Genomic DNA, 72089 nt, shown 5'->3' with positions numbered 1-72089 from the left:
TTAAAGAGGACTCAGAGTAGTTTATCACATCCTTCCAAGAGCTAGAGGTTGACACTTCAAGAAAATATATCATGGGATCTGGAGTGATAGTGGTTTTTTCTTTCCAAGCCCTCCTGGATATGATTTTTTCAGGGTCAAATACAGGGGGAGTTTTCTGTGTTGAAGCATCGGAGCGAGTATGAGGCCTTTAGAAAGCTAGGATGATCAAAATAATATTTAAATGGTGGAGTCGCCAAGGTGAGATATCTACAACCCACACCCCTTTATTCTCACCTAACCAAAGGGTGTACAAGTGTCATACTTAGGGAAAATATTCTGATTTGGTTCCCCGACAACAACGACATAAGATGTTGTAACTCCTACAGACATCCCCTCAAATGAGGAGAGACCAATGCCTAGGACATATTGATGAGTGTTAGTAGGATTGTGATGCAGGAAAGTGTTCCCTCTGTGGACAGAGGCAACCCTTATAGCCCTAGAGTGGGTCTAGTCACAAACAAGGACAAATCAACAACAATTTTCCTTAAATAGTTCAAGCTAGAGGCCTACCTCAACCGGTGGTCGATGGAGTTCCGTTGCGCTGCTCCAGCTTCTGCTTCCTTCTCCTAATGAGTAATCAACCTGAAACAAAGCAAAGGAAATACAACAAAGCACGTAACCGGATACAACAAAGAACTATTTACTCATAAAGTCAAGAAGTCATGAGCTATCTAGTACATTACATACAAGACATAGGAAAACATCATTGATTGCATTAAATATGAAATAGAGTAAGCTTACAACCTAGGTCTTGACATCACAAGCCTTCTCAAGAGGGTCCAGCCAGCATGTTCCTCAAGCATTCACTCTTACAGATGGATCTCCCAACATACAAGTTTCTCTCACTCACAAGTTTTACACAAGATCAAAGGCACTTCACAACCTTCCTCAAGCTATCAACAAACCCACACTTGTCACACTCACACCAGCTATCTAACAAGCTCAAATTATTATCAACAACACTCCAAAGACTAAGAATTCCAAACTATCCAAAAGCTAGCAGCACATAGCAATGGTGGGAGTTTAAATAGGAGAAGGAGTCTCCATGAATGGTGGGAGGATGAGTTTATCTCCAAGGAAGGTAGCACAAATGAAGAAACAACCATGCCAGAGAAAGGAGGGCGACATAAACAAGGCCAACAACCAGGTCTGGAGTCATCTGGAAGGCTGACTGTTGGAACAAATTTGCCCAATATGGATCATCGCGGGCACATAACTGGTCTGTCGCACTGACATCGTTATTGAATAATGTAGCTAGTCATGTCATCGCGGGAAACTACAAGATACAGTTGCGTTGTCATATGAAATTTGACCATCGCGAGAATCACGTGTACTTCTGCGATGGCAGTGCTTATGGACTGTTTTGGAGCGCCCATCAGCACGTTTATTTGGCGAACAGACGCGATGATGCAGAAACCTTTGGAAAAGTGGGTCATTTGGCAAGATCAGAGAGAATTTGTCTAACTTGAGCATGTATGACTTGGTCACATGACACAGTAGGAAGACTGGAGTGAAGACAGTGACAAATTACTGTGTAACAGATGCCCCCTAAAGTATGAAGCCCAAGAGAGAGGGAGGGGTGAAATGCTTTATGAACTAACTGAACTGGAACACCATCCGGAAGAACTTGCACACAAGTACAACTGATATCTCTGATAATGAATTACATGTAGTCTAGACATGGGTGCAGCCATCCAAAAGACATATGAAATAGGTCTGTGGTATGGACGCAACCATCCAGCTAATGAGACCATGAGGATGACAAAGGTATGGGCGCAGCCATCCATGAAGACTTAGGTATGGTCGCAGCCATCCATCAATGAGTCATGTAATCATAAAACCAATCCATGCAGCCCGAACATGTGTAATCTAAGTTCAGGGTCTTGAACCCATCTGATCATAGTACAAATCCTAACATGCAAATAGATGTGCCGAGGTTGAGCATGATGGAACATCGCTTGATTACCATTCAATGATGAAAACCATTAACAAGCACGAGAGAAACGACCAATAATGCCAATGGCTCTCAAGGTACTATCCAACACAATCCACAAAGTGTGAAAAAGGAGCTGAAGTCGAACACTCGTGGAATCACCCAATCGATGGCCAATGATGAAAGTCGACCGTCAGGTGCGAAGAACTTGCCATTGAGGCATGCAAGCTCTAAGGTACCAAAAGGGATCTCTAGATCAATCTCCTGGATAATGAGCTGAAGTCGACAGGAGACGGCACGTTGCAGGAGGGCCATAATGTTTCCCCCATCAACGACACGAGATAAGGAACAAGTGGCAGATGGAGAAACAGAGTACCAAAGGAAAAAGCGAGGGTGTAAACTACAGAAGGATTATACTTTGAACGTATCGGCGACACAACTCCGGAAGGGGGGTTGGAAGCATTCAGGCATCAATGGATCAGAGGCTCGAAGGAGATGGCATGAATCGAATGGAATGAGGCTAGAATGACAACCCAAACCCACGGAAGGCCAAATGATGATGTATGGATGTCCCAACCCGACAAGAAGCAAAAGTGTTGATGTTCAAGAGCGACTAGCTGCCACAGACAATCAATGATAAACCTATCATGGAGTCCAAGCCCTAGGAAGGAGAAGCTCGAGTCTCGTCATGGTGACGAGTCCAATGTCGTCAGGGTTTAACGAGTCCAACATAGGTAAAACTCGGAGTCTTTTTCATGTTTAGAGAGTTTGAAAAAGACACGGAAAAGAAAACTCCAGGGGGGTCCTTTTTCGTATAGTTGTGTCTCTCAAGCCCAAAAAAGTATAAAACAATACTCGAAAGAACCACCCGACCATTAAGATCGAGGAGTACTTTTCATAAGTCGTAACTTTGACTTGAAAAAAGTAAAAAAGTAGTCAGAAGCACGTCGTTTCACAACCAATAACGAGCCTGAAACGACAAAATCCCGGTGATCTTTTGTTGTGTTTAAACGGTCGAAAAAAATAGCTTAAAAGCGACCGCCTCTCATTTCTTTTAACAATTCAAGAGGAAAACTCGGCCATCTTTTCATGTTTCGAGTCGGAAAAGAGCTTAAAGACGACTTTCTGGGATCAAGTGTATGTGAAACTGTCATAATTGCACCATCTGAGGCTCTGCACAAAAACATGTCACACGTAAACCCGCTTGAGATAAAATGAACAATATTCATAAAAATATAGTTAAAAAATCATATTTTGACTATCCATATGGTAAAACTATGAGAAAAAACCCACATTTACAAAATGTAACTTTTTAATTTGCAAAAATCACTATAAAAAGGAATTAACCCATTCATTTTTACCATAGCACTGTTCAGTTTACCGTGGAGCACTTTGGAACACTGAGGTTGGCGAGCGAAATTCGGCCCCGTCCATGCATCATTCATCCCGAAACCAGTTCCAGGTAGACACACGTTGCCCTGCGCTTCATTTTGATGCTTTTTTCATGCGTTTTGAATGTCCCAAGTGGTAGCTTAGGCAGGTTTTAAAACTAGGTTCCGCCGCTCGGTCATCGTGGGTTTACCCTATCGGGTCCGTGATGGCCGATAAAATTTTACACAAGGTGCACCTTGATCATCACGGAAAAGTGATGTACTTCCATGATGATCGTGGAAAAATTGAACTAAAGACCTCACGTCATCGCGCCTTTTTTTAAAACAGACGCGATGACGACACAAACTCATATTTTTTGAAAATTACGCATCAAAATTCTCAAACGAAGTACTAATTCAATTCTCCTTGTCCTGCAGGGTATAATGGCATTCATCTGGTAAGAACGCACGCATGATAACAACGATATAGAAGCTTTTGCCGATGCGAGGTGCTGAAACGCACTACAGGCATGCAGATTGCTCAAATTCTTCCTAACTCCACACCTACGGTCACAAATTGACTTGCTAGAGCTACTAATCAGGGCCTGGAATCCCACAGATGGGAAATTCATCATCCGAGGTCGGGATATCGAGTTTGACTATACAGACATATATTTTTTGACTGGGCTATCTTGTCGAGGTGAGAGGCCCATTTTGGAGGGGTAGCGACTCGGGGGTGATTCCTTAGATATGCTGATAGCTCAAGTATGCCCACGGGCACGTAAGACAAGGAGTGGGAAGGTGGCAACCCCAATAGTGGATGATGTAGTGCTTCATGCTATGCTTTTCATGGTGACATGGGCAGCGGGTTCTCTAGCTCAACATGAGGCTTCGAAAACTCAGCCCCGACTGGCTCTCGAATGTCTCAATCCCACCATGTTCAACTGGGCAAAGACGGTGACAGCAAACATGAAGAGGCAACTCACCAACTGCCGTCGAGGAGAGGTGAAGCAGTTCGGTTATGGATCCATCTTAGTCCCGCTCATGCTGGAGCGGATGCTGACACTGCAGTTGCAAGACATGGCTTTGGACTTACCGAGGCCACGTGAGACGAGGGCCACGCGATGGGCTCACGTCATGCCACGAGGAGGTACCGGGCGACTAGTGCCGTGGGGGACATTTTTCCAAGAGTGGCTGGAGTGGCAGACAATCTTTGTGGAGGATTGGCCATACGTCGGCATGGACTTCCGTGGAGATCCTGACATGCAGCTAGCTGCCTACTGGAGAGCAGTGGGATGACGGTGGTAAGACACTTGATCACATTTTTTATTTTTATTTTTATGATTTTTATTTTATTTTTTGATGTACATGTCCTAATGACAAACTCTATGGGTATGCAGATGTAGGACCAATGAGACCCCTTAGACTAGCTCTAGAGGTGCGGAGGGGCGCACAGGGAATTGCAGCACTAGCCCTGGCTCCTCCGGAAGATGATACGATGGAGACAGTGATCCAGAACCTTGAGGGCCTGCTAGCAGGGATTCCAGATTACACGGGGATTGAGGAGGTCCCCAGAGCGTCCCAGATCCACATAGTAGGAGTGGAACCCAGGATGCACCGCCTGTTGAGGCGGGTGGCACGAGCGGCGTTGCACTATAGGGAGCACAACCCACCGCTGTAGACACCTAGGCTTTTATTTCCTGCTGGTGATTTTTTGAGAGACATGTGTCTCAGATGTATGAAGAACACAGAATCTATTTAGACATGTACACTTATTTTTGAGCGCCTCGGTGTGCCACACGATACATACATATATATATATATATATATATATATATATATATATATATATATATATATATATATATATATATATATATATATATATATATATATATGTATATATATATATATGTATATGTATATATATATATATATATATATGTATATATATATATATGTATATATATATATATATATATATATATATATATATATATATATATATACATATTCCTATGGTCTATTATTGTGCTTTATATGCTTTCTTGTATGATGTTTTGATTACATATTACGCAAATGTCTGTCTAATACATGATTAGCTAATGCATCAGCTAATGTGTTCAATTGTCGTGGAATATGCTGATATGTAATGAAATAAAAATTCCTCTCTAACAATTTAACACGTAAATACAACCTTCAAATGTGATGGTCTCTGATGGAATATTGCCCATTGAGCTGGTGGACGACAAGTTGAGAGTCCAGGTTCACAACCAATGTACGAATACCGAGATTAATCGCCACGGCCAGTAACTCAATCACAGCACTATATTCAGTGACATTGTTTGTGGTACAACCTAAACACACACCTTGAAGATCTATCAACTCACCGCGAGGATTGTAGATCACCCATGCCATAGAGGACAAGTTGCGGGTACTACGGTAGGCACCATCAGCGAAACCAACGTAAGGTGCACCAGAGATCTGCACAAGAAGCAAAAGACACAATAAGCGGCAATCACACCTTCACACCGAGCCAAAAACATGAAAACACACACACACAACACCTGCTGAAACACACGTATGTACAAACAAAAGTGCATGGAATTCACACATAGCACTTTTTCAAGTACAGCCCATTTCGGGGCTGGTCTCATTGCGCCACTGTGTGATCATCCTAGATAATGTAGGTGTCGTCTCGGTCCATTGTGTATAATAATTAATGGCACCGATGACGTAGCCATGCCCCCTGACCGAGTGAGGGTTACAGGCTATATAATCAATGCCCTATTTAACAAAAGGGCCAATCGTATCAACAGGGTGCAAGGGGGAACTAGAAGCAAAGGGCTCGAGACAGGGAAGCATTTCCTGGTGGGCAGGGAGAAACGAGGAACGATGGTGATGATCAGGCCAAGGAGGTTCCTTGAGAGACATGGTCTCGATAATGGCTTCATCAGAAGGAAATATTTCTTTTAAAGGATCTGAAGAAGCGTCATCTCCAAGCCAAGGGGAATGAGCATACGAGTTGGGAGCCCTGCTCAAAGGAGCAGGTTCAGAAGATGGAGCCGATGCAAAAACAATTTCGACGTAGTTGAGCTCGGTAGGACTCAATGGCATCTCATCGCCCCAAGATTCTACCTGATCAGCGGGGGGAAGAACCCACGGATTAGAGCGAACGGAAATCATATTGATAGGAGCAACGTTAGGAGGTGGGAGTGAAAAAACACCCATCAGGGTAGGATCTTTAAAAAGTCCAGCTCCCACACTCTCATATGGGGTAGAGGTATGCTCCACAAAAGGCACGTTGCCTTCAGAAGAGGAGGCGAAGAAGGACAGTTGGTCTACGGTGACAATCTTCCCCTGATGAGGGAAACGAATGACACGAAATAGAGATGAAGCCACAGCTTGCATGGCGTATGTCCAGCTATGTCTGAGAAGGAGGTTGTAGGTAATATTAGCATCAACAACTTCAACTTCCACTTCGACCATCTTCCCTTCCAAAGAAATGGGTAAACGTTGGAGTATACCATAAGGATGAGACTCTCTCCCATCAAAGGCTTCCAAGGTTGTAGGAGACTGGCTCAATGTCGGAGAACCAATAGCCTTCCAACAGGTAACAAACATGATGCAAGTTGAAGCGCCTTCATCAATGACTGTACGATGAATCGTTTTGGAATTGATAATGACCTGTATGAGGAAGGAAATTTGGTGAGGCAGTCTCGGTGTATGGCTTTCCAGGTCAAAAGTAATCAGATCCGAGTCAGTCTGTTCTATGCCACCGATGGCCGATAGCAAGGACTTTCTCTAAGAGGGGAAGCTCTGGAGTACTTCTAAGGTGGACATAGCTGACGGAGCCTGGGCTAAGTCCTCAATGATGCTATAGTGCTGGGAAACACAAGCATTAGGGTTGTAAGAAGATTTCTGAAGTACACCTTTCGGAGGGGGTCGGACGGGCGTCTCAGTGCTAGGTCTCTCGATATGGAGCGGACCAGAACCGGACGGAGGAGCGCTAGATGGGACCTCAGGCTCTTTTCCGGTAGGCGACGGATACTCTTTTGCCTTAGTACTGATGTGGACGGGAATCATCCTAGCTATAAATACTTGAGAACAAAAGGAAGAAGAGGGTTGAGATGGATCAGCCACCATTTGTGTTTGCTATGAGGGAAAAGGTTCTTTGAGCACAGGAGGAGTCCCGGAAGCACCTTTCAACAAACGACTAACTTCAGACCACCTTGGGCATCCTTTGGTATAGTGATCCTCATCACAAATAAGACAAGGGTACTTGGGCTTGCGTTTGGCGCCTTCCTCGGGTGGAGGTTTAGGGGAATCCTCCTTAGGTTGATCCGCTTTATCCTTTCCTTTTCCCTTCTTCTTTCCTTTCGAGGCTTTGTCCGCCATGGTGGACTGGACGACATTAACCTCGGAAGTATTACCAAAATTGGATAGAGCCTGAGAAGTATTTTCGTTTGGAGCATTCGAATTTTGCTTCCTAGGGTTCGCGGAAGTTTTCTTTGAAGGTGGATTAACGGAACCAATGATACCATCAACAGATGGTGTTGGCGGGGCTTTGGAAGTTCCTGGTCTCGGGGCATCAGGCAAATAATCATATAGTGTACTGGACTGGGAGTAAACCAAGTTGAGGTACTGAGCGCGCGCAATAGCTTGCTCTTCAGTTACACATGCCCCCATAGCAATGTTCCGTGCTATCGGACCGATGAATGAAGTCGTGAACTAGTCGGTAAGAAGCTGATCGGGAATCCAAAACTTAATCAAGCGACGACACCGTCTTCATTCATGGATATGATCAGAGATATGCGTAGCCGTTGTTTGTTTTAAGGATGTCAGGAGGTGTGTGCCTGTTTCATATCACATTGGAAACTGAAAATGAGTTAAAAATGCCATAGCCAACGAGTTAAAATCCCGAAAATATCAGCGAGATAACTCAATATACCATTTAGCTGCAGAGCCAGTGAGAGTCCATTGAAAAAGGCAGAGCCGGATTGAATCATCAAGCCACGAATTCGATGAACACCATAGATGATAAGTCATGACGTGAGCTTGAGGATCTTCTCCAGCTTTACAATCAAATTTGGGACAATCACTGGGAATCTTAGTTGGAACCAGTGGCCAATACGAATTATGAAGAATGGGATCATTTGTCAGTTTGGACACATATGGCAATTCCAACGTCACTAAAAAGGGTAACTGAGGGTTAAAGGACATCTGGGGCTATGGGTAGGAAGGAGTACCAGAGTTCCAGCCAGCTGGCGGTTGCCCCCATTGATTTTGTCCAGACAAATTTGGCCCCGGAGGGTTTTGTCCATAGGGATTTTGTCCATAGGGGTTATAAGATGGCTGACCCTGGATTTTCCCCCCAGCATTACATTGATTATCAGCTTGGCTTGCAGGAGCAACATAAGGTTGCTGGTAATTCTGATAAGGACTCACCAGGTTAAGCTTGAGAAGCAACAATCATTTGAGTGCCCGGTTGTGCAGGTCTAGAAGGATGTCCTTGAGAGAACTGAGGCTGAGCCATCTGGCCAAAAGGTTGACCCAGTTGAGATTGAGGTTGGCCCATCTGCCCAGAAGGTTGAGCTTGCTGGGTGTTGGGCTGTCCTTGCACAACTGAGGGTTGTCCTGACAGACCGGATGGCTGAGCGGACTGGATAGTTGGTTGACCTGATTGGATTTGAGGCTGGCCGACCTACCCAGATGCTTGACCACACTGGACAGTGGGTTGGCCTTGCTGAACGTAAGGTTGTCCCGGATTACCAGAAGGTTGCACAAAATAGGTAAAAGACAGACCACCAGAGGCCAAAGGTTGTCCCTGAAAGGGTTGTCCTTGTGGGCCCCCAGCTTGCCCTGGATAAGACTACCCGTAATACTGCTGCCCTTGAGAGGTTTTCACGTAAGATGGTTGGCCTTGATTAGGTGGTCCTTGAAGATGTGCAGGTGATACTTGGCCACCGCCATAATGAGTGGGGGTCCAAGCAACGGATAATGGGACCGAGACTTCCACCGCAGGCTGAGGTGGCAGAGGTCCGCGGTAATAGATATGAGCTCCTCTAGAATCATAATAATGAAAAGGATTTTGAGGATCCGCATTCTGAAGAGCATGCAAATATTCATCGTATGCCCCCCCTGTTGGAATAGAACCAGAAGAAGGTGGGGCACCTAGTGTAGGGTCAACAACTCCGGGTACGGATGCCGATGGGCCACTGTAAGCTGACCCTGAAGAAGGCCCAGCAGCAGTGGTCACAACTGAGGATGTAGTAACGGCACCAACAACGGGGGTTGAAGAAGCCACACAAACAGTTGGAATAGTCGGGATGGAAGTGACGGGCATATTGTGAATCTGAGGAATAAAGGACTCCGAGGTCGGAGTGATGGTGTGTGACCACATAGAACTCGTGGAGGGAGTCCTAGAAGACATAACATCCCTTAATGCCTTATAGCATAAAGGCAATGTAACACCAAGAGGGGTGATACGAAAAGGTGGAGTTTTTGTTGAGGTGGGAATTTCACCACTCGTCACAATCGACTCTTCACTTGTGACGGGGGATGTGTCTTCCATATTAGAAGAAGAAATTGGGATCGAAACACCAGGAGGAGTAGGAGGGATGTCTTCTTCAGAAGGCTCCCAAATGGGGTTCCAGTGAATTTCGCAAGTCTCGTCCTCTGGAGCACGAGAGTTAATCGGTTGGATACTTGGAATAACAGGGAGAGTATCACTCACAACCGGTAGCTCAGGAGCAACAGAGGAAGGAAACCCTTGGTCACTTGGAATGGGAGACGGGATCGGTGATTCCGCCAGGATGACAACTTCAAAAGATCCTAGGCAAACTAACGAGAAAGGACCCTACTCAAGCTAACGCAAACAAGATCTAACCGGGTAAATGTGAATCGTGGCCGAATAAATTTTAAGACATAGGAACAAAACTTGACCTTTTTATTTTTAAAGAGTCGAGAAAAGGACAAAAGATGACTCTAGTCACCTTCGAATATTTAATGAGCCAGAAGTGATAAGTGCTCAGATGGACCTTTTCTTTTAGGTAGTCTGAAAAGGAACGAAAGTGACTACTCTAGAGAACTAGGCAAAAAGGTTTACCAAACAAATCTGTAAAATTGCATATACACCTTGGTAGTCATATGAAAACCAAGGACTTCTCGTACGATAGTCAATCTTCCCGAATGTTGTGTTCGGTGCGTTACGGCTTGTAAGGCGGCAGACACGGCTTCCTATGGATAAAGGATGATAACCTAGTGGGGTCTCCCCATATACTCGACGGTACATGGGAGCACAAATCCGTACTAGACCACTATTGAGTCACAGAAGGAGGAATCACCCAACCTTGAGTGGAAACAAAAGTGACTAGGTTTAACAATGCCGGAGCACGTCTCTAGCCTAGACCTCTAAATGTGTGCGTTATGTTCCAATGCATTGTTAGATTTATTCAGTTCATTTTAAAGTTGATCTTGGATTATGTTTCAGTTTTCAGGCCTTACCGTATGTATATATCAAAGCCTAGGATGTAGCTAAAATGAATGAAATATCCTTTTTCTTCGATGAACACCTACCTATAGGAGGGTAGAGAGATCATTCCCAAACCAAGAAAACCAAGGCAAAAAAACAGTCACTCAATGCAAGCAGACATAAATTCTTAAAGTGCATAGATACTACTAATGAGAGATCTAATCATTCGCTTTTCAATATGCAACTTGAAATGCAAATTTACTTTCACTTTCGCATGCCAAATGAAATGCAATCTTTTTGATTTTGATGCCTTTAATCTAAAGAAACCAATAAGCAACAAACAAATGTGGAAAAATGGTTGATCCAAACAATTGTAATCTATGTCCGGGTAGTGAAGAGAAATCGAAACAATGCCAAGATTGGTTCAACAACGATCACTAAATAATCAACCAAAAGTAAGCAAAGGGGAAGGCTCAATCAAACCAACAACAAGCAGCAAATGAAACCTTGCAAACAAGCAACCAAGCAAAACTGATCCAAAGGACTTGAAACAATAAAACTAGGTCACGAAGCAAGAAAAACAAGATTCATTTAACAAAGCTTACAATAGAGTGCCTCAACCTTTAAACAGTGAAAAACAAGTCATCAAACAAGTGAGAACAGCCAGGGGCTAGCAAGACTGACGGATTCAGGAGGCAGAATTGAAAAAAATTCAATTCTACAGAAATCAACGCAGGCAATATACTAGCAATAAAGCGCTGATAAAGAACAACACGCAGCAACAAAGCGATGACAGCGCGGAAGTACACGCCTTTTCCGCGATGGTCCAATTTACAGAACCGTCGCGACTGTTAGGTGTAATAACGCGATGGACAAGAAATTACAAAAAGGGTGACGCGATGACAGCGCGACTGTTAAATTAAAAAGCGCGATGATGTTCAAAAATAGCCACAGGCGAGCCAAAAACTCCCAAACCAAAACAATCAATCTTTAAACAAAAAAGGAAATTTCCCAGCTCAGGCTAGGAAACCCAGAAAACAGATAACCAGTCCCCAAAAACTCAAAAGAGACCAAACAAAAACTCAAGGCAAGAGTAAATAAGAAAAGAACAAAGGCCAGCTCCCCAACGGAGTCGCCAATTTGTGATGCAGGAAAGTGTTCCCTCTGCGGACAGAGGCAACCCCTCTAGCCCTAGAGTGGGTCTAGTCACAAACAAGGACAAATCAACAACAATTTTCCTTAAATAGTTCAAGTTAGAGGCCTACCTCAACTGGTGGTCGATGGAGTTCCGTTGCACTGCTCCAGCTTCCGCTTCCTTCTCCTAATGAGTAATCAACCTGAAACAAATCAAAGGAAATACAACAAAGCACGTAACCGGACACAACAAAGAACTATTTACTCATAAAGTCAAGAAGTCATGAGCTATTTGGTACATTGCATACAAGACATAGGAAAAAATTGTTGATTGCATTAAATATGAAATAGAGTAAGCTTACAACCCAGGTCTTGATGTCACAAGCCTTCTCAGGAGGGTCCAGCCATCATGTTCCTCAAGAATTCACTCTTAGAGATGGATCTCCCTACATACAAGTCACTCTCACTCACAAGTTTTACACAAGATCAAAGGCACTTCACAACCTTCCTCAAGCTCTCAACAAACCCACACTTGTCACACTCACACCAGCTATCTAACAAGTTCACAATACTATCAGCAACACTCCAAAGACTAAGAATTCCAAACTATCCAAAAACTAGCAGCACATAACAATGGTGGGAGTTTAAATAGGAGAAGGAGTCTCCATGAATGGTGGGAGGATGAGCTTATCTCCAAGGAAGGTAGCACAAATGACGAAACAACCATGCCAAAGAAAGGAGGGCGACATAAACAAGGCCAACAACCAGGTCTGGAGTCATCTGGAAGGCTGACTGTTAGAACAAATTCGCCCAATCTGGATCATCGCGGGAACATAACTTGTCTGCTGCACTGACATCGCTATTGAATAACGTAGCTAGTCATGTCATCATGGAAAACTACAAGATACAGTTGCGCTATCATATGAAATTTGACCATCGCGGGAATCACATGTACTTTCGCGATGGCAGCGCTTATGGACTGTTTTGGAGCACCCACCAACGCATTTATTTGGCAAACAGACGCAATGATGCAGAAACCTTTGGAAAAGTGGGTCATTTGGCAAGATCAGAGAGCATTTGTCTAACTTGAGCATGTATGACTTGGTCACATGACACAGTAGGAAGACTGGAGTGAAGACAGTGACAAATTACTGTGTAACAATGATTTTTTGGAATTGTTCACTTACACTCAATATTAAACATATTTTAAAATAGAATCGGTTAGAATATTTTTTACAGAAAGAAATGCAAATCTGGCAACAAAGTAAAACTCATAAAATAATTATGGTCCGATTTTGGTGGCCAACATTATGTGAACATGTAGTTCATTAGTCATTGTAGCATATTGAAGAGAAGAATTATAAAGAAATGAAACCAAACACACAGGGATTAGTTCATAATCCTGTGCATTAGACATTAGCATGAAACGGGTGCAAAAGAACACTAAATGGTATGCTATATAACATGGAGCACATATTAAGGATGTTAAATTTTACTAGTCACATGCATCTTAGATCAACATTAGACATACATGAATCTATGATTTCATAAAAACCCATCCAACAGCTACTATTACATGTAATCTGAAAAGAATAATAGAGATAAATGGAATAAACACAAAGGAGAATACATACTACAACCTCATGTGAGCCATAATGATTCACCAAAATCTTTCATTAATATTCAAACAAGGCATACATTTTCATTGACATTTACAAAGATTCCCTCTTGAAACAAAATTTGAACTCAACATAATGTATCATAAACTGTTTTTATAGGGCCTCAGGATGAGAACCCCGTACAAAATATTCCTTCTTGATATTCTAGTGATTCATTATAACAAAAATATGTGATCATGCTACTAAAACATCTATACTGACCAAATCCTAACTAACTGAAGTTCATTTCTTGAAAACAAAAATATTTAGAAAACATCAAATAGTAAGGTGTCATGATTGACATGATCAAAAATATCTTCAGTCATGGTAGATTATTTTAGGAGGAAGAGTCGTTGGATCAATGATCTGGAGTAGTGGAGTGTTGATGAACTGGTCACATCTCTTCCATAGCGTTGGACTTGGTAGAGGAGAACGAAACAACACCTAATAGGAAATATTGAGATTTGTAAGTCCTGCGTAGTTCATCCTGGGGCGAAATAAAGTCTTCACCAACCCCAGCAGTTGGAAATATATCCTTAAATAATTTACCACAATTTTACCCTTCAAGGTAGAAGTCTTCTCGTATTTCTACCATGAGAAGGCCTCTACCAACATCTGACTAAATTTCTTCCATAGGATTATCGCTCCTATGAGGTTCCAACAGTCGGGAAATACTGCTCGGACCCTATGCTCAAACTTTGAATTAAAGGCAACTACATCCTTTTTTACTATCTCTAGACATTCTTTAGCTTTAGCTCTGGCCTCTTCTTTTTAGACTAGTTTAGAGATCTCCATGATTGCAGACACCCAATCCACCACATATATAGTCCTCAACTCACTGAGTGGATTTTCATTTACATATTGGATCAATCTCTTCACATTCTAAGCATTCTTTTCACCCTCTTCCTTGGCATATAAGATGAAGAAATCATAGTCCTTGATTACAATATTTTTCTCAACCATCAGAGTTATGTACTCCCAGTTGTTCTTCATGTCTTCTATCACTTCATCCCATATTAGTTGTTTAGCCTGGAGAAGAGACATCTTTCCTTTCAATTTTTCTTTGACCTCAACGATCTCTTGAATAGCTACCTGCAAATTCTGACTGATCAGTTGTGCATTAGTCTTGGCAGTCTCAAGTTGTCTATCCTTTTGTGGAAGGACTTGTTGGGCATTTTCTAAATCCATCTATACCTTCTTGAGTTCCCATTCTGAGAGATGTAGATTGGTGATGGTCTTAGTAAGATGTTTTGTAGGATTTTGAGGATTATTTGGCATGAGAACTGCACAAATGTGGGAGTATAACCTCTGCTGGATCTCTTCTACCTACTGCTTATGAGCCATCACCATGGAAAATTTTAGGGGTTAGAATTCGCCTAGTGGGCTAATTTTCCATGATTTTTCCACAAAAAAGATTCGCCAATTTCCAATTTTTATAAAAGACGATTCACCCAAATTTTAGAATATAAAATTATTTTACCTTAAAAACCACCAACATTATATAGAGACTATATATAAAATCATTATAAATTTGAATAATTTTACAAATATATCAATAAACATTTTATAGTTTTCATATTAGGGATTAGTGAGATTCGCTAATGTTTTTAAACTTCAATAAAATTTTCCATCCTTAAAAATTTCCTTGGCCACCACCTCATTTTTCCTATCCATTAGCTCCTTGGACATGATCTCTTTCTCTTCCTCCACCTATTCTAGTTCCTTGGACTACACATGTCCATTACTAGACATGTTTAGCTTATGCCTCAACTCCTGAATCTCAACTTGCGAACTCTGGAGAAGTGTCTCAAACGCAGCTTTTTCTTCTGTGTTCACTCCCATCTTCACAATCATTTCCTTGCATTTCTATTTTTGCATATGTAGAGCTCTAGACTTATTTATCTCTTTCTTTATCTTTGTTGCAGCCTTCTCTAGAAACTTCTCGGATTTGCTTATGGACATGGCATTCTAGTTTAAATCATTGTATAACATATCTCCCACTTGCGTATTGAAGTTGATCTTATCGAGTAGAGGGACACTTTTCAAATCCAGAGACACATCCAAATCCATGAACTATGAGATTGATGGTAGTGATTGTGCCAAGGGTGGTATAGTGAGAATTTCATATGGTTCTTCTCCAAGTCCCTGGTAGCTAGGAGTCTAGTCTGATACAGGACTGAATGCGATGCCATTTGCTGCTGCATCTCTTCCCTAATTTTCTTATTTATTTATTAAATTTCTTTCCCTATAGGCCAAATGGGCTCTGACATAGTTTCACTCCCTGTAGAACTCAAAATGGATACCTCTGAAGATGATGAGCTAGCAGCTTACAGTGGATCTTCTAAAGCCACCTGGAATCTTGGCTGGTCTAGTCTTATCTCCACCAACCTAGTTTCAATTTCCTCTTCCTCTACGTCTTGGGTCTTAGATTTCTTTCTGGCATGAACATCCTCCATCTCCACATCCCCAGTTTTATCCACAGTCATTTGTTATGCCTTATATTTTTCTCCTGAAGTATCAATCTTCATTTATGTGTTAATGGGTCATGAATTAAAGATAACCTTCCATTCAATCTCAAGCCTAGATTCATGATCATAAGTTGAAGCATTAGTTTTTTTCTCTTCCTTTGCAATGGCACCATAAGGGTGATAGTGCCAAATATCCCCAATTTCAAAATTCATTTCTTTCAGTAACTCCTCAGTTGCCTGAAACGCCTATCTAGTGTTAACAATGAAAGGGTCTACATGCTTACCCAACTTGAACATATACCCATTTTTAGTAGGGACAAAATAGATTAGGTCCACATTCAAGTTGTTATTCTCTTGACCTGCGAGAAATTCCAAAATACTAGAAATGCGAAGAAATATAACCTAGAACATAGAATAAAATGAGAAAAATACCAAGTAGTTTATTATTCAGAAATAGATTCAATGTTCACTTGCCTCTTCGAGGGGGAAACCTACAGCATGGCAGAGCTCGATTACAATAAGACTCGATGATATTTCCTTTACTAACTAAGACTATTTATAGTTAAATGACATCCAAAATCATAACTACTAGTGGTCCCTTTCATAACATGACCTAACCACTTTATTTATTAAGTATGGCTCATTTACAACTAACTGTGGTCCTTTTCTCTAATGTGGGCCAACCACTTACAATTATTAATGCAAACTTTATTTACTCTCTAACTAACTATGATTATGGATCTACCCATTTTTCTTATTACATAAATAAAGGGGTTAGGATTGGACCCTAACATGCCCTCCCCCATCAAAAGAAGCCTTTTCCTCAAGGATAAAGTTGCGGAAACTACTGAAGAATAGTGGTTGGTTCCCAGGTCACATCTTTTGTAGAGGTGTCTTTCCACTTTATGAGGACTTCCTTAATCGTGCAGCTACGAAGATGTCTTCCACGGGTATCGAGGGCTTGTTTTGGTTGGAGCCAGAGTGAGCCTTCCTCATCCAATTCAGGTAGACTGGTTTGATTTTTGCAATTTTTCCCCACCACTTTCTTGAGGCACGATACATGGAAGACCGGATGGATTTTTGAAGTTGGTGGCAAGGCTAGTTTGTAGGCGACTGCTCCAATGCACTGAAGTATCTAATAAGGTCCATAGAATTTGGTGCTAGTTTCTGGTAGCCCTTTTCTTTGAGATATGTTTTCTTATTGGTTGTAGTCATAAGAATACCTGATCCCCTTCTTGAAATGTGTGCTTAGAACAACATTGGTTTGCATGTTGCTTCATTCGATTCTGAGCTTGATGTAGATTATCTTTGAGATGAGCTATCATGGCGACATAGTTCTGTAGGAGTTGATTAACTGCCTAAACCTTACAAAATCCAGGGATATAAGAAATAGGTGAAGGTGGGAGTTGGCCATACACTACCTTGTACTGAGTCATCTTGGTGGCTTCATGACAGTTAGTATTATACCACTATTGAGCTAAAGGTAGCCAGTATACCCATTGATGCTGCTTTTCTAAAGTGAAGCACCTTAGATATGTATCCAAACACTTGTTGACTTCTTCTGTTTTACCATCGGTTTGGGGATGATAGGTGATACTTAGTTGGAGTTGCGTGCCTTGTAGCTTGAAAAGTTCTTGCCAATTTTTTTTGTTTAAAGTGGGGTCTCAATCAGACACAATGGAAGTCGGCATGCCATGCAGTTTGAAGATCTGGTCCATGAAAGATTGAGGCACCAAAGTGGGGGTAAATGGGTGGGGTAGAGCGTAAAAATGAGCATATTTAGAAATTTTTTCCACAACCACCATGATGGCGGATTTGTTTCCCGACTTTGGGAGACCAATGATGAAATCCATGGAAGCATCCATCCAGATAGAGGCAGGGAGTGGCAATGGTTGTAAGGTTCTCTGTAACTTGACTGTTTCTCCTTTGTTTCATTTACACGCATCACATTAAGCTACAAAATTAAGAATTTTTCTTTTCATGCCAGTCCAAAAGAAAGAACGATGGTGTGATCATAAGTCTTCCAAAATCCTGAATTCCCTGTAGTTGGGGATGAGTGCAACTCTTCCAAAATGTGAGTTTTGAGGGTGGATGTCGGCGATATAACTACTCAATCCTTTTAGCAAAGAATATCATCCTTCCAAGAGTAGTTGGTTGAGGAATTAGGATCTTCTCTCAATTTATCAATAAGTTGGGAGAGAGGGGGGTGTGAGAACCATTCCTTGCAGGCCTCTTCAATCCAATCTAGTATGGGAAGAGAGATTGATAACATGGTGCTTTCATCCTCAAATTGGTGTGATAAAGCATTAACTACTACATTGTCACTCCCTTTCTTGTAAATTATCTCATAATCATATCCCAGCATTTTGGCTAGCCATTTATTTTACTGTGGCAATGATAGGCATTTCTCCAAAAAATATTTTAGGCTTTTATGGTCCGTGTGGATTTGGAAACGTCGCCCGAACAATTATGTCGCTAGGTGTCTACTGCATGTAAGATGACCATCATTTATTTCTCATAGGTAGATTGACCTAGAATTTTTCCACTTAGTTGTTGGCTGGTGAAGGCCAATGGTCTACCTTCCTACATTAATACAACACTAATACTAGTACCAAAAGCATCACATTCAATCAAAAGATATTTTTTGAAGTCTGGTAGGGCCAATACAGAAGTGGGGCACATGGCATGTTTGAGAGCCACGAATGCCTATTGAGTTGCATCATTCTAGAGAAATGATTTTTTCTTGAGAATATTAGTGAGGGGTCTAGCAATGTGACCATAATTGCGGAAAAGATTGTGATAGTAGCCAATGAGACTTAGGAATCCCCTCAAACTCTTCAAGGTTTTTGGTTGGGGCCAATCTTGCATTTCCTATATCGTTTTTCAGTCAACCCTCACTCCTTCACGACCCACAATGTGTCCCAAATATTCGCCTTATTCCACACCAAAAGAAAACTTGGACAATTTGACAAATAATTTGTGATTCCGGAGTAGTTTCAAGATTAGGTCTACATGATAAATATGTTTGTCCCAGGTTAGGCTATAGATGAGAATGTCATCAATGAAGATGAGGACAATTTTTTCTAGATATGGTTCCAATAGGTGGTTGATGAGGCTTTAAAAGGTATATGGAGCATTACAAAGACCAAATGGCATGACCAAGAATTCAGAATGACCTTCATGAGTTTGGAAGGTAGTATTGGGAATGTCTACTTCCTTTATGTGTATTTGGTGATAGCTAGAGCAAAGATATAGCTTGGTAAAGAATTGATCACCATGTAGTTCATCAAGAAGATCATCAACAATCGGAATAGTAAATTTGTCTTTGACAGTGAGCTTGTAGAGGGTCCGAAAGTCCAAACACATGAACCACTCTAAATATTTCTTTAGAACCATGACCACTGGTGATGAATAAGGACTAATGCTAGGATGAAAAACACCGACTTTGAGGAGTTCCTTGATGATTTTTGCAATTTCATTCTTTTGGGCGAAAGGATATCGATATGGGAACACATTAGGTGGTTGGGCCCCCTGACCAAAGGGATGTTATGATCATGTTCACCCCTAGAGGATTGGAATCTCTTTAGGTTTGTCAAATACCTATTGGTGGTTGTCTAAGACTTGTTGCATCTCAGGATGAATATGAGAAGTAGTGGATTCAATGGATAGGATGGAATTAAACTGGGCGATGATTCCATGACGGCCCTTTTTCAAACTCTTTTCCATTAGATGCGATTTGGTGATAGTAGGAACACCAGCCTGGAGTCCACGTAATGTATGAATGTGGTCGTTCTACTTAAAGCTCATATATAACTCCTGGAAATCCATTGTGATTGGGCCTAATGTGCTAACCCATTAAGCACCCAAGACAATGTCACAACCACCCATTTTAATAGCAAACATGTGGGTCTTTAGGTGGTAGTCTCCCATCTGAAGTTTAATACTTTCACAGTAGCATTCACATTTCATGGTACCCCCACCAGCCATAAGGACTTGGAAATTAGAGACTACCCGCACAAAACAATGAACAACTTTGGTGACTCACTTATGGATATAGTTATGGGTTCTTCCACTATCAATCAATACCACTACTAGTCAATGTTTAAGAAATCCTTGGATTTTGAGAGTTTGAGGTGAAGAAATGTTCGCCAAATCATGTAGTGAGATAACTAGTTCATTTTGCGTAGATGTGAGATCATTGTCAGGCTAGGTTTCCTGAAATTCATCCTCGAGCCCCCCAAGGAGTGGGGCTTCTTCAGATGACATGTTATCAGTAGCATCAATTTGAAATAATTTTGGTTCCTTGCATTTATGCTGCGAAGAGTATTTTTCATCACAATAGTAGCATAATCCTTGTTTTCTTCTTTCATCCATTTCTGTTGGAGACATCTTTTGAACCTTAAGTGTTTGGGTAGGGTTTTGAGCTTGGGTGGGACAACCCTTGGCTACAAAATTTGGACGAGTGGATTGGGTAGCTAAGGCAAGTTCCACCTCGAAAACCTTTTAGTAGGTGTCCATCCATGTAGCTGGATAGTGCATCCGGACATGAGCTTGGATGGCTTCTTGGAGACCACTGATGAAACACTCCAAGTAGAATTCATCTCCTAGACTGTCGGTTTTGATGGCCAATGTCTCAAATGCTGCAATGTAGTCTTTGACTGTGCCTGTCTATCGGAGCTTAGTGAGACGACCCAAAAAATTAGATTCCCTGTCAAAGCGGTCACATAGGGCTTTTGAGAACATGTGCCAAGTTATGTTCCCGAGATAACCTTTCTGATGCTTGTTGGGCATGGAATCCCCCCACATCATGTTTTGGGGCTCAAAGCCCAAGTTTTGGTCAAATGTATTGTAAGACTCCATGAATTACGGGCACGGAGCGCAAAGTATAGGATGAGTCATAAGGTTGTCCACCCTAAGTATTGTAAAGTAATGTAATGTCATGTCGGCCTACCCATGGTCCGTGGACCATGGGATTGTATAAATAGAGTGAAGCACTAAGTTGTAAGGAAGAAGGAATTGGAGAGATAGATGAATACGCATTGTTCAAGCATAGAGTAAGAATTTAAGTATATTGGGTCATAGTAGTAGGAAGAGGCTCTAAATCTAAGTGCGCAGAGGCCTATTAGAGTCCGCAGCTGAGTGTGCAGACCCCTGCAACTGAGTGCGTAGGGCGGTGTTGAGTTTGCAATCTTGATCAAAGAATAATAAAGAGAAGTTGGTTCCTGTTTCTGTGTATCTGCTTGTGTATTGCCTTCTTTACATTTATATTGTTCTGTTTATTGCGTGCACTGATATGATTGTTGGATATGTTGTTAATTATCACCAGTCTTACAAAAATAAGTTGAGTAATCGGGTAATAACAGATTAAATAGCAAGGAACTTGGGTATAATACGGGTCGCGCCACGAGTAGGGCTGCATGGAAGCAGCATCACAGGTTGCGAGGGACTAATAGGTGTGTGTAGCGACATGTGCATAGGGTCAAACCGCGGACCTCCAGAAGCTCATCAGACATCCCCAAGGTGTGGAAACCTGGTTCTAGCACCCTCCCATACTACTTTGGGTGAGACCTCAGTCCGTGCTCCACGAACTATTGCTGAAAGGGCCAGTAGTACTGGGATTTGCTTGGCTAAATCACCTCTGAACCTGGGTCAGGCCCATACAAGCCAACAAATGGTTCCGTTGCCAGGACCAAGATCTGCATAAGGGATGTCTGATGTCGGGCCATTGGAATCCAACAAAGAAAGAAATTGAAGAGTGGTTGGATAAGAATATTCACAAGTTCGTGGCACAGGAAAACGAAAATCCGTGAGTAACTAAAGAAAAGTGGTTGGAGTGCTACTTGTATATAGAAATCCACAAAATTTTCTTTGCATCCTTTCCTTCTGAGCTGTATGAGTGGATCGTGAAGGTAACAGACAGTCATGGAAGGTGTAGGCTTGACAAACTAATTGTGTGGACTCTAGAATTAGTGTGCAGACTAGAAGCATTAGGAGATAAGATTGCACGAGCTGTGGACCATTGGCTCAACCAAATTATAGGAGGATTTATGACTGAGTTCGCGGTAGACACGACTGTTAGCTACAGTGAGGCAGAGCAACGTTTCCTCAAGGGACCGCGAGATAAGTATATTAAATATGTGAACATTTGGATTAAGATGCTATTGTGTGAAAGCGGGTTATGTGAATAAATTAATGTTTAGGACTACACGAAGTTGGAAGATCTACAGAAGCGGAAGTAGTGAAGAATTGGAAACTAGTCCCTTAATTTTCCCCTCGCAGGAAAGTGAGGAAGAGCTTGCGAAAGTTTCTCCGAGAAGTTCGGTCAGTCTGATAAGGCAACGCATTCAGTGTTTACCACCTCCACCCACACTGCCCCCCATCTCACCCTCCTCACCTCCATCTCCACCCACCCCACCTCCGCCACCCGCACAGTTCAATATGGTGAGTGCGGTCAAACTATCGGTATTCAGAGGAGTAGGGAATGAAGATCCGGACCAATTCTAGTTCGTGGTAAGAGAAATATGGGAAGCACAAGGCTTTGCAGATGAAAATATTAAGGAGGATATTCTGGTAAGCGTGTTGTAGGATCGCGCATTAACATGGTACATCAAGCATTCTAATGACCATCCAAACACAGGAATCACATAGATCCAAGTCGTGCTAAACAGGGAATTTAGCAGGCCAAAGTCGGAAACACAATCAATCATCAGGTTTAAGGATATCACGATGCTCCCAGGTGAGACCCCCTGGGATCTGGACCAAATAATGAAGTGTATGATTCACGAAGCCAACATGAGGTTGACATATGGACAACATCATGCATGGTTTGTAGTATCACTGACACCACACTTAAGGACAACGCTGTCACAGTAAAAACTTTCCACCCAGGACGAAGCTTTAGAACTAGCAATGACATTGCATGAGAACCCTATACAAGACCTTGGTCTGGGATTCCAACAAATCCATGTGCAATTGCAAAATCTGTGTCTGGAAATGAAAAGTTTGAAACAGGACAGGACACCTTGGCTGGAGGCGCGCAAGGAGGCATGGTGCATAAAATCCAAAGGCTAGGGGCATGAGAAGGACCACTATCCAGTGTTTGCAAACTACTTGGCAGGAGGAGGTGCGATGTCGTTAAGACCTGAGGCATAGACAGGACTGAGTGCAACGAATGCATTATGGTGTGCAATCCATTAGATAAGAGGAAAACACACTATGGACAATTGTCATCTATTGCAAAAGTATACGCAGATGTCCCAGCAATTGTTTTGTAACTTCTGCAGGTCGATAGGCCATCATGAGCACACTTGCAGAAGCTATGAACTAATGATGGATCAGACCCCTACCTACAGGGTGCAGATCAAAACACGAGCCCTCGAACCAAATGCAGGAATGGCGTGTGCTGGATTTTAGGGGCACGGTCAAGGTTGAGGTGGAATGGGACCAGGAAGAGGTCATAGACAATTAATTTGCTATAATTGAGGAGGGCTAGGGCACTATTGTTATAGACATTTTCGTGCCTTACAGCATTGAGCATGAAATGTCCATAATCTAAGGGATCCAAAGTCCCTAAGCATGTTGTTCCTACCCCTAGAGGAACAAGGCTAACAAACCACAGCAATTCACAGAAGTTCTCCACCTAAAACTGCTCAAAAACAAGTCAATTCAGGATCATTTCAGTGGCTACACTAGCTGTTTGCGCTGAATGTCAAAGCCAACACTGGCTACATGCGTTGAATGTCAACTGGAACAAAGGCTACCTGCGCTGAACGAGAGTGGACAAGTGGCAGGCTCATTTCTCAAGGTGTCAAAACCCAGGAAGCTTCCAAAATGACACTTTCCTCAGGGAATTCGACTGGTGATGAGTAAGAGGTTCCAAATCTCCAAGTGGAAGCAAGAACCTCCAAGTGGACTCAAGAACTGAAAGAGGGAGAGGACACTAGTCAGATCTCAAGCTGACTCATCCTCTCTCCAAACATCTATATATGGATCTCTCCTCCATGAGATCTAGACGCTGGAATTTTGTTATTGCAAAGAATTGTTGTTGGTTTGAGATTGGAATCATTGGGTGCTTAATGCTTTGAAGGGGGAAAAGAGAGGAATTCCATTTGCTGGGAAGGAGATGCTGGATTGGAGCCCTCTGGGTTGTATCTCTTCCTGAACCTTGTTATTCATCAATAAAGCTATCTTGGTTTCTCCTATATGTTGATGTATTTTGATGTATGAATGTATTAGCATGTTTAGTTTATTTCTAATCCTAAACTAGTTATGAATGTGAAGATCTGTCTTTGTGTAGTGTTCTTCTCTTGTCACAAGTAGCTGTTCTCTTGTGATCTTGCAGGAAGTTGAAGCTGGATAAGCAGGAAGGCAAGTAGCTGTGAACACCCAAAGAGAAGAGAGACCGGATCGAGGGACAAACGGAAGACACCGGTAAGTCTATTGATCTCTCTTCTTTCACATTTCATAAAGGAAGAAACCAGCATAGCTGTACTTGTTTGTTGCTAAGGCACTGTCACACCTTAGGTGGATAGGATCGTCCTGCATAGGCATTTTTCCCCACAACAAATTGACGACTCCACTGGGGAGATCTGTTTAGTCATTTTATTTGTGTTTCTATCATTGTTGGTTTCATAGACTTGACAGCAACAATCGAACTGCATCTTTCCTGGATGCAAAGTAGAAAGTTGTTGCTTTGATCCAATTGCTGGACTTGTCTATGATTTGAACAATGGATTCACAAATGATTTGATGATCCTTGTGATAGATCTTAGTAGCCCTTCAAAGCATCCCTTTGATTACACCTTGCTTGTTGCTTTTATTTGGCCAGAAACAGTTCATTAAATAACAATCTATGACCTAGAACCTGAGGGAAACGAGAGTTTCTCCTTCAGCGCAGACCCAGTGAAGGGATTCTGCATTTCAATGCAGGTCCCGTGAAGGCTACCTGCACTGAATGTCAAAACCCCTGTGTTGAGGTTGCGCTGAACCAGTTTGCTCTTGTGCAGCTGGGGTTCTCTGCTCTGTTTTGCCTTGTTTTGATCTCTGTTTTTTGCAGCCTGTAACCAGCATAGGTACCAGTCTAATAACCCCTTTTCTCTGCTTACATTCCGCCTCCTTTTGTACAAAAAGACTGTGAGTGTTTTTATGTGTTTGTGGCGTCATTTACAGTTTTCCTTTGCATGAGTGAAATAGTCATCCTGTAGCCTTTGATTCAGATCTGATTGATTGTGATCTTAGAAGAGAGTTCATTGGTTGTTTGCAGATTGATTATACATTTACTTTTGCTTATTGGTTTGAATTTGTCTCTTTTAAGTGTCGAAACAAGTCTTTATTTCGAAAATCGTTAAGTGTTGTAATCTCTTCTACCCTCTCTGATTTCGAAAAAGTAAACTTGTTTGTATTGATCATTTAAAAGCAAATTCAAAGTTGTACAAAAAGCTTTCTTTGTAGGCATCAATACTAAGAAAGAGGAAAACAAACACCTGCATTGTGCATTTGCATTTGATAGTTTGCATGTTGGATTTAGGAAAAGTGCATTAGAGTGTGTTGATTGCTCTTTGAGAAAAGATGGTGTCTTTCTTTTCCCTTAGTAGCTAGGATTTTCAAAGTTGAAAAGATATAAAGCTTGCTTATCATCTTTAGACTGCATTTAGGAATTTGTATCATACATCTCGTGGTGAACCTTGAAAGGCAAACTTTAAAAAGATCAACCTAAAATAAATTGAATGAACTTAACAACGCTTTGCAACATAACGCACAACATAGAGGTCTAGGCTAGAGACGTGTTCCGGCGTCGTTAAGCCTGGTGACTATCGATCTCGCGGATGGTGGGTGATTCCTCCTGAGGGACGATAGCGCTAGTACGGATTGTGCTCCCACGTACCATCGCGTATATATTGGGAGACCCCTATAGGCATAAAACCTTTATCCTTAGGAAGCCGTGTCGGCCACCCTACTAATTGCAATGCACTGAACACAGCATTCAGGAAGATCGACTACCCGTACCCTAAAAAGTATTCTGCGGTTTTGCGAAAAGTTTGGCACACCCTCTGCCTAGAACTCCAGAGCAGTTCCTTTTGGCCTTTTTCAGACTCTATAACGGAAAAAGTCCATCCGAGCATTTGTCACTTCGGGCTCGTTAAAACATCGAAGGTGACTAGAGTCATCTTTAGCTTTTTCTCGACTCTTTAAAATTGAAAAAGCAAGTTGTGTCTAAAGCGTCGTTAAAATTTATTTTAAACGGAACAATCACCCCTATTCCTGCGTTGATCTTTAGGTTGAAAAAATGGAGCACACCAACCAAGGAATTCCCCTTGGTGGAAATCCTAGTTCCTTCTCCTCTTGGGGAGATGTTGGTGTGCCCCACATGGCCACATTGTCGCTTCCAGGACTGACAATTGGCCTGCCAGTTTGGCTCTTTTCAACCAGTGTCGTTCAGAACACCACTATTCCTGAACAGTCGAGTCAACAGTTAGACCAGACCAGAGTTTCCAACCAGCCTTCTACTTCATCTAACTCTTCCTCTCCTCCTTCCTCTTCGCTTGACGGAACTGGTAAAACAAAAAGCCAAGTTCCTAAGGAGAAGAAGGAAAAGAAGAAGAAAGAGAAGAAGAAGAAGGAGCCAAAGGCGACTGGGGGCAAACAAGTGTCGTCTAACAAAAATCCACACACAGCACTGACCAGGCCTAAATCGCCATGTGTCATATACAAGGGAGACCACTTCCACAGAGATTGTCCCTGTATCCCTCGAATACTAAGGGACTGGTCTCCCCGTTTGCACAATTTGGTAGCGTCAACCTCTGATAGCCATGTTGACTGCTCACCGTCGACTAGTGAAAGTGAAGTCCTAGGACAGAGAGGGAAATCTAGATTTCCCTGCAAACTGTGTGAAGGCGATCACGCCATCCACCGTTGTCCCTTCTTAGACGAGGCTAAAAGAGTTCTGGAAGATCGCCCGATTCTAAGAGCGCAACTTCCTCCTGGATATCAAAAACTCCTGCCAAGTCCTTCACTAGTTGAGAACCCGGCTGGCCCACCCAGGTGGTCAGCCGAAGCACCTATCATTGAAGATGAACCGTCTGGATCCATGCCTGACGAAAGTCAAAAGGTTGATACGACAGTTGACCCGGTTTTGCCTTCAGAGGCTCTATCTTCGAATGATACATCACAGAGGAGAATAAAGACGACACCGTCCAAATTCTCTTCATCAACACTGACTCTGATGAACAAGGGGGCAGTGCCCCCATTCCTTTATCGCAGGAAGGAAGTTCGTCAGAGCGATATCCGGCCGTCTATTCGGTCCCACCACCAAGCAACCTGGTTTTGTCCTTTGACTGGAACCAACTAGGCAGACCCCAGTTGCCAGCAAGCATACCGTTCAGAATTATCGCTCAAATATACAGAATGGTGATGGCTGGCACTATCATTGATGAGGGGGCATCTATGAGTATCCTTTCCTCTATTTCTTGGAAAGCGCTTGGTTCGCCAGTGCTTTTACCTGAAATGAGAAATCTATCAGGTTTTGATAAAGGAACCAGTCGACCTTTAGGGATCCTCCCCAATGTGCCCATAACATTGAAAGGGAAGACCGTTCAAATGAACGTGATGGTCGTTCAAGGACCCTTGGATTATAACCTACTCCTTGGACGAGACTATATATATTGCATGGGAGCCATCGTCTCCTCACTCTTTAGAGTAATGTGTTTTCCGCATGAAGGAAGAGTGGTCAAGCTCGTGGACCAACTTTCATTTCCCGGATCACGCATCGCAAATAGTCATATACCATCCCTAAATGGTCTCTTCACTCAAGAAATGTCTCAACCCACGATCTGTCCTCCTGATGAGCGCGAGTAATCCGGGAGGATATGACTGGAACCCAGGGGGCATGCGTCCTGGCCTGCTTCGGCAGGAAAACTTTGGGTATAGGGTAGGTTTCCGCGGGAGAATATGACTAGTCCGTACCCCGTCCATGGTTGGAAGAGGGGTTGTTCTAGAATAAGATTCTTTTGTCAAAGTTATGTGTTTGGCGCTCGTTGTCACTCACCTTTGTCTATTTCGGTAGATATCGCCGAAGAAGTGTTTTGTTGAAAGAATAACAGAACAATCTTTGGGTAGCCTGAAAGAGGTAGGCCTCTCCCGGTAAAACAAATGTTTTATCTGCAAATTGAGGGGTAACCTTGAAATCGTACTTTATACCTGGGGGCATGCAAACCTTTCGGAGTGCAAGCAAGGGGCGGCTATTTATTTTTTTAAATTTTTAGGACCTCTAACCCTTTAAACTCGTAGGATTAGTCGTTTCCAAACTTGCATAAAGAAAGGATCCGGAGCAAAGCTTAGTGAGATGAAGCTCCATAAAAAATAGAATCTTGATGAGACACTCTTATCATATGACTGGGTAATCGAGCAGTTTTAGCACACAGTTCATGCTCGTTAAAAAATAAACGCAAGATCCGAGCAGTTTTAGCATGTAATTCATGCTCGTTAAAAAATAAACGTAAGATCGAGCAAATGTTTCCACCCGCGTTTAAGCTCGTTAAAAAATGAACTGTCCCGGTAAATAACCACTGTGAATGTAATATCATCAGCCATTTAAGCCTTGGTCGTGTTTGCACCGTCACCTCCACTTTTCCATTGGCCGATCGTTCACCTCCATATGATTGTTTACCCATTTTGAGGAACAGCTACGAAGAGTGATTTCACCTAGCCATCCTTGTGACACTGCCGTGATTAGAAAATTCCAACCTGTACCTGGAATCAGCTGCTATCCCTGTTTATCACTCGTTCCTCAAAAGACGAGTCTTCTTTAAGCTCTTTTCAACTAACTCGTAAAATATGAAAATATTGCCGAGTCCTTGGCCTTCCAGCTCATTAAAGGGACAGGAAGAGCTATCCCTCCTCTAGATTTTAATCTTTTTGGACCTGAGGGATTATTGCATAAAGAGATCGAGCGCTTGTTTTATTCGGCTCGTTAAAACTATCGAAAACTCATCCCTTCTGTATTGTTTTATACTTTTTCGGACTTAAGGGATTAGATGACGAAAAATGACTTTTGGAGTTAACTTTATGTATCTTTTCAGACTCTCTAAAAATGAAAAGAACCGAGTTATCCTTGTCGTTAGACTTGTTAAAATCATTAAATAGCGACAAACTTGTCTTTAGACGAGAACGAGTTTCACTATCGCTAGGCTCGTTAAAACATAGCGATGGGCTTGCCCGAAGGGCAGGTTATAGAACAAGCATATGTTATCCTCCTCAAGCTTGACAAAAATAAAGAGGTACTGGTCAGCAATGACTGGGGAAAAAATGGGAGAAACTAAAGAAAACTTTGATGGTAGCAAGTCGCTCTTGAACATGACACTTTTCCTCCGTACCACAATCGGGTTGGGTTGTTTCATTCACCAGTCACATCCATGGTCTTGCCATGCCATCCATATTTGGGGTAATGCTACCGATCCATCGTATCAGTGTCGCCATATGTTCAAGAGAAGTCGTTCAGAAAAGTCAACCGTGTCCCATCCACTGCCATACATTATCCTTCATCCTTTCATGACCGCCACCCTGAATCATATGTCACAGATCATTTTCACCTCCATTAAAATCATTAACTCCGTTCCGTGTCACTGATGTGGGATTCATTAAGGCCCTCCTTTGACGGCTCGCTTCTTGTCGACATCAGCTCATTATCCAAGAAGTTGATCTAGGAACAACCCCTTCAGTACTTTGAAGCCTGCATGCCACAATGGCAAGTTTCTCACTTCCGGCGACATGTATACATCAATGACATTCAACCGAAAGATTTTGCGTGGTGTTCGACGCCAAGTCCTTTATTCACACCACGTGAATTGTACTGCAGTACCTTGAGGGTCATTATCATTATCGGTGATTCCTCTCGCGCTTGTTAACGGTTTACATCATTGACCGGTAATCAAGCGATGTCTTTCCATGTTCGACTTCAGAACATTTCTCACATGGATCGACTTGTACTTAGAGTGAAGATTGAACGAGTTTGAAGACCCTGGATCTAGTCTCATCCATCCGGGCTGCGATATATATTCAGGAAAAATAAAGACATTGACATGTACATCATTGCAGCAGATAATCATCCTACTCAAAGGATGATAATTTCATCAAAATTATTAGTCTACCACCAGACAATTGTCTGTTCTATGTACAGAAAAATGAATTTATAAAGCTGAGCATGGGAATGCCCGCCTCAGCTAGATCATGAAAGCAGTATGAAAAATAATGTATTGTATTGTATTTTATTACAGGTCTCCTCCCAGCATTGGATGAACTTCGGATCCCCCTGATAAAGCATTTCGCCCGATAAACAGCCTCATACTTTAGGGGACAACTGTTATAGACATTTTTGTGCCTTACAGCATTGAGCATGAAATGTCCATAATCTAAGGGATCCAAAGTCCCTAAGCATGTTGTTCCTACCCCTAGAGGAACAAGGCTAACAAACCACAGCAATTCACAGAAGTTCTCCACCTGAAACTGCTCAAAAACAAGTCAATTCAGGATCATTTCAGTGGCTACACTAGTTGTTTGCGCTGAATGTCAAAGCCAACACTGGCTACCTGCGTTGAATGTCAACTGGAACAAAGGCTACCTGCGCTGAACAAGAGTGGACAAGTGGCAGGCTCATTTCTCAAGGTGTCAAAACCCAGGAAGCTTCCAAAATGACACTTGCCTCAGGGAATTCGACTGGTGATGAGTAAGAGGTTCCAAATCTCCAAGTGGAAGCAAGAACCTCCAAGTGGACTCAAGAACTGACAAAGGGAGAGGACACTAGTCAGATCTCAAGCTGACTCATCCTCTCTCCAAACATCTATATATGGATCTCTCCTCCATGAGATCTAGAGGCTGGAATTTTGTTATTGCAAAGAATTGCTGTTGGTTTGAGATTGGAATCATTGGGTGCTTAATGCTTTGAAGGGGGAAAAGAGAGGAATTCCATTTGCTGGGAAGGAGATGCTGGATTGGAGCCCTCTGGGTTGTATCTCTTCCTGAACCTTGTTATTCATCAATAAAGCTATCTTGGTTTCTCCTATATGCTGATGTATTTTGATGTATGAATGTATTATCATGTTTAGTTTATTTCTAATCCTAAACTAGTTATGAATGTGAAGATCTGTCTTTGTGTAGTGTTCTTCTCTTGTCGCAAGTAGCTGTTCTCTTGTGATCTTGCAGGAAGTTGAAGCTGGATAAGCAGGAAGGCAAGTAGCTGTGAACACCCAAAGAGAAGAGAGACCGGATCGAGGGACAAACGAAAGACACCGGTAAGTCTATTGATCTCTCTTCTTTCACATTTCATAAAGGAAGAAACCAGCATAGCTGTACTCGTTTGTTGCTAAGGCACTATCACACCTTAGGTGGATAGGATCGTCCTGCATAAGCATTTTTCCCCACAACAACTATGCCCGCGATTGTACAAACCCAATGAGGACATCATGTTTGTACTGCACTCAGTTTGATCATGAGGCAGAAGACTACCCTACACTGATAGCGAGACTATGCAGAAAAGGGGTACTTTAGCCCCCTCCAACTTAGAATTTATAGATGATGAGGTCTAAACCACGCTAAGAAGACCCGAATGTAAACATGATGCTCAGGAGCAGTATGACCATTGGCAATGATAAAGGGAAGCAGTCAGAAGAAATTGTGTGGGTTCACAAGGCTCCTACAAAAGAACCAAAATTTGATTTAGAATGTGTGAAGGAAGGCAGTAAAGGGGCTATAGGAGCTTATCACTAGGTGCGCGGGGTTAGAGAACCGTGCGTGGTCTAGAAACTCGGAAAGCATGCATTATGCACTGGAAGGGAAATGAGGTTGACTGCACAAATTGGCGAATATGAAATGGATCAGGTAATCCTGGATCTGGGATCGGACGCGAATGTACTACTGAAACAAACATGGGAACGGATGGGCAGACCCATGCTAGAGTGGTACCCTATTCAGTTACGAATGGCGAACCAACAGAAGATATTGCCCATGGGAAGATTACAAGGGGTAACAGTAGATATTGAAGGTGCGAGCATGCAGGCAGATTTTGAAGTGATAGAGATTGTCGATGACAGTAATCCCTATCCCACACTACTAGGAATAGACTGGGCCACCGATATGAACAAAGTCATAAATCTGAAGAAGCGCAAAATGATATTTGAGAAAAAAGTCACTACGTGTAGTAGTACCACTAGATCCAGCCGAAGGAGTGCGATACACTGAACCGGTGTGCAACAATGATATTGATGATGATCTTGATTGTATTTACGAGATAACTACGTGAGAAGAGGATTGGGTGAATCCGACTACAGATGGAAGGATTTCGTGGGAGTGCGAAAGATCCTACACTTCGAATTCAGATGAAGAGATAGAGTGATGCCAGAATTGGCTGCACAAAGTAACAACGCTTAATTGAAACATGATGGTTAGATCATTGTGATGCATGACAATAGAAGCAAGGGATCTGCTAACATATGATGGGTTGATGGCAGTGGATGAATTCCTGAGAAAATTTGAAAGCACACTACCAAAACAGTAGCAGTTCCATGCGCTAAAATGGGCACTGCGCACAATGCCCGCACAATGGTGGGGTATGCATCAAGGAAATTTTCAGGACTGGTGTAGATGCAGAAGGATGATGCACCTATGCTTTGGAAAAGCCAAGCTCAGAACATGAGCTAGTCAGTAGGGGCGGAACGACTTGCATGCCCACCTTTCTCGATGGGTATGGACATATGTTGTATGGACATATGCACACCACTCACAGAATAGAGAATCAAAACAATTCGCAGCAGCAGGAAAGGCGATGCGCACTGCCAACTATCAAAGATGAAGCATTCGATAGGGTGTGTGAATTTATGAACAAGCTTCACCAGGTAAGATGCACTAATTGGGACCTGCGCGTACTAGCGGTTAGATGGGCCTATAGGACCATGTGCAAAACCTTGACCACGGAACCAATTCTGAAGGTGTGAAACAAAGTAGAGACCATAATTTTTGAAAAGAATGCAAAGAGGAATCCACACATAATAGCTCCTGTAGTTGCAACAGTACGTGAATACTAGGATGAAGAAATCACACAGCGCTGCGAGGTCAAACACATAGAGATTCATGAAACCATTTAGCGAGGGAACCTTAGACTTCGTGAACTCGAAAAAGACCGAGTAAGAGTGAGGAAGAAAAGAATTTTGATGGATGCCGAGATCAAAAGGTTGGAAAATGAGATCAAGCAAGCATGTCTTGTCAATCAACCAAGGATAACAAGACAAGGTGTGGATGATCATACCGCTAGATTAGAAGATTGTTGCAGAGAATTTATGCTCCTGCCATGGCTACGAGCACACCTCACCAAATGCAGTAACCAGGGGATCTCACTACATACAGTAGAATGCGAGGCACTGACTTTCGTAAAGGAAATTGAGGAGTTTCCACGGACTATACTAGAAGGCGAATTGAAGTCTCACACAGGTGGTGCAACCACCTGATTAGCCGTAGGAAGCACAGTCTTAGCGCTCCAGGAAATTGAAAGAGAGAGCGGGACTATAAAAGAGTCTGTTTGGGAGGTGCGTGATGAGGGAGGTGCGCGTAGAATCAGGATGTCAAAAGGGTCACGTGTTAGGATATTTCGACACATAGGAAATAGTTAAGTATAACTTGGTCTAGTGTAGAGTTAGGTAAAGTGTGTTTCTTTACTATGTACTTTTGTAACTTACAATCTGATAGTCACGATATGTAGTGATCCGATGGTTCATTCTCTCCTCGGTATTATCGACACTTGATCTACGGCTTAACACTCGATTGGTCCATGATATCTATTTAAAGAGCATGGAGGGTCATTTGTATGGTAACCATTCATGAGAGAAGCTTATGTAAATTTTCATTCTTTTATTAATAAATTGGCTGAAGTGGTTGCGTTGGCTCAGGTCATGGACTGTTTCCCTCTGTGAGGGTTCTAACCACATCAAGAATACTGGTTTATTGATCTATGATCTGTTTGTGAGCGGTGTCCTTTGGTGTTCTATGAGAGCTATTTAAGGGCCGCATCTATTGGTGATCCAAATCTGAAGCTTGTAGAACTACATCCGACTGTCATTTCCTAGATCTACTGTTACTAACTGCTTTCGAGCTGAGAGAACTGCTCTATTGTGTTAGGAGCATCTATTCCAGTGAGGAACCCCTTTCGTTTGATACAAAAAAGTTTCCAGTAGCCATAGCTATGTCATTTTAAGATTTGGAGTTATAGAGTGTTTATTTGCAGTTTTTAGTTATTTTCTCTCTGTTTATTTGGATTTATTTAGCTCTCTGTTTTTTATTACCAGATCTTTACCTTTCATTTCTACGTATGCTCTTTTCCCCATGACTCTGTGCGATTTTGGAAAATCAGAAACAAAAAGGAAGTATTTTTCTCATGCGTATGCTCTTTTCCGCCATGCCTTAGTGTGATCTTGGAAAATCAGAAACATTGAGGAAAATTGTTAGTTTTCGGGTAAATCTAACTTCAAACCATAAGGTTTGTTTTTTTTGTATGTCCGTTTTAGATTTTGTGGTTTTTGTTTTGTAGGTAAAAAATATCTTTCTCAAGTAAGCACACACCCCAAAGCTTCGGTGACTAAAAAAATAAAATAATAATTACTAACCTTTTAAACTAGCTCACTTTGTCCAAAGTTACTTTATGAGAATAGAGGTCTTGAGTTTAAGTCTTTCTTTTTGTTGAGCTAATTAGATTAAGTTTGGAAAGGGGGAAGATTTTGTTTAAATATAACATTATCATTCATTTCTGCACATTCACGCACTTCGTCAGCATCTTCAACAACTTTTCATCAAAAAGCCATAACTTCTTCATCTGGAAGCCGTTTTCAAAGACGTTTTTTTGAATCAGCCTAATTTTTTGAGATCTTTCCATTGGAATAGTTAGTTTCAGCATCTATAGCTTTAGTTTCTATTAAAATGGAAATTTAATTCCAATTTATTCTTGACAACACCAACTACTTCCAATGGTGGTCCTACATTGTGGATTTACTTAGAAGTAAAGGTCTTTACAGAATAGCCTCAGGCCAAGAAATCAAACCGAAAGATGAAGATAAGGTAGCCAAATGGGAAAATAGGAAAGATCAAGCACGTGGGTTGATAGGGATGTCTATTTCTCCAGACCTTAGATTCCATATTGCAGAACTTGATACTCGTAATGAAGCAATGAAACAAATCACTAAAGTTTTTGGAATTAAAAATGAACTTAGAGCCCATCAACTCAAAAATGAGTTGCTTACATTGGACCCCAATAATTTTTCTTCCATTGAAGATTTTTTGTCCAAGTTCAAGACCCTTAGACTTCTCTTGGAAGGTGCTAAGGTTAAGAAAGAAGATGGTAACCTTATCTATTCCATTCTTACTAAGCTGGGACCGGCTATTGGAAATAATACTAAGAGGGGGGGGGGGGGGGGGTGAATCAGTATTTGCAAATCAATAAATTTTTCATTTCCATAATCATATTTATATACGCTACTTCAATGAAGGTAACTCATGTGTACACGCAACTGTATTTAAGGCAACCAACGTATATCCAACAAACTTATGATTCAGTTAATTCATCATATGTTGATCTTTAATTAGTGCATCAACACTTCATTAACCATGTAAACAATAACCATGTGTAGTAATAATAGAACAAACCATCACACATAAGAAACACACATGAACACAAAGATTTAAGGTGGAAACCCAATGCGAAATAAAAACCACCAGCTGTTGTCTTCTTTTAATATAAGAAAAACTTGTTTACAATCTTGTACTGGTGCAGACTCATACCAGTATGTAGGCACCCACCTGCAGAAGGCTACAACCTTCTCTCATTCTCCATATTCTATTGGAAGGGAGCTACAACTCCTTAGCTCTTGTACTAGCTGATCTGTTTACTAGTACGTAGACGCTGGCCTATTGAAGGCTCCAACCTTCACTCGTTTTCTAGCTTCTACTGGAAGGGAGCTCCAACCCCCTAGCTCTTGTACTGGCCGATATGTTTACCAATATGTAGGCACCGACCTACAGAAGGCTACGACCTTCTTTCTTCCTCCAGAGAACACGTTTCATGAATTTTCAGACTGCATACTACTGGATCACAACACCACAATCTGAAGGCCACGTTTCATCCAATTTTCATAATGGACCCATCAACAACATTGAAGCTCAAAATAAATCATCACTGCAATACAAACATCAAATACATTTGCATTAACCAATCATTGAAACTCAATCATCAATCTATGAATCACCCACAACTGAATCACTGAAGGCCCATCATCACTGAAGCAAATCACAATCAACCAATTTGAACATTCAGAATACTGTCATCAAAACACAGTCACCAAAACACATAGCAGAACCCAGAACTCTACAACAACCACTAGAACCAACTGCAAATTCAAATATCATATTTCATAATGTATACGCTGCTCTGATGAGCCGAACTAGTGTGTATACACGCTTTTACCAAAGTGAACCAACGTATAGATCTGCAAATACTAACTTAAAAACTTCACAACTATTTCATAATTTAGTTATAATTAGATCATAACATTCACAGAAGAAAACATGTGTTAGTATTTAGATCTAGACTATCCATGATCAAACCACATAATGATAATACATTTTAGGTCTTATGATCCTGATCCACATCCATCACCAACCACATAGGTGCATCCTTAGTTCAGATCAAGCAAAGCATAAAAAACCCATAACCTACATACTGTATCTCACACTTCATCAGATATTCAATAGTTGCACAGTTTGGCCTAATGATCTTCTCCTCCTTATATAGTTTTAGGCCTTCTCAATACCTTTGACCAAAACCACTTAGGACCAATACCTTGGACCAAATACCTAGGGTCAATACCTTGGACGAAATACCTTGGACCAATACCTTGGATGAAAATACCTTGGACCAAATACCTCAAACCAAAAACTTAGTTTTCCAACATGTACACGCTTTTCCTCCTGTGAAAGTGTGTGTGTATGTTATACGCTCCTTTTGTTATGTTAATCCGCGTGTATACTTTGCTGGGACAAAGTGAACTAGTGTATAAATTTATTTCTTCAATCTTTGGAGTCTGATATCTAATCCTTTGTTGTTAACCTGTTGCACTATGAACTGTCATCTAAGTGAGTTTCCATCAAGGACAACACCTGTATCATAATGCCAACAACCTCCCCCTTTGGACTTGATGGCAACAACAACACCAAGACACTCTCCCCCTTTGACATCAAGGGCAAAGGGCAAACCAAGATATTCTCCCCCTTTGATATACATTATGATGTCCATGCTCCCCTTGAGTACATGCTGAATTCTCTGATTGAGCTCCCCCTTTGTACATGTTGAGATGCACTAAACTATCCATGCTCCCCCTGAGCACATGCAGAGTCTGCAAAAATATTTTCCAAAAGAATAACGTGACTCTATAACTCAACTAAGTGAGTATGACCTTCCTATCACCAATGACTCATACATACATCAATCTCCAACTAAGTGGGGATACACCAATTTTGACTCATCCACCCAACCAAGTGGGGATATACCAAATGTTTAACATGACTGACATAGAAAATATTACATCATCCTTCTCATGCATATTGGGGTTACAAATTAGGTATTTTCATGACCTTTGCATCAAATGCTATACATGACATTTATAACAAGGAAAACCAATCTAAACAAGACCATGATAGTCATCAACAACTATCATACACCATATATGATCTGCACCATCAGCAGCATCAGGATCAACAGCCTATATATTTCCATCATCAAAAGAGTCACCTGAATCAAAACAACTATGTGGATCTGTACCAAGATCTTCTAAGATAATGCCAACAATGCATTATTAGAAGCATATGCTCCCCCTAAACCTATGCCAGACGTTCACTGTCAGATCTGATCATTGCAAATATCAGTAAGAATCATCAAGGCATCATCATCTACCAGTTATTCATCAAATTATCAACATCTTATGAGGGCCAAGAGCACTTCTACATATTATCAGCAGACTGTAATCATCATCAATCAGAACAGAACAGATATTTGATAATTGACTGAACCATATCAGACCCCCTTTTTTTTTGAGTCTATCCCACTGCATTTTCCTCAAAAACTCCATATACGCGACTATGCAGCTTGGAAATCACGTATATACAAAACTTGTCTTCATGCTAACTGCGTATGAGAATTGAAATTTTGAAGTTTCACACTTTCAACTCCCTCTGAGTTTGTTATGTTTGTATACTCTGCTATGCCACATCTTTCTGATTGTACTTCCTTTTTCTTCCATATCTTCGAGTGTGATGATGTTTTCTCCCTTTGATACGGTGGCCGAAATTTACTCATGCATTCCATTGCTATATTTCCAAACTTGTTACAAGCATAACATCTTACATGTTTCATATTCCTTCTATAATAGTCAATGGCTTTGTGACCAAACATAATGCAAGGAAAACAATATCTCTTAAAGTACCTGGATGCTGATGATCTTTCTTTGTGATGGTCTTGAACCATTCTACTTCCGCATCTCACTACAACATGTCCAAAATTATGACATATAAAACATTCAACATTATTCATCAGAGGAAATAACCAACTATCACTTCCACAGTTAGGAGTAAAATATTTTCTTTGAAGACTTTCTTTCCTTGGTTGTTGATGGGATTGACCTCTCAGCTCCTTGTTGAGCATTTCAGATTTTGCATTAGATTTCCTTGCCTCACCTTGTGAGCTAGATTCACCTTCAACAGATTCATGAGAACTAAGATCATTTTTTATGGTAGGAGACCTTTGACTACTAAGAATATTATCCAAAATCTTAGTACTGTTTTGAAATCGTAATATTTTGTCCTTCTCTTCTAATTTACCTTTTAAGATATTTACCTCAACCTGATATTGCTCTTCCTTTTCCAGATATTGCTTCTTCAAGATTTCTTCAGCCTTTCTTCCTTCTTCCACTTGTTGCCTTAATTTGAGAATCTCATTTTCTTGTTCTTCATCTGCTTGAGGTAGTTCTTCATTCTGCTTATTTTCAAGATCTTCTTTTAGAGAGAGGATCTTAGATTCAAGACTTACATAGTAACTAGATCTATCTTTAAGTATCTTGATTGTTATACTCTTATCATTTATTTCATTTCTTAATGATGTCACTTCATCCTGAAGGTTTTGACATTGATCTTCCCTTTCCTTGTACTACTTCCTTACTTTGTTTCCTTCCTCCAGCTGAGCTTTTAATCTGGTAACTTCTTTGAAGGCACACTCCCGTTTGTTAAATAGATCTTGTTGATCTTTGATTTTATTTGCGAGTCCTTTAACTTCTGTCTCTATGTTTCTTTCACGATCACTTCCAATATCTCCAATATTGCATGAACAAAGAAAAGTATCACTAGAAGACCAAAAATTTATACCTGATGCTTCATTTACTTGTTCATATTCAATCTGAGGTGATTCGGAATCTAAATACTTGCTACCACCTAACGACCAATTGTCTCTCCTGCTGTCACTATTCCTTTGAGTTGTGTTCTTCTTCTTAGGCTCTTTCTTCTTTAGCTTCTTTCCCATTTTTTCTACAGATCTCCCTCAAGCGATCAAGGTTCTACCAAAGGACTTTCTCTGATACCAATTGTTGGAAATAATACTGAGGGGGGAGGGGTGAATCAGTGTTTTCAAATCAATAACTTTTTCATTTCCATAGTTAGATTTATATACGCTACTTCAATGAAGGTAACTCGTGTTTACACGCAATTATATTTAAGGCAACCAGTGTATATCCAACAAACTTATGATTCAATTAATTCATCATATGTTAATATTTAATCAGTGCATCAATACTTCATTAACCATGTAAATAGTAACCATGTGTAGTAATAACAGAACAAACCATCACACATAAGAAACACATATGAACACCAAGACTTAAGGTGGAAACCCTATGCGGGATAAAAACCACCTGCTGTTGTCTTATTTTAATATACGAAAAAATTGTTTACAATCTTGTACTAGTGCAGACTCATACCAGTACGTAGGCACCCACTTGTAGAAGGCTACAACTTTCTCTCGATCTCCAGCTTCTGCTGGAAGGGAGCTACAACCCCCTAGCTCTTGTACTAGATGATCTGTTTACTAGTACGTAGGCTCCGGCCTACTGAAGGCTCCAACCTTCACTCATTTTCTAGCTGCTACTGGAAGGGAGCTCCAATCCCCTGGCTCTTGTACTGGCCAATATGTTTACCAATACGTAGGAACTGACCTACAGAAGGCTGCAACCTTTTTTCTTCCTCCAAGGACCATGTTTCATGAATTTTCAGACTAGATACTCCTAGATCACAACACCATAATCTAAAGGCCACGTTTCATCCAATTTTCATACGAGACCCATCAACAACATTGAATCTCAAAATCAATCACCACTGCAATATAGCCATCAAATACATCTACATTAACCAATCACTGAAACTCAATCATCAATCTCTGAATCACCCAAAACTGAATCATTGAAAGCCCATCATCATTGAAGCAAATCACAATCAACCAATCTGAACATTCAGAATACTGTCATCAAAACAAAGTCACCAAAACACACAGCAGAACCTAGAACTCTGCAACAACCACTAGAACCAACTGCAAATTCAAATATCATATTTCATAATGTATACGCTACTCTAATGAGCCGAACCAATGTGTATATGCACTTTTACCAAAGCGAACCAACGTACAGATTTGAAAATACTAACTTAAAAACTTCACAACTATTTCAGAATTTAGTCATACCCAGATCATAACATTTGCAAAGTAAAACATGCGTCAGTATTCAGATCTAGACTATCCATGATAAAACCACATAATGATAATACATTTCAGGTCTTATGATCCCGATCCATCATCCATCATCAACCACATAGGTGCATCCTTAGTTCAGATCAAGCAAAGCATCAAAAACCCATAACCTGCATACTGGATCTCATACTTCATCAGATATTCAATACTTGCACACTTTGGCCTAATGATCTTCTCCTACTTATATATTTTTAGGCCTTTCTCAATACCTTGGACCAAAACCACTTAGGACCAATACCTTAGACCAAATACCTAGGGTCAATACCTCGGACCAAATACCTTGGATCAAAATACCTTGGACCAAATACCTCAGACCAAAAACTTAGTTTTCCAACATGTACATGCTTTTCCTCCTGTGAAAGTGCGTGTATACATTATATGCTCCTTTTGTTCTATTTACCCGTGTGTATACGATGTTTGGACAAAGTGAACTGGCGTATACCTTTCTTTCTTCAATCTTTGGAGTCTGATCTGTATCCTTTGTTGTTAACCTGTTGCACTGTGAATTGTCATCTGAGTGAGTTGCCATCAAGGAAAACACCTGTATCATAATTCCAACACCAGCCTACTCTGTGTTTGTTTCCACCTTCCATTCTACAAGAGAAGCCTTCATTTCTCAAGGAAAGACTACAAGTCCCCTTCCTTTGATGCCTTTTGTGATTCTTTAATAATAGAACAAGAAAAACTCTTACACCTTGGTCTTCTTAATCTTGAAAACTCTTCTAAGAAAGCCTTCGCCACCTAGCAGCAACCAAATTCAAAGAATCCTAAGAAGTTGTATCCTAAAAATAATGGTCCTAAACCAGAAAAGGGTCCTAAGAAATTTCAGTCTCAAAATGAAAAGTCATTTTAGAAAAATGATAAGGCAAATAAAAACAAAGGGAAGAAGACTGATAGACATTGCCACTTTTGTGATCAAGATGACCACTTAGAATCCAAATGCTTTAAGAAGATGGAAGCCTTGGAAGCAGCGATGAAGAAGCATAACATCCATTTGGAGTACTCTTTAACTTCAACTTCATCTTCAGGAATAGCACTTTCTGCATGTGGTTGTAAAACATCTCGGCATGATATGCACTAAATGTATCTTCTTCTTCTAATTCTCATCAATGGCTCATTGATTCTGAAGCTTCTTATCACAGGGCCAAAAACAAAGCCATGTTTTCTTCTTTAAATGATTGTAACACCAAAAATATATATGTTGGTGATGATAGATCTCTTAGTGTTGTAGTGACTGGAACTGTTCATATAGACAATGGTCAATTTAATGATGTATTATGTGTTCCAACCTTATCCTGCAACCTTCTATCTATATATCAGATAACTCATTCAGGTGAAGGTAAAATCATTGAATTTTCACCTCACGATGTTGTAATTAAGGACCTAAGAGATCCTAGACAGATTTTAGCTACTAGCATTGCTGATGATTCTACAAGGTTGTATAAGTTTAACAACCTTGGGTCATCAAATCTTCCCTCGGTATTTGTTGCCCATAATGATGAAGCGGGAAAACTTTGGTATGAGAGATTTGGTCACTTAAACTATCACTCCCTTCAGATTCTATGTAAAGAAAATATGGTGACAGGTCTTCCAATGGTATTTTGCAAAGATGGTGTTTGTTCCGGATGTGTACTTGGAAAACATCATCGGGATAGTTTTGAAAAACATGCCTCTTGGCATGCCTCAACCCCTTTATAGCTTGTGCATAGTGATTTATGTTGTCCACTTCCAGTTTCTTCATTATCTGGCTACAAGTATTTCTTAACTTTCATTGATGATTTCTCCAGACGCACTTGGGTATACTTCTTAAAACTCAAGAGTGAAGTATTTAACATGTTCTTGGCCTTTAAGGCCTTTGTTGAAAAATAATCTGGACATCAAATTCTTAAGCTAAGATATGATAATGGTGAATAATATTTTAACAACAAATTCATCAACTTTTGCACTAAGAATGGAACTCAAATGCAATATACTGTTCCATATACTCCACAACAAAATGGTGTAGCTGAAAGGAAGAATCACACCTTAAAGGAAATGGCTAATTGTATGCTTCAATCTAAAGGATTTAGTCTTAATTTTTGGGCAGAAGCAATTAACTGTGAAAATTACATAATAAATCACACTCCTATTAAGGTTTTAAAGAATATCACTCCAGAAGAAGCATGGAGCTCAATTAAACCAGATGTAAGTCACTTTCGTGTTTTTGAAAGTGAAGCATTGGCCCATATTCCAGATGAGAAACATAAAGCTTTAGAACCTAAGAGTGAAAAATGTATTTTTGTTGGATATTCTAAAGATTTCAAAGGATACAGACTTATTCCACTTAATTCCAAAAATGTTATCATTAGAAGAGATGTAAATTTTGCTGAAAAAATATCAGCCTACGAGCCTAGTTCAATGGATGTGCCACCTCTCTCTATCCCTTCTACTTTTGAAAATATTTCTTCTTCAGATGATGATAGCTAGGATGAAAATCCTCCCCCACCTTCTCAGGATCCTCCTTCAGCTCCTTGGCTTCCAAAATGGGTCTATGCTACTCGGTACGTAGCAGGTGCTCTTGCTGGCGATCCTACAGATCAGCGATGTACACGTTCCAAGTTCGATAGAGGCTCTTATTTACTGGCTCAAGCTTCAGCTAATTATGATCCTGACACCTTTGCAGAAGCTTCAGGCCATCTAGATTGTGACGCAACTATGAATGAAGAATATCGTTCATTATTGGCAAATGGTACATGGGACCTTGTTCCCCTTCCAAAGGGACAAAAACTTGTTAGATGCAAATGGGCTTACAGAACCAAGTATGGACCAGATGGAAAAGTTGATAAACATAAAGCTCGTCTTGTTGCTAAGGGTTTTTCACAAGTTGAAGGCATTGACTATACTGAAACCTTCTCCCCTATTTCCAAAATGAACTCTATCTACCTTGTTCTTTCCCTTGCTACCTCTTTCAAATGAGAAGTCCATCATATGGATGTTAAATCTGCCTTCTTGCATGGGGACTTGCATGAAGAAATCTATATGGAACAACCTACTGGCTTTATACAAACAGACTCTAGCCTTGTATGTCGGCTTAAGAAATCCCTTTATGGTCTCAAGCAAGCCCCTCGGCTTGGTATGCCAAAATGGATAACTTTCTTTTAGAAACTGGATTTTCTAGGTGTCACTCTGACAATACTATCTACACCAAGAAAGTGACAGTCTCTTATAATTCTTGTTCTTTATGTTGATGATCTTATCCTTACTAGTAGTGATCCCAACCTTATAATCCATGTGAAGTCCAGCCTTAAAAAGAAGTTTCAAATGACAGACTTAGGACACTTGCATTATTTTCTTGGTCTTCAAGTCTTGCAATACAAGGAAGGTATTTCACTTTCCCAGTCCAAGTATGCATGTGATCTTCTAAGCCATTTTCACATGGAAGAATGTAAGCCAGCCCCTTCTCTCTTTCATTTTAGAGCCAAAATTTCAGTCACTTGTACTTCCCCTGAAGTTGATGCTACCTTATACTTTGAACTTGTAGGAAAACTTTTGTATCTGACCCATACTCATCCTGACATTTCCTTTACTATTGGCCTTATTGCTCGGTTTATGCAAAACCCACATGAAAGTCATTGGAAAGTCGCTGAAAGAATACTTCATTATGTTTGAGGTATAGTTCAGTTTGGGATTCATTACAGTGCAGAAGCATCTCCTCTATTCGTTGGTTTCAATGATTATGATTGGGTTGGTGACCCTGATGATCGGAAGTCTACTGCAGGTTATGTGTTCACTCTTGGTTCAAGACCTATTACATGGGCTTGCAAGAAACAAAGTGCCATCTCTCTTTCTTCAGCAGAAGCAGAGTATCGTGGTTCCATAGAAGCTAGTAAGGAAGCCTTGTGGCTTCGTCAGATCCTGTCATAGTTTGGCTTTTAGCAGCAACATCCGACTACACTTTGGTGTGATAATCAAAGTGCCATTCAACTATGTAAAGATCCAATCCAACATCAGCACAGAAAACACATTGAACTACACATGAACTTCATCAGAAAGATCATTCACAACCATGTTCTTGAAGTGCAATATTGTTCAACAAATGATCAAGTTGCAAACATATTTACAAAGGCTCTCATAGAGGCGAGGTTTATTAAACTTCGATTTATGGTTGGAGTTCAGGAAGTTGTCACTAAGGGGGGATAGGCTCTAATGCCTCCTTCCTTCTCCTATTGTGTCATATTTGTACATCCTTCAATCCTATCCCAAGTTATTCTTAAGGGGGGATGTTAGGATATTCTGACACATAGGAAATAGTTAAGTATAGCATGCTCTAGTGTAGAGTTAGGTAAAGTGTGTTTCTTTACTATGTACTTTTGTAACTTACAATCCGACGGTCATGATATGTAGTGATCCGACGGTTCATTCTCTCCTCCATATTACCGACACTTGTTCCATGGCTTAACACCCGATTGGTCCATGATCTCTTTTTAAAGAGCATGGAGGGTCATTTGCAGGGTAACCGTTCATGATAGAATCTTATGTAAATTTTTATTCTTTTATTAATAAATTGGCTGAAGTGGCCACGTTGGCTTAGGCCGTGGAATATTTCCCTCTTTGAGGGTTTTAATGACATCAAGAATGCTGTTGTATTGATCTATGATCTGTTTGTGAGCGGTGTCCTTTGGTGTTCTGTCTCAGGAACTTACCTTGTAAATTCCTACATCGCGACTGCGCACGAGGGGCTGCGCTGTCGTGCGGATAGGCTGGGAAGTGATCGTTAGTGCCAATATTCATGACAAGATGTCTGATTTAAGGCAACAAGGAGTGGGTGGTGGGCACTTAAGACATGAATTAAGGGAAATATTTGGCGCAATCTGCCGCCAAGAAAGCATTGATGGCCCAGAATTGGGGGAAACGATCGAATCTAAATTCAAAAGGTACTATAAAACTCCAAGGGCTAGCCATGAGACAACACTTGTTCACCTAACATTTGAGTAGTTGATTAGAGCACAAAGTGTTGAGCGTTTGTCGCACGGAATGTGTCGATCTTGCGGACAAGATAGACCTTCCTAGAATCTAAAGAAGACCTAACGACAAGCAAACCAACCAGACACTATCTTTCTCTAAATATGCTTTAATAAACAATAGCAAACAAGGTTTTTAGGGCCTACCTTTGGTCCAACGCAAGCTTGTGGATGCCCTCGCTCCTTTGATCCAAATGAGCTCCTTTTCGTGAATATGCAAACACAAACAAGTCAAACAAATTAAATAGCACCTGAAAAACCAATTGCATAAAACATATTTAACATGAAAGTCAAGGAGTCCATGAAACAAATAACATAAGATACTTGTTGAGAAAAATGAGTTTGATTGTATTAATTCAAAAGAAGAAGAACCTTACAACCTTTTCCTTGACGTTGTACAAGCTCCTCCCAGGGTCCAACAAGATGTCTCCTCTACTTTGACAAGTTTCACTCACTCTCTAATGGAACCAAGAGGTATGTGATCTCTCCTCTCAAGCTCAACCAAAGAGTCTCAATTTCACCAGCATTTACCCTTAAAATGTTCAGCTTCTAACCTCTCTAGACCTCACCCCAATGCCTGTATTTATAGTGCAATGGAGGGAAGCTACTAGGTCCTCCTTCAAAGGGATAAAGCCCTCCTTCAAAGGGATAGCTCCTTTAGTCAAGGGATTAGTGTTGGCATTATGATTCAAGTGTTGTCCTTGATGGCAACTCACTCAGTGGAAGGTACAGGTGCTCAGAGGTTAGTACAGGTGATGGCAACTTAATCAGAAGACAGATCTCAGTACAGCATGCCAAGGAAGCTCATACACGCTGTTTCGTTAAGCCCAAGTCGCGTGTACACGCTAGTTCGATTCAGAAAAAGCGCGTGTATGTGGAAAGGTTCCTTTGGTTCATGGTGGTTAGTCCTTGGAAGTTGTGCCTATGATTTCGGACCATTATGTCTCGACGGGCGTGTCGATCCCTAGTTTTAAAGTTGATGGTATTGTGTTACTATGGTTTTGGCTCTTGGTATTGAGAAAGGCCTAAGGCTATATAAGGAGAAGAAGATCATTAGGCAAAATCATCTTTCGACAAGGCATGAATATCTAAGAGAGAAAGAGATCTGATATGCAGGTTCTGAGTTGCATGATCTAAGCCAAGGAGAGATCACATCGGTTAATGGAAGACTAGATCTAAGGATAGATCGGGATCTAATGGTTTGAAATGCACTATCATGATATGGTTGATTATGCGTATTTCTAGATCTGCATATTGTCGCAATGTTACGTTCTGAGTCTAACTAATGTCTGGTACAGCTGCAAATTGAGAAAGTTTATTTTTAGATCTGTACGCAGGTTGGCTTCGGTAAAAGAGCGTGTATACGCGGGTTCTGCTCATTAAAGTAGCGTATATCTTTTGAAGCTTGATTTGGGTTTACAGTGGGGTCTGACTGTTATTGCAGAGTTCTGTAGTCTGCTCTGTGTTCTGGTAACTGGTGATTGACAGGGTTCAGTGGTTCAGTGATTCAAAGTTTGGTTGTTTTATGCTTCGATGATCTGTTGTGGAAATTGAATGAATTGTGGTCTTCAGATTGTAATGTTGTGCTTCAGGAATATCCAAGTCTGAAAATGTATGAAAAGTGATACCTGGAAGAAGGAAGATTGTAGGTCAGCACCTACGTACTAGTATCTTGGCTAGTACAAGAGCAAAGGGGGTTGGAGCTCCCTTCCAAGGAAGTTTGGAGAACGAGAGAAGGTTGAAGCCTTCTGCAGGTTGTAGCCTGCGTACTGGTATAAGGCTGCACCAGTACAAAAGATTGTAAACTGAAGTTTCATATTAAGAAAGATAGAGACAACTTGCAGCAGGTGGTTTTCACCCACATTGGGTTTCCACCTTATATCTTGGTGTTCATGTGTGTGGCTTTTTATCTGTTCTGTTATACTGCACATGTTTACTGTTAATATGATGAATAATGTCCTGATGCACTTAATTGAAGAATAAGCTAACTAAATTGTGAGTTTTCTGCTTATACGCTGTTTTACTTCGTCACAGTAGCGTGTACACGCTGGTTCACTTAACTGAAGTAGCGTATATGTTTCTGGGCATTTGAAAAGTTTGATTAATCTGATAATACTGATTCACCCCCCCTCTCAGTATTATTTCCAACAATTGGTATCAGAGCAGGTCCTTCAGAGAAGCTTGATCGCTTGAAGGAAGATCATTCATCATGAGCAACTACGAGAAAGAAGCATCAATCAGGCCACCGGTTTTTGATGGAACAAATTTCAATTATTGGAAGGTAAGAGTTACTGCATATCTTCAATCTCTTGGTACAGAAGTTTGGGACATTGTAGAAACAGGCTATGCTTTTCCTTCAGCTACTCCTACAGATCCAGCTGAGAAAAAGGCATATGAAACAAATGCAAAAGCAGTCAGTACTCTATTAGGAAGTATATCTCAAACAGAATTCATGAAGGTCATGCACTTCAAATCAGCAAAAGAAATATGGGACAAAATGATCACTAGCTATGAAGGAGATGAACAGGTAAAGCAAGCTAAACTTCAAACACTCAGGATTCAATATGAGACTCTCAAGATGTATAATGATGAAAGTGTGGCTAATTATTTTCTTCGGGTAGATGAGATTGTTAATTGTATGAAAAATTTGGGTGAAGAAATAAGAGAAACTATAGTAGTTCAAAAGATTCTAAGATCTTTATCCCCCAAGTTTGAATCTAAAGTATCTGCAATAGAAGAAAAAGAAAATCTCCGTGTTCTCACTATGTCTCAGCTACATGGAATTCTAACCGCTTATGAAATGAGAAAGGGAGGTCCATCTGACAGAAGGGAAGCTGCTTTTAAGGCATCAGGAAAAGAAGATTACTATGAAGCAAGCCATGTTCCAGAGGAAGAAGAATCAAATTTTGTCAGAAATCTTCAAAGGGGTTCTGGAAGGTTCAGAGGTAAGCTACCTTTCAAATGCTTTGCTTGTGGGAAAGTAGGTCATTATGCTGCAAAATGTCCTTATAAGGATAAAGGAAAAGAACCTGCTAGATGGAACAAGAAACAAAGTGCAAATAGGAAAAGCTACTACACCCATGAAGATAGTGATGGCTTATCAAACAGTGATGAAGATGAACAAGGTAATAAATATAAGCTGTTAATGGCATTTGAAGATGATGATTATGAGGATGCTATAGATGTGGATAATCTCTATAATGAAATCACTAGACTCAAGAGAGGCATAGAAGAAAAGAATGTGATCATTGATACTTTGCAATTTCAGATTGATGAAAAGGAAAAACATCTTGAAAAACTAGAAGGTGAAATTGTTGGTCTCAGAAAAGAAATTGAGAAAACAAAAGCTATTAATCTTAAATTTGTCAAAGGATCTGAAACTTTGGATGAGATTATCAGTGTGCAGCGGTCTCCTCTAAACAAGACAGGTTTGGGCTATAATGGAGAAACCTCTCAAGCATCCACCTCAAAAAGTTATCTTGATGCAGCAAGAGGAAATGAGCGGAAGAACAATGAAGATAATCAGGTAAAGCAGGGACGAGTTACAAACAGAAACTATCAGGGACAATCCTCCTAAGGATGAACAAAAGCTACAACCAACCACAGGTAAAATCTTCTCAGTTTGGCTCAAGAATAGATGAAAATAGAAATTACAATCAGTTGGCTGGTAGATTCAATAACCGCAGAAGCTTCTTCAATGGACAATGCTTTTCTTGCCACAACTTTGGTCACAGAGCAGCTCAATGTGTTGCATATAAAACAATCATGACTAGGGAAGCTCAAAAACAAAGAAGTATGACAGGGATTACAAAAAGGACCTATAACAACTTTTCGGTGCTTGAAAATGAAGTTGAATGTTCTATTTGCAATAATTTTGGTCATAAAGACTCTGAATGCAGGAGCAGGTTTCAGGAGAAAAAGGAACAAGCCACAAGCACCAAAACATGGAGAATAAAGGAACCTCAAACAGAAAGATGTGGGATAGCATTTTATGCAGAAGGACAGGAAAATCTATGGTACATTGACAGTGGATGTTCGAAACATATGACAGGTGATAAAGAAAAACTTGAATCTTATTCTACTTTAGAAAAGGGAAAGAAAGTTTCTTTTGGAAATGATACTCCTGCAACTATAAAAGGAAAAGGTATTGCTCCTTTGAAAGAAAAGGTCAAGGCTGGAAATGTTTTGTATGTTGATGGATTGAAGCATAATCTTCTAAGTGTCAGCCAGATGTGTGATCAAAAAATAGAGGTTATTTTCAGATCGAATGGATGTCTTGTTCGTGATCTTGATACAGGTAAAACAGTTCTCAAAGGCAAAAGAACTCCAAATAATCTGTACATATTTGAAGAAGGACAACAACAATGCTATCTTAGCAAGGATGAAGAGCACTGGTTATGGCATCGAAGGTTGGGACATCTAAGCTTCTCACAAATAAGGAAAGCATGCAAATATCAGGCAGTTCGCGATCTTCCAGATATCAAAATTCCAGACAACACCATATGCAAATCTTGTCAGTTTGGAAAGCAGACCAGAACTAACTTTCCAGAGAAGGAAGGATCAGCTAGCTTGCCTCTTGAGCTAGTCCATACAGATGTATGTGGTCCATTTAGGAAAAGGACACCTCGAGGAGAAGAATATCTGATATTATTCATTGATGATTTCTCAAGGTTTGTTTGGTTAGGGCTTATGAAGCACAAAGATGAAGCATTCGAAAAATTCAAATCCTTCAAAGCATTGGCTGAAAATGAATCAGGACACAAAATCAAGTGCCTCAGATCTGACAGAGGTGGGGAGTTCACATCAAATGAATTTTTTTATTTCTGCGATGAACATGGGATAAGAAGAGAATTCTCTACAGCTAGAACTCCTCAGCAAAATGGGGTTGTGGAAAGAATGAACAGAACTATCCAACAAATGGCTCGTGCTATGCTCGATGAATCAGGTACTCCTGCAACCTTCTGGGGAGAAGCCGCACATGCTGCTGTTATCATTCTTAACAAAACAAATGTCCGAGTAAACAGCACTCAAACACCTCATGAGCTTTGGAGTGGTAAAACTCCTTCCGTGAAGCATTTCAAAATCTTTGGGAGCAAATGTTATATTAAGAATACTGATGAGCAACTTGGCAAACTTGAACCTAGAGCAGATGAGGGCATTCTTCTTGGTTATTCTCCACATAGCAAAGCATACAAGTGCTACAATAAAAGACTTGGCAGAATTGTTGACAGTATTGATATAGTGGTTGATGAGAAGGGATATATTCCTAGGCAAGTTCATCATGAAGAAGATGAAGGTTACTCTCAAAGGCGAAATGATGAAGAAGAAGAACCTCAAGAAGAAGAAGAATCTCAAGAAGAACCAGAGGAGCAGACAAGAATAGAAGAGAAGACTCCATCCAGATATGTCCAAAAGAATCATCCAGAAACTCAGATTGTGGGGCAGAAAGAAGCAGGAGTACAAACAAGAAGGACACTTGCAGAAGCTTCAAGCTACTTGGCTCTACTCTCCTCCATTGAACCACAAAATGTGAAAGAAGCATGCAAAGATGAATGTTGGGTCAAAGCAATGGATGAAGAACTTGAGCAAATCGAAAGGAACAACACTTGGGAATTAGTTCCTAGACCAAAAGATAAGAATGTAATAGGAACAAAATGGGTCTTCAAGAATAAGTTAAATGAAAATGGAGAAGTAATTAGAAACAAGGCCAGACTTGTTTGTAAAGGGTATGCACAGCAAGAAGGAATAGATTTTGAAGAGACCTTTGCTCCTGTGGCAAGACTAGAGGCCATCCGAATGTTCCTTGCTCTCTCAAGCTTTCAAAACTTCAAGGTATTTCAAATGGACGTGAAATCAGCCTTCCTGAATGGAGACTTAGAAGAAGAAGTATATATTGAGCAGCCAGATGGGTTCATTCTTGGGAATGATCCAAACCTTGTATGCAGATTGAAAAAGGCTCTCTATGGGCTCAAACAAGCTCCAAGGGCTTGGTACTATCGGTTGGACAAATATCTTCACCAACAAGGCTTTTCAAAAGGATCAGCAGATAGCAATCTCTATATAAAAGTTGAAAATAACAAATTGCTAATTCTTGTTGTTTATGTAGATGATATTATTTTTGGCAGCAATGAAGAGACTATGAGTCAAAACTTTGCCTTGGTTATGCAGAAAGAATTCGAAATGTCACTTCTTGGAGAATTGACATATTTTCTTGGATTGCAAATCCAACAAAATGAAGGAGGTATCTTCTTGTCTCAAACCAAATACCTCAAGCAGATCTTGAAGAAGTATGGCATGGAAGAGTCAAAACCAGTATGTACACCCATGGTTACAGGATGCAGCCTCAGTGCAAATGATGAATCAGCAGCAGTCCACCAACCCACTTATAGATCCATGATTGGGAGTTTGCTTTATTTGACAGGTACTCGACCAGATATTACACATGCAGTAGGAATGGTTGGAAGATTTCAAGCCAACCCAAAGGAAACTCATCTTCAGGCAGTCAAAAGAATCTTCAAATATCTTCAAGGGACCCAAAACTATGGCTTATGGTATCCTAGAAATACAGATCTCACTCTTCATGCTTACACAGATGCAGATTGGGCTGGAAGTGTGGATGATAGGAAAAGCACAAGTGGAGGTGCTTTCTTCATGGGTTCCAGATTAGTATCTTGGTTCAGCAAGAAACAAAGTTCGATTGCCTTATCTACAGCTGAAGCAGAATATGTGGCTGCAGCATCTTGTTGCACACAACTTCTTTGGATGATGCAGACCTTGCAGGACTTTCAAATCACTTGCACTCCACCTGTCTCTATCTTATGTGATAATACAAGTGCAATCAGCATTTCAAAGAATCCAGTCATGCACTCAAAGACCAAGCACATACCAATCAAGTACCATTTTCTTCGGGAACAAGTGCTTGAGCAGAAGGTCAAGTTGGAGTATGTTCCTTCTAAGGAGCAAGTTGCTGATATTCTCACAAAACCACTGCCCAGGGAAACTTTTGAATATCTCAGACAAAAGCTGGGAGTAGTTAATGCTTCATCCTGTTGTTGAAATTTGTTTGTTCTACAGAAAAGTTGGTATACGCAGGTTACGGAAGGGATATGAGCGTATACACGCGGATTCATGCTGGGTAAGTCGCGTGTATGCTGGACGCTTGTTGCAGAAAGAATATCCGCGTACATACGCTGTTTTATACAGGATAAAACGCGTATATGAAGTTCTGAACAGCAAGGGAAAACTCTGAAGTTCTGAACAGCAATAGGAATGTCAGAATTATTCAGGCACAGTTTCAGGGAGTGCAACAGGCACAGGTTCAGGGGGAGCAGCTCAAAAGTCTCATAAAGCATTATTGGCATTCAGATGTTTTTGGTTGTTGGTTTCAGGAGAAGGAGCTCAGAAAGAAATTCTAGTTGCTGATCTAACAAGATGTTTATCAGATGCTGCTGATGTCTTTCCTAAGTCTTGGTCTAGATCTGTTGTCTCTATGTCATGTATCTCTCTTGTCTCTTTTATGGTGTCAAGGTCATGTAACGGCCTTTGTTGGTTTCCCCACTATGCCTGGGATGAATGCTGTAATATAATTGGTTGTTTCTGATATGTTATGGTTGTATGTATTGAGTCCTTTGGTGATAGAAAGGTCCCATATGGTGTATAAGTCTTGGTTCTTGTTGAAGAATATCTTTTGCAGATCTGGCCTACTGTCAGGGGGAGCACAAGTCAGCACAGCCAAGCAGAGGTATCAGCATGTCCTCAGGGGGAGCATAGCCCTTTGCCCTTGATGTCAAAGGGGGAGAGTGACTTGGTGTGGTGGTTGCCATCAAGTTCAAAGGGGGAGATTGTTGGCATTATGATTCAAGTGTTGTCCTTGATGGCAACTCACTCAGTGGAAGGTACAGGTGCTCAGAGGTTAGTACAGGTGATGGCAACTTAATCAGAAGACAGATCTCAGTACAGCATGCCAAGGAAGCTCATACACGCTGTTTCGTTAAGCCCAAGTCGCGTGTACACGCTAGTTCGATTCAGAAAAAGCGCGTGTATGTGGAAAGGTTCCTTTGGTTCATGGTGGTTAGTCCTTGGAAGTTGTGCCTATGATTTCGGACCATTATGTCTCGACGGGCGTGTCGATCCCTAGTTTTAAAGTTGATGGTATTGTGTTACTATGGTTTTGGCTCTTGGTATTGAGAAAGGCCTAAGGCTATATAAGGAGAAGAAGATCATTAGGCAAAATCATCTTTCGACAAGGCATGAATATCTAAGAGAGAAAGAGATCTGATATGCAGGTTCTGAGTTGCATGATCTAAGCCAAGGAGAGATCACATCGGTTAATGGAAGACTAGATCTAAGGATAGATCGGGATCTAATGGTTTGAAATGCACTATCATGATATGGTTGATTATGCGTATTTCTAGATCTGCATATTGTCGCAATGTTACGTTCTGAGTCTAACTAATGTCTGGTACAGCTGCAAATTGAGAAAGTTTATTTTTAGATCTGTACGCAGGTTGGCTTCGGTAAAAGAGCGTGTATACGCGGGTTCTGCTCATTAAAGTAGCGTATATCTTTTGAAGCTTGATTTGGGTTTACAGTGGGGTCTGACTGTTATTGCAGAGTTCTGTAGTCTGCTCTGTGTTCTGGTAACTGGTGATTGACAGGGTTCAGTGGTTCAGTGATTCAAAGTTTGGTTGTTTTATGCTTCGATGATCTGTTGTGGAAATTGAATGAATTGTGGTCTTCAGATTGTAATGTTGTGCTTCAGGAATATCCAAGTCTGAAAATGTATGAAAAGTGATACCTGGAAGAAGGAAGATTGTAGGTCAGCACCTACGTACTAGTATCTTGGCTAGTACAAGAGCAAAGGGGGTTGGAGCTCCCTTCCAAGGAAGTTTGGAGAACGAGAGAAGGTTGAAGCCTTCTGCAGGTTGTAGCCTGCGTACTGGTATAAGGCTGCACCAGTACAAAAGATTGTAAACTGAAGTTTCATATTAAGAAAGATAGAGACAACTTGCAGCAGGTGGTTTTCACCCACATTGGGTTTCCACCTTATATCTTGGTGTTCATGTGTGTGGCTTTTTATCTGTTCTGTTATACTGTACATGTTTACTGTTAATATGATGAATAATGTCCTGATGCACTTAATTGAAGAATAAGCTAACTAAATTGTGAGTTTTCTGCTTATACGCTGTTTTACTTCGTCACAGTAGCGTGTACACGCTGGTTCACTTAACTGAAGTAGCGTATATGTTTCTGGGCATTTGAAAAGTTTGATTAATCTGATAATACTGATTCACCCCCCCTCTCAGTATTATTTCCAACAATTAGCTCCTTCTCTTTTGGGATGCATGAACCACCTCAGAGCGAACAATCCACATCAAAATTCCTTCTAGAAAACTCTAGAATTAACCCAAAGTGAGTTTTTTAAGATAAAACTTGCGCCTTTTGACTTTCACAGGGATCCGTACCTACACCGTTAGGAACAGAGCGGGTAGGTATGCAACTTTTGTACACAGAAGGTGCGAGACCGCAGGTGACCATGAGAGAAAGTGCGGAACCAGAGTTACATTTATATTTAATGTCTTTCTCCCACTTCTAAAGCTTGATTTGAAGAGCTGAGGTCTTAGACTTGATTAGGAGGACAATACAAGTGATGATAGACCCATACTGACTGCAAATAATCATGGTGATGATATTTTTGTGTAACAGATTGCCCCCTAAAGTGCGAAGTCTGTAGTAGATGAGGATTTCATTTATCATATAGGAAGAGTGAAGTACTTTATCATTTCGAGAATCATCTTGTGGAGAGCCCGGTCGAAACCTGTAAAAACATTCAATGAAAGATATATATATGAGATCATATCATCACTGAGGTAGGCATTCCCATACTCAGATCAAAACTAACTAGAAAACTATCTACTGCTCTGATATAGGAATGATCTTGTAAAACATCATAAGTATAGACTCGTGTGAACACAGTATGGACGCAGCCATCTGTTTATGAATAGTCCACAACATAATGAATACAAAATTCCTCGCAGCCTGGATGGTGGAAACTAGATCCAGGGTCTTCATTTCTACTTCCCGAAATAGTACGATTCTATCCACGCGAATAAATGTGTTGATGTCGAGCATGGTAGAAACCACTTGATTACCAGTCGATGATGTAAACTGTTAACAAGTGTGAGAGAAACCACTAGTGATGTCAATGGCTCTCAAAGTACCCAGTACAATCCATGAGATGTGAATAAATGTGTTGATGTCGAACATATCACGGAATCCTTCGATCGAAAGTCAATGATGTAAACTGTCATCAAAGGCGAGAAACCTGCCATTGAGGCATGCAGATCTCAAGGTACTGATGATTTCTAGATCATATTTCTAGATAATGAGCTGATGTCGATAGAAAGCGATCTGTCGTAGGCAAGCCCATAACATGAAATCATAGACCAAGTTGAAGAAATTTAGTTGCAAGGACTGACTCAGGGATGGTCAAGATGGATGACAGATATTTTGCAGATGAATGGCTTATTGGCAATGACCTCTTGAACACATAACGACACAACAGATGGCTTGGTGACAATTGACCCAAAGTTAATACCTAGAAACCGGTTGGAGACTTTCAATGTGGTTTGATCAACTGTTAGGCAAAGGATTTCCCAACCCAGGTGAATAAAAGTGTCGTGTTCAAGAGTGGTTACAAAGTATGACAAACAGACTCATTTTCCTCTCTTTTCCCCCACCATGTATGGCAAGTACCTCTTTATTTTTGACAAGCTTGAGGAGGATAACATTTGCTTGATTATAAGCTCATCCTTCGGATGAGTCCAACTTAGTTTAGATTCAAACCCTAAGAAGGAGTGGTGCGTTCCTGTTTGTAATTGAACAGGTCCTTTACTGTGAAATTTTAGCGAGTCCAGTATAGGAGAAACTTGACGTTTTTCAATTTTAGAGAGTCTGAAAAACTTAAGAAGACTCCAGGGTTGACCTTTTTCGTAAATTTGTGTCTCCCAAGCCTGAAAAAGTATAAAATAATACTTGAGAGAACCGCTTGATCTTTTACAACCAAGGAGTACTTTTCGTTATTAGTGTCACTGATCTGAAAAAGTAAAAAAGCAATCAATGGCACGTCGTTTTATAACCAATATCGAATTCGAAACGACAAAAATCCGGCAATCTTTTCATGTTTTTACGGTCGGAAAAGAGCTGTAAGTGGACCGTATTTTAATTCCATTTTAACGAGTGTAAAAGAAACGCTCGGCAATCTTTTGATATTTTAGGAGTCAGAAAAGGGCTTAAAGATGACTCTACTTGTTTTTTCGTTGAAAATGATAGATTTCGCTTGAATAATCCTTTATTCTGCACAGAAACACAAACATTACTCATACCTGTTTGAAATGGATAAAAGCGTTGCAAAATACCTTTTCAAAGTGAAACATAAACAAATTTGCGATTTATTTACTCAAAAAACTTATAAAAAGGGCCTTTGTCAATTCATTTTTACCGTTCGAGTTTGGGTGAGAAAATAGTCCTTTTGCTTAGAAAACTTCCCATTAAGATTGTGAAAATCCAACCGTCAGAATCGAGCGTCGTCTTCTCCAGGTAATCCACATCATCTTACTCTTTATTTTCAACCGTTTACTTTTTTGATTTAGTCCCTCATTTCATTTTTTGGGAGGGTTTTTAGGCGCAAAACCCGTGTACGGGGTTCCGCAGGTTTACCATTGCAGACCCGCGGATCCTGACTTTTTCTCCATTGGGAAAAAGCTCGGGGTCCACACCTTTCGTGTAGACAAAGTGCGGACCCACGCACTGTGTCTAACGTGGAGGATGTGTACCCCGCAGCAAGGGTTTTGAACCCAAACTTTCTCAAAAATGGACCAATCAAAATGTTTTCTGGCAATCTAATTAATCTTTATACTTGATGTAGAGAGTATATCATGCTAGATTGGCATGAACGAGAGCATGAGGACGTGGATACCGCCGCATGGAATCATCAGCCTTCACTTGATGCTTTGAGGGCATGCGAATTGTACAAATTCTGGACCATTCCTGGCATGAGGGCTCAGGTGGATTTCTTACAGTGGCTGGTTGACAGATGGAGCATACAGGACCAACGTTTTTTCATTGGCGGGCACCGGCTGGAAATCGAGCCGGAGGACATTTATTTCTTGACTGGTTTGCCTAAGAGAGGCTAATACTTGACTCTATACGGGACTAGGCTAGGTGGCTAGTCTGTCGATAGCCTCCGTCTAGAGTACTGCAACAGCCAGGCTAAAGACAAAGGGATAGACATAAAGACCATATCCCGTCCTGAGCTCATGGTGATTGCGTTTAGTGTCACCAGACTTTGCGGAGCTGCCACATTACATGTTGCCACCGGATCCCAGATACGTATGGCAGTTGATTTCTTTCGAGGCACCATCTTCAACTGGTGCAATGTTGTGCTGGCCAATGTGAAAGGCCAACTGACCAGGGCCAAGAGTGGATGACTAAAGACCTTTGGTTATGGGGCTTTGGTCGTGAGCTTTGGCTTGGAGAGGGTTCCTATGCTGATCGCACAACATCTTACTGTTGGAGCTGGGCTTCCTCGAGAGCCCAAACTGATGCGATGGGTCGCAGTCATGGCCCGTCACCTGGACCAGAGGACAGAAGTTGCTCGGTTCAAACCTGAGTATTTCCAATGGTTGGAAAACCAGGTCTTTTCCATTCAAGATTTCCCTTACGCTGGGATATATTTCCGTGGTGACCTAGGCATGGCTCTTCCACTAGGAGAGCAGTGGGACGAGTCAGGTAAAATCCTTTTCAACTTTTCCTATTTCAATTTTTTTTTTTTTTTTTTCCATCGTCTCAAAACTGATAGTAAAAATTTCAAATGCAGATGTGGGTCCACAGCGACCAGCCGCTCTCTGGCCTTTCAAGAGGAGGCAACCAGTTGCACCCGCACCAACCCCACAGGACGAATCAGCAGAGGTTTTGGCCGAGTTGGAGGGTCATCTGGAGCGCTTGACAGGGGATATTCCTAAGACCACTATAGACGACATTCCTCGTCGACTTCAGCGCTATGTGATTGGAGTCCCGGGACCTTTTAGGAGGTTCCTTTGCAAGGTGGCCCGGGCAGTGGTTTCTTATAGAGATCATCACCAATGATAGGATGATCGACTTTTGTGGGCACATGTGACATTTTTGTTTTTTTTACTTATCATTTTTGCCGATCATAAGGTGCTTTTCAACCTATGATCGAAGACGATGTATTTTTTGACACACTCCTATATATATATCACTATTACCGGCTTATCTTGTAAATCATATTATGGAATGGTTTTAAATTTACATGTATGATTATTGCAAATGTCTATTTAAAATTCGAGAAGCAATTGCATCTGCTAATGTATTTAAGGACCTTGGAATATGATGATATTCAATGTAATCAAACTCACGTTCCAAGAGACGCACTCTCAAAAATAATCTTAATAACACTGGATTTCTAATGGCATACACTCTATTAAGCTGTAATACAACGAGTTTAGAATCCAACCTCACTATCAAACTCCGAATCCCAAATGAAATAGATTCAGATAATAACTCAATCACTGCACTGTACTCTGCAATGTTGTTTGTTGTTTGACCGAGGCTTACCCCATGCATAGAAACTAACTCGTCAGAGGGCGAATAGATAACCCAAGCTGCGGAAGAGATGTTCCGTGTATTACGACAAGCACCATCAGCAAATCCAATGTATGTTTGGAGAGGCATCGACATCTGCAATATCAAGAGTAAAACCAAGATAAGCAGGAATAATGATGGAAAAACACTTTCTAAACTAAGCACACTTTGTAAACTAAAACACACCAGCTAGAAAGAAAAACTATCCTAACTAAAAATCTCCATACCCCATTCTTTTAAGCATAGTACCTGTTCAAGTAAAGGCCATTTCTGGGTTTACCCAAAGAGTCCCCATCAAAGTCTACCAATTCATAGGCCCCTTTTTCTAGCTTTCGCTTAACAATATAGGGACCATGCCACATAGGAAAAAATTTCCCAGCGCCTAATTTATCATTAGCTTGATCATACAATAACACTAGGTCTCCTTCCAAAAAATTTCGAGGGGTCACATTCCGATCATACTGATCTTTCATACGTTTTGCGTGAGTCTCGATTGCCAATGCAGCATCACGTCAATTCTCATCTAATTGAGCTAAGTATAACAAGTGCTTTTCCTCTTCGAAAGTAGCTGGAAGTAACTCGATGGTCATTTGTAGTGATGGGATTTCGCACTCAATGGGTAACACACCTTCCAAACCATAGGCTAGTTGGAAAGGAGTGAACCCTGTTGATGTTTTTACTGAAGTTTGGTATGCCCAAAGTGCTGAAAATAGCATGTTGTGCCAATTGAAAAAGTCGGGGTCCGTGGGTCCGCAATGGTAAACCTGCGGACCCTCGCGCGCTGGTTTTGCGCCTAAAAACCCTCCCAAAAAATGAAATGAAGGACTAAATAAAAAAACTAAACGGTTGAAAATGAAGAGTAGGATGATGTGCGTTACCTGGAGAAGATGGCGCTCGATTCCGACGGTTGGATTTTCCACAATCTTCACAGGAAGTTTTCTAAGCAAAAGCATTATTTTCTCACCCAAACTTGAACGGTAAAAATGAATTGACAAAGGCCCTTTTTTAAGTTTTTTTAGTAAGTAAATTGCAAATTTGTTTATGTTTCACTTTGAAAAGGTATTTTGCAACGCTTTTATCCATTTCAAACAGGTATGAGTAATGTTTGTGTTTCTGTGCAGAATAAAGGATTATTCAGGTGAAATCTATCATTTTCAACGAAAAAACAAGTAGAGTCATCTTTAAGCCCTTTTCTGACTCCTAAAATATGAAAAGATTGCCGAGAGTTTCTTTTACACTCGTTAAAATGGAATTAAAAGACGGTCCACTTACAGCTCTTTTCCGACCATAAAAACATGAAAAGTTTTTCGGATTTTTGTCGTTTCGAATTCGATATTGGTTATAAAATGACGTGTCGTTGATCGCTTTTTTACTTTTTCGGATCAGTGACACTAATAACGAAAGGTACTCCTTGGTCATAAAAGATCAAGCGGTTCTCTCAAGTATTATTTTATACTTTTTCGGGCTTGGGAGACACAAATTTACGAAAAAGGTCAACCCTGGAGTCTTCTTAAGTTTTTTCAGACTCTCTAAAATTGAAAAACGCCGAGTTTCTCCTATACTGGACTCGTTAAAATTTCACAGTAAAGGACCTGTTCAATTACAAACAGGAACGAACCACTCCTTCTTAGGGTTCGAATCTAAACTAAGTTGGACTCATCCGAAGGATGAGCTTATAATCAAGCAAATGTTATCCTCCTCAAGCTTGTCAAAAATAAAGAGGTACTTGCCAGAAATGGTGGGGGAAAAGAGAGAAAAATAAGTCTGTTTGTCATACTTTGTAACCACTCTTGAACACGACACTTTTATTCACCTTGCTTAGGAAATCCTTTGCCTAACAGTTGATCAAACCACATTGAAAGTCTTCAGCCGGTTTCTGGGTATTAACTTTGGGTCAATTGTCACCAAGCCATCTGTCGTGTCGTTATGTGTTTAAGAGGTCATTGCCAATAAGCCATTCATTCACAAAATATCTTTCATCCATCTTGACCATCCCTGAGTCAGTCCTTGCAACTAAATTTCTTCAACTTGATCTATGATTTCGTGTTATGGGCTTGCCTACGACGGATTGCTTTCTATCGACATCAGCTCATTATCTAGAAAGATGATCTAGAAATCGTCAGTACCTTGAGATCTGCATGCCTCAATGGCAGGTTTCTCGCCTTTGACGACAGTTTACATCATTGACTTTCGATCGAAGGATTCTGTGATATGTTCGACATCAACACATTTACTCACATCTCATGGATTGTACTAGGTACTTTGAGAGCCATTGACATCACTGGTGGTTTCTCTCACACTTGTTAACAGTTTACATCATTGACTGGTAATCAAGTGGTTTCTACTATGTTCGACATCAACACATTTATTCGCATGGATAGAATCGTACTATTTCGGGAAGTAGAAATGAAGACCCTGGATCTAGTTTCCACCATCCAGGCTGCGAGGAGTTTTGTATTCATTATGTTGTGGACTATTCATAAACAGATGGCTGCGTCCATATTGTGTTCACACGAGTCTATACTTATGATGTTTTACAAGATCATTCCTATATCAGAGCAGTAGATAGTTTTCTAGTTAGTTTTGATCTGAGTATGGGAATGCCTACCTCAGCGATGATATGATCTCATATATATATCTTGCATTGAATGTTTTTACAGGTTCTGACCGGGCTCTCCACAAGATGATCCTTGAAATGATAAAGTACATCACTCTTCCTATATGATAAATGAAATCCTCATCTACTACAGACTTTGCACTTTAGGGGGAAATCTGTTACACAAAAATATCGTCACCATGATTATTTGCAGTCAGTATGGTCTATCATCACTTGTACTGTCCTCCTAAGAAAGTCTAAGACCTCAGCTCTCAGCTCTTCAAATCAAGATTTAGAAGTTGGAGAAAGACATTAAATATCAATGTAACTCTGGTTCCGCACTTTCTCTCATGGTCACCTGCGGTCCCGCACCTTCTGTATACAAAAGTTGCGTACCTACCCGCTCTGTTACTAACGGTGTAGGTGCGGACCCCTTTGAAAGTCAAAAGGCGCAAGTTTTATCTTAAAAAACTCACTTTGGGTTAATTCTAGAGTTTTCTAAAAGGAATTTTGACGTGGATTGTTCGCTTTGAGGTGGTTCATGCATCCCAAAAGAGAAGGAGCTAATCCCTTGACTAAAGGAGCTATCCCTTTGAAGGAGGGCTTTATCCCTCTAAAGGAGGACCTAGTAACTTCCCTCCATTGCACTATAAATAGAGGCATTGGGGTGAGGTCTAGAGAGGTTAGAAGCTGAACATTTTGAGGGTAAATGCTGGTGAAATTAAGACTCTTTGGTTGAGCTTGAGAGAGAGATCACATACCTCTTGGTTCTATTGGAGAGTGAGTGAAACTTTTCAAAGTAGAGAAGACATCTTGTTGGACCCTGGGAGGAGCTTGTACAACGTCAAGGCAAAGGTTGTAAGGTTCTTCTTCTTTTGAATTAATACAATCAAACTCATTTTTCTCAACAAGTATCTTATGTTATTTGTTTCATGGACTCCTTGACTTCCATGTTAAATATGTTTTATGCAATTGGTTTTTCAGGTGCTATTTAATTTGTTTTCCTTGTTTGTGTTTGCAGATTCGCGAAAAGGAGCTCATTTGGATCAAGGGAGTGAGGGCATCCACAAGCTTGCGTTGGACCAAAGGTAGGCCCTAAAAACACTTGTTTGCTAATTGTTTATTGAAACATATTTAGAGAAAGATAGTGTTTGGTTGGTTTGCTTGTCGTTAGGTCTTCTTTAGATTCTAGGAAGGTCTATCTTGTCCGCAAGATCGACTCATTCCGTGCGACAAAATATCTGGCAGTTGTGGCATTTTCAGACCGCCGTAATAAAATCTTTAAACAAGGACGGCCAGAAATAGCCAGCGCGCAATATCTTTTGGGATGTGGCATACCCAGACATATGACTGCCACATGCTCCAGAGTGACAGTCATTTAGAACCCTTTCAGCTTCTTCGTGAGTTAAGCAACGTTGAAAAATAGAGTCCGCCCCATGGCGATAAAGAGTATCTCCAATAATTTTGAATTGTTGGGACTGGAAGCGAATTTTCCGACGTTCCGACTTTGAAATTTCTGGCCGAAAGGATTGGGTCTGGAGATAGACGATGATATCCCCATAAGACATCGCCCTCTGAAAAGTTTCTCCGGCATTCTTAAGCCCAAAAGGTAATTTGCAATAAGCAAACATCCCCCATGGACAAATGAAAGTCGTTTTTGGTTGATTGTCAGGTAGAATGTTGATTTAATTGTATCCGGAAAAACCGTCCATAAAGGAAAATATTTCGCTGCCGGCACAATCGTCAATGATTTGATCGATATAGCGAGTTGGGTAGTTGTCCTTTGGACAGGCTTGATTAATGTCCCTATAATCGATGCATATTCTTATTGTCCCCTGTTTTTTGTTAACCAAAACAATATTTGATACCCAATCTGTTAACGGGATCGGATAAATGAAACCTGCTTTCAACAGTTTTTCCACTTCTGCTTTAATTGCAACAACTTTTCATGGGTGAATCTGACGTAAACATTTCCGGACGGGTTTAGCGTCCGGGTAAGTCTTGATCTCATGAACAACAATTGCGGGATCAATTCCTGGCATTTCCTCATAGGACCAGGCAAACACGTCACGAAATTCTTGAAATAGGGCCTTATATAATTGAATTTCGTCATCTGTACACGAGGCACCTATATGAATGTTCTCAACGATTCCGAGCTTAACCAAAATGTCAATGGGAATAGTTCGAGAGATGTTTCCCAAGTTTAACTCTGAATCGGGATGTTTCATTGGATTCTGAGGTTCCTTGACATATCCAGTCGTAAAGATTGATGAGAAATCATTTTCAAAACGATCATCCTCAGGTAAAAACGAAGATCTGTGATGGAGATCTTCCCATGGTAAATCATCTACACATAGGATTTCACGAATTTTCTCATCAGAGTGAACAAGTTCAGAAAATGTAGTTAAATCTGAGGTTGATGTGAAAATTGATTCCTCACGGACCACATTCATTAAGTCATTTTCGGTTGAACACGGGTCGACAAAAGACTGCACGGCTTCATAGGCAATTTCATATGGACTGAAAGGCATGGAATTACCAAATGAGTCTATTTCAAATTCAGAAGGAACGATCCAAGGAAATAGTGTCTGATGTAATCATATGAATGGTTGCAAATGAAGATGATGCGTTGATTGGAGGAAAAGGAAAAGTTCCCAGTAAACCGACATCTTTAACTAATACTACTCCAACATCCTTATATGGGATAGTTGTTTTACCGACATGCTGAATACTCTCTGAAGAGGCTGGGTCGGATGAAAAGCAAGCCAGCTGGTCTATTGTTACGATCTTTCCATTATGTGGAAACTTTATTACTCGGAAGACCGATGAAACGACCGCTGTCATAGCATAAGACCAACTTCGACCCAATAGAAGGTTGTAATCTAGAGGGGCATCAACCACCTCCACATCTAGATTAACGATTTTTCCTTCAACCCCTATAGGTAAATCCTGTAGAATGCCAAAAGGATGAAACCCACGGCCATCAAAGGCCTTAAGAATTGTCGGGGATTGATTTAGTGAAGGAGAACCAAGCAATATCCAACACTGTATCGACATAATACACGTTGAGGCTCCCTCATCAATTACAGTCCGATGAATAGGCCTGTTTTTTACTATCACTGGGATCTGGAAAGCCATTTGATAAGGCAAACGCAGTGTACTATTTTCTAGATCAAAGATTATTAGGTTTGGGTCCTGAACATCAACAGCTCCAATAGCTGACAAAAGTAATTTACGCTGTGCTAGGCATGATTGCAGCACTTCCAAAGCCGACATTGCTGAGGGTGAAATAGTTAAATCCTCAAAAATGTTATAATTTTGAGCCACTCTCGCATGTGGATTGAAAGCTGACTTTCGAAGTATACCCTTGGCGGGCGGTTTGATTACTAAGTCTAGATTAGGTTTCTCGATCTGTAGTGGATCGGAACCGGGAGCTGAGGTTGATGGATTAGAATGAGAAGATTTTGCTTCTTTGCCATCAACAGGACTTTTACTACCATAATCTTGCAATTGAGTTGCAATTCTTACATGGGACATCATCAATATGGGTTCTTCATTGGCACTCGAGGAAGAACCTATCATCTTACTGTCTTGACTTGGAAATGGATCCTTCAAGACAGCAGGAGTTTGGGAACCTTTGATGATCTTCGCAACCTCTACTCGATGAGGGCAATCTCTTGTAAAATGTTCTTCGTCACAAATGAGACATGGATAACGAGGTTTGCGCTTTTCATCATTGGAATCTGCCTTTTCAGGTTTCTCCTTTGAACTTTTGTCCGTTTTATTCTTCTTCTTTCCTTTCTTCTTCCCACTGGATTTTGATTTAGTCGTAGATGATTCTACAATGTGAATATCGGCGGAAACCTCTGCAGAAGAATCTCCTGTCGGGGAATCAGGCAAGGTTATGATAGGAGAAGAATTCTTGGAAGACTTCTTCTTACTTTTAGTGTTAACCGTACCAATCATACCGTCAGTGGCATGAGATCCCGAAGGAGCTGCAGTGATTTTATTTGACTTGGGAAGGTCGGGGATCTTTTCATGTAACGTACCTGACTGAGTATAGACCAAGTCAAGGTACTGTGCTTGAGCAATTACTTGCTCCTCAGTAACAACTCCGGCTTTAGCAACATCTTCAGTGATCCTTGGCAACAAAGATTTTACAAACCACTCAGCCAAGATTTGATCCGGAATAAATACCTTCACTAAACATCGTCGACGTCTCCACTCATGAATATGATATGAAATATACGTGGATGTTGATTGTTTTAGAGAAGTTAACAATTCCGTGCCATTGTCATATCGGACTGGCAACTCGAAATGAGTTAAAAACGAGGTAGCTAACTGACTAAAATTATAAAAAGTGCCTCGCGGTAACTCAATGTAGCACTTGGTCACGAGACCAATTAGAGTGCGCTGGAAAAGTCTAAGATGGATCGAATCATCTGTGATGGAGGTAGACGCACACCAGAGGTGGTAAGTCATCACATGGTTCGACAGGTCCTCTCCAGATTTACCTTCGAACTTGGGAATGTCACTGGGCAACTTATTCAGCATTGGCGGCCAAAACGGAAGATAATTAATCGTATCGTTCGTTACGCGCGACAAGTCTGGTAAGTCCAAAGTTGCGATAAATGGTAACTGCCGATTAGGATCCATAAAACTCTGGGTCATGAGACCAGCCCCAGGAGGAGGATATCCATGATAACTAGGAATAGGAATCGCGTTCGGGATATTGTATCCTCCCGGAAAACCAGGATTAACCGGACCGTACAGGGGTTGTTGAGGTTGTTGATAAGTGTACCCAGGATACGGTTGATACTGATAAACTGGCTGCTGGACAGCAAGACCGAATTGGTACTGTCCCTGGTACGGTTGATAGGTGAATTGTGGTTGACTTGTGACAATCGTACTGTTAAACACACATGGATAGCACAAAAGATATGAAAGATAAATCATTGAGTTCATTCTTTTTATTAACAAGAGATGTACATTTATAATACAATGTTGTGACTCTTGGGTTTTAGATCCCAAGGTCTCTTGGACTGCTTAGTCTTTTCGGCTTCCACACTAACCCTTTAGGATTAGTTGTCCAACATTCCCCCCCTTAATCCGAAGGGTTATGTATGAGTCCAAGAAGAGAGCTGTAATACAAAATGTGCAAAAATGCATGGCAGCACTAGGCTAAATGTGCTCTATGAAATGTTGGTATAAAGGGCGGTGGTTTAAGGATGACCACCAACACTGGAACGCTTAGTGCAGTTCCTGGAACTCTTCCAAAACTGGCAAGAAACTGAAGTTTTCTGCTAGAGGAAGTGTTCTCAATCTGTGATGGTTTAAGGATGACCAACAACTCTGGAATGCTTAATGCAATTCCTGGAACTCTTCCAAAACTGGCAAGAAGCTGGAGTCTTCTGCTAGAGGAAGTGTTCTTAATCTGTGATGGTTTAAGGATGACCAACAACTCTGGAACTCTTCCAAAACTGGCAAGAAGCTGGAGTCTTCTGCTAGAGGAAGTGTTCTCAATCTGTGTTCACGGGCATCTTTGTCTCTGGCTGCAACTTTGAAACTTGTGTGGCAGGTTGTGGCTCAGGCTCGCTTGATGTGACTTTGAAGCTTGTAGATGACCATCATTTCCCCCCTTGTTAGATACAAGGTGAGAAGATGGAGAAAACTCAACTGCAAGACTGTTCAATACTCTAGAACAAGTTCTAACATGCGTTTGGAATATCTTCTTGGCTGTTGATGCCCATTGCCAAGAAGCGATCCATCCAAGATGAATCTTTTTTCTTGCAGGACGTTTGTTTTTGAAGCACCTTTGTGAAGAATGGCTAGTTTTATGACAGTGCTCACATGGATGAAGATCAAAACAGTGATCTTTCAGATGGCCAACTCGGTCACAGTGTTGGCATTTCACGATCTGTTGTTTTTGTTGTTGTTGTTGCTGTGGAAGAGGGGCAGAATCTGGAACAGCTGAAGCTGAACTATCATGAGGAGCAGGTGAACTGTCATAAATGAATCCAGCACTCTGAAACTGAATGGGCTTGGCATAGTCTGGAATATGAAAGGACAAGTCCTTGTCATATCCAAGACCAGTTTTGTGCTTGTTGTGGACAAGCTATTCCCAAGGTCTAATGATGGGCTTGGGAAGTGCAGACTGAGTTTCTGCATCTGCATATACAACTGCTGCTTTATTGGATTCTAAATCTGAACCAGCTATAATATTATTGACATGTTGTTTATGAGATGCAGTCTCAATGTTCTGAACAGAAACATGTTTAGAATGATGACTCCTCTGTTTTAATTCTTCTTGCTGAAGCTGAGATTCAAGTTGTAAAAAGTCAATCTTTTCATGTACATCTTGTAAACAACTATGAATATCGGTGAGAAAATCCTTGCTGATTTTGACTGTATTATCCATAGTAGAGAGTATTAGATTGTTCACTAACTCTAATATTGCACCGATTGGATCCATTTCTAACCTCAAAATAATAAAACAATGAGGAAAAGATGGACACCAAATAAACTTATGGAAACAACTTCAAATCAGCTTGCAATAGATTCAACATACAGAGAATGGTGATATCCAGAAAACAAACTCCTCATTCAAAAAATGAATTTTCTTCAATGAATTTAACTTCCAACAAAGCATGCTCCACTCTTCAGCAGGATCCAACTACATTCACAAAACACATCATCACTAGTTCCTGCCTCTCAAGTATTTTGTTACAAGGTACAGCTGTTCAAGGACAGGCAGTCTAGATGAATGTTTTAATAATTATAAGATTCCCAACTGTACAATTACCACCATAAATTTGAACTGAATGTTGTTCTTACTTTCAAGTTCTGACAAAAATCACTCTTAAGAAATATCTATGCCCACACTACTCCCAGTGCTCTCAAACTAAATCCTGTGTACAAGAATACTCTCCAGCAAGTGTATGAAAGCCTCCTCATTGGCACGTGCAAAGAATTTATTCAAACAAGATGGTCAATATATATATATATATATATATATGCTGGTCAATCATCAGCATCATTCAAGCCATAGTTCAATGGGACAGCGCATTCAAAACATATGCTAGTCAATGTAACCACAGCGCACATATACAGATTTAGCGCACATATAAACCACGCATTAATACAAGCCACAGCAAAAGGAGCACTGCACGATAGCCTCGTTCTGAAACACCGCTATCTCAAATAACAAGGAACAACGCATACAACATTCAGGTCTTTGTCAGCACCATTATCTCAAAAAAAAGGAGGAGCGCTGCACGATAGTCCCAACTCCAAAAGATCTATTAAAAATTTTGCAATTAAAGCTCTGGCTTTGAAGAAAGCACTTCTGAACCTTTTAGCCCTTCTATGTTGAAAATTTGCCAACGGGCTGGCCTCTTGAGTTTGAGGGAAAAGGAAGCACCGAGGTTAACGGAGAATGGTTTCCAGTTTCTGCTGATGGAAACAAGTTCTCAATTCTGGCAGATCATTAGAGAGTACATCTCAACAGCTGAGGATAGAGGAGTTGATGCCGCAGACATAATTTCTTTTCTATTTGAGCTTAGTTTCCATGCCACTGGTCAGGCTTACAATGTCAATACACTCACAAAGATGCAACTGAAGGCTGTGGAGGAACTTGCTGTACTTGGCTTAGTGCGATTTCAGCAGGGTATGAAAGAGAAATGGTTTATACCTACAAAGTTGGCTACAAGTCTAGCATCGAACCTCTCAGATTCATCATCCCGGAAAGCAGCTGAGGGATTTGTGGTTGTGGAGACAAATTTCAGGGTATATGCATATTCAACATCTAGATTACATAGTGAGATTCTACGCCTGTTCTCAAGGCTTGAATATCAACTTCCAAATCTAATTGTCGGAGGAATAACAAAAGAGAGTTTGTACAAAGCCTTTGCAATTAAAGCTACAGGATTGAATAACGCACGTCTGGACAACTTTTCACACGCATATATATGAAAAATTATATATGAACAGTTACACTGGTATCAGAGCGTGGTAGGCTTCCAGAGATACTTGTGGGTCGGCCTCAGATTGTTGACGTTGCTGAGATTCGAACATACGATCTTCCGCAGTCTCCCGTGCAGTATAATCTCTACTCCGAACAGAACCTTGATCTGCGATATCAACCTCAAAACTCATACAGCACTGAAGAAAAAACTGTTGACTAGGGATCTGTTGCTATTCGCCGTCCAGCCAGTGACAGTAGAGGCAACAGATTGTAATTAGACCCAGCAGAGGTAATACCGGATGTGAAACGGTAGATTACCAAGCCGCGTGCGACATTACTGCCTGTGTTGCTTTCAGGTATATGATACAATAGTTGTTCCACTGTGATATGTGCAGATTCAAACAACCACCTCGCCGGGGTCAGATATATGTTTGAGAACCGGTGGTAGGAGCGGCAGATTCAACGTATCGTATGGACAACGTTGAAATACATGGAATGTATGGAATAACCCGGTGTGAAGAGAAAGACGATGGGTGGTTCCAGCAACGTGTTCAACGTTCAGGGGTCGCCTCTAGCTTGGAGTCATGGAATTTTTAACCCTTACAAATGCTTATTCAAACTTCAACCCAGCATCATGAAAATCAAAGGTGGTACTTTACAGTAGATACCACAGCGAAGTCGGAACACATTATATATAAAAATACCAAATTTCAATACATCTTATGTAAAACGTTGTTTAGAACGCAGACCATACGACACAGTCACACCAACACTCCAGCATATTCATAACATAGACAGCCATTAAATATCGGCATACCATTCTTGTAGGGAGGTCGCCTCCGACTTTAATGCACCTCCATTCCTTCCCGTTCTGGCTGTGTATTAATATTTCTTTCCTTTCCGCAGTGAAAAAATAGTCTTTGTTATAAGAAAATCCGCTAAATCCCTGCATTTCCTGATGCCCAGGGCCATTGCCATTGTTGTAACGCTCTATGTTTGAACCATCGTTGCTGGGCAAGATTCGTTTGACGTTGATGCAACGGTTCTGCTTATTCTGCGAACAGTCAGATGACAATGACATCGACAGCTAAAGAAATTTAAATTGTCAGGACAACGCTTTTTTTTTTTTTTACAGAACTTTTAAAAACAGTAAAGAGCGCAGGCATAATTTAAAGGACAGTGCAGGTATGATTTCCAGGGTCAGACAGAGAGGCTAAAAATAGCCAGAGTCAACAGATTTCTGGCAAACAATGAATTAATGGAGCTTTATGGGTAATGGGCAGAAGTGCAGGACTGACATGCACATAACAGGCCACAGAAAAACAAGACGCTCTGATACCATGTTAAACACACATGGATAGCACAAAAGATATGAAAGATAAATCATTGAGTTCATTCTTTTTATTAACAAGAGATGTACATTTATAATACAATGTTGTGACTCTTGGGTTTCAGATCCCAAGGTCTCTTGGACTGCTTAGTCTTTTCAGCTTCAACACTAACCCTTTAGGATTAGGTATCCAACACGTACTTAAACTAGGTTGTCCTACAGGCATCTGAACCGTACTTTGAATCGTGGATCCAGACGGTGGTAAAGATGTCTGAGGAGTAGATACAGGAACAGTAGAAACCGGAGCTGTCGATACTCCAGAAGTAGGTGGGTAGACTGAACAAATGTTGCGGTAGTTGCAGCAGTCGTTTGAGATGGAGTACGAGGCACAGTAGGCCCAGACTGAGAAACTACCGAAGGTACAGAAGTTTGAATATTAGACTGGACTGGTTGCTGGGGTGAACCAGAAACTAAGGGTTGTCCAGTTTGAGATGACAACTGTACACTTGGCTGCAACACCTGTTGAGTTTGCGATGGATCCCACATTATGTTCATTCCGGGGTACTGACCCATAACAGGTTGAGAATATTG

The 72089-nt window shown here is 40.9% G+C and overlaps 1 pseudogene; it reads left to right on the top strand.

Annotated features, from left to right (window-relative positions):
- Positions 1-32639: 32639 nt before the first annotated feature.
- On the top strand, positions 32640-70176 carry LOC149167567 (general transcription and DNA repair factor IIH subunit TFB2 pseudogene; annotated as a pseudogene).
- Positions 70177-72089: the final 1913 nt, after the last annotated feature.

Source organism: Pinus tabuliformis, chromosome 5_1 (genome assembly GCF_031772625.1).
Source record: "Pinus tabuliformis cultivar Carrire ecotype Pingquan chromosome 5_1, CPIR1, whole genome shotgun sequence".
Taxonomy (NCBI): domain Eukaryota; kingdom Viridiplantae; phylum Streptophyta; class Pinopsida; order Pinales; family Pinaceae; genus Pinus; species Pinus tabuliformis.
The sequence above is the reverse complement of the archived record's forward strand: the minus strand, read 5'-3'. Positions and strand labels throughout refer to the sequence as shown.